Source organism: Apodemus sylvaticus, chromosome 9 (assembly GCF_947179515.1).
Source record: "Apodemus sylvaticus chromosome 9, mApoSyl1.1, whole genome shotgun sequence".
Classification (NCBI taxonomy): Eukaryota; Metazoa; Chordata; class Mammalia; order Rodentia; family Muridae; genus Apodemus; species Apodemus sylvaticus.
This window is the reverse complement of record NC_067480.1, coordinates 75827565-75899653: the sequence shown is the minus strand read 5'-3', so window position 1 is coordinate 75899653 and position 72089 is coordinate 75827565. Positions and strand designations below refer to the sequence as shown.

Below are 72089 nucleotides of genomic sequence, written 5' to 3'. Positions count from 1 at the left end.
GTTAAGTTGGTACCTTGTGTCAGAATGCAGTCAAAACTTTTGGCAACGTCCTTCATGCTGACTTCTTCATTCAGAGCTTTCTGAAGATGGATAGGTTTGTAGCAGGTGACCTGGTTTTTAAAAACAAACAAAAGTTTTAAAATGAGATACTGTAGTAGGCAAGGCTTTAGAGTTACAGAACCCCGGGTTAGAATATAATTTTTGCTTGCAATATGATTTATGAAATACTGAAAAGTTTTGGTACACCTCTGTTAAATAAGACCTTCAGATAAACTACAGACAAACCTTTTAGCATGTTGTGCCATCTATTGCAATACTAAACATTTAAAGTTGCTGTTTCTTTGCTATTCATTTTTAACTGAAACTGTGTTGTGCTGGGAATGCTCCAGCCCAACCCTGGAGACTCTGACAGGACTCTGCAGTCTGATTCAAGGCCTATAGGTGGAGGCCAGTGTGCTTACCTGTCACAGGTGGCATGCAGGAACAGAGAGAATTGTTCTCAACATTAACCCAAATTATCTTGTTGCATTTTGCATTTTTATGCCAATTATCCTTTTGCTGTCTGTGTATTGTTCTTTACTTTTTATGTGCGTGCTACTCTTGCTTCCTCTAATGAAATGAAAGCACCCGATGATGACAGAGCACACTTTTCCTCCTTTGTACCTGGTGTGTTGCCAGACTTTGTGCTGCACCTGCGGAATTTCCATAGCTGCTTTCTGATTTTGAAGGTTAATGACGCAGCCATTCTTGCTTCTATCTTCCCTGTGGTCAACACTTTTGCAAATGTGCTGATGGTCTTAGTGACCTGATAGAATAAGATGAGGATAGAGATGCATGATACTTTATTTGTAAAATGCCTTCCTGCCATGTATTTTTTACTTTCGTTGAACAACTGTGTATTTAAAAATTCCAGTGCCCAAACATACTTGAGATATACTAATTAAGAATCTCTGGGATGGGAGTTGAGAAGTTTTGGGAAGAGAAGTGAAGGTGTTGTCAGAACTCTGAAGCTTGATGGGGTTGGAAAATAGCACTTGGCAAATGATTAGCCCTTGGAAGGAAACTGTGAGGGAGAAAACCTTTGGTTCTCTTTGGGGAGGTGTCTTAGTTAAAATTTAACTGCTGTGAACAGACACCATGACCAAGGCAATTCTTTTAAAGACATTTAATTGGAACTGGCTTACAGTTTTAGAAATTCAGTCTCTTATCATTATGGTGGGAAGCATGGCAGCATCCAGGCAGACATAGTGCTGGAGTTGCTGAGAGTTCTACCTCTTGTTCTGAAGGCAGCTAGGAGAAGACTCACTTCCAGGCAACTAGGATAAGGATCTTAAAACCCACCCCACAGTGACAAGACCACACCTACTCCAACAATGCCATACCTCTTAATGGTGCCACTCCATGGGCCAAGCATATTCAAACTACCACAGGAGGAATAGCTGACTGGAGCTCTGGGCTCTGGCAGGTACCATTAGCCATTTTAGCAGGAAGTCTTAGCTAATATTCTGGCATCCAAAAGGTGGTAAGATCAGCCAATACTGCAATGGAATGAGGTCATTATTATGGCTGCCACAGGTACTAGACAGGGGAGTAGAAACTGGAATCACAGACTCTTTACTTCTGACTAACAATGAGAGTTGAAAGCAGATGATCTAAGTTCCATCGCATCTCCTTTTTTCTTTAAACTGTAAGTAGAAGAAAATGGTTGACCATTGGTAAGGGAGTATGGAAATACCATTCTCAAATTATTAGCCCCTATTTTGTGGCATATAGTGGAAGGATGGAAGAATAGGTTTGGTGCTAGAAGCAATAAAGAAAAACTGTCACACCAAGTTTGTAAATGACAAAACTAAGGTTGGCTGTCTATTGTGGCCATTATAGTTTGCTGAAGCTTATTACTGCAGCCTCAATGTGTGTATCATCCTCACAATTCATGTTATAAGTTAATATTATTGGTGGTTTGGATGGGAACGGCTCCCATAGGCTTATATGTTTGCATACTTGATCCTCAGTTGGTGAAATTATTTGGGAAGGATTAAGGGGGTGTGTCATGGACCAAGATGTTCTTTTGTTATCATCATAGAGTCTAACCCTCTGAAACTATATACCAAAATATATCAAAATTAATGTTTTTATATGTTTCTTTGATTATAGTGTCTTAAAATAGCAATAGTAAAGTAACCATAACAATACTCATTGTGGTTGTATGAGAGAATGGCTACTCTCCCTTACCTGGTGCAGCAGGGCTGGGAAGATGGTTCTGTAGTTTAGAGCACTTGCTGCTCTTGTGAAGGACCCAGGTAACTCCAGTTCCAAGATATCAGGCACTCCCCTTTGTGTACACAAGGCATACACATGGTGCTCATACATGTATACATATACACATACATACACATATATAAAGGCTAGTAGAAACTAGCTTGGGCCCCATCTGCCCTTCAGTGCCTGCAGCCATGAAAGCAGTGCCCCTCCCTACAGTCAGTAACACAGTATCAACTGGAGACAGAGGGCAGTGTTTGCCAGCTCCCTGGTCCTCCTGGAGCCTTAATTTTTGCATTTCACAGCCTCAAGAGCTATGAGAAATGGGTTTCTGTATTTATAAATTACCCAGCCTATGTTTTTCTTTCTGTTGTTATAGCAACACAAATGAACTGTGATACACATCTGAGTTGTTTGTTTGGGAATCTGTGGGTTACCCCAGTACTCCCCAAAAGCTAAAAACAAGGAAGGGAGATAGCTTAATGGTAACAGTAGGGAATGGGGCACTTCCTTGAATTTCTAATTTCTCAGTGATGTTTCTGGGTCCTATAGTTGGAAGAACAGAGGTTTGATGACAGTAAGGACTCCTTGTAGTCTTGAGGCCTCTTCTGACTGGGACAAAGACACTCACTTACTAGAAAGAATTTGCTTGGAATTAGTGGAAGAAATAGATAATCAGGGGTCCATGAAGGGGTTGGGGATAGAGTCCCTATTAGTGGGAATAGATGGGTCTTTTGGGATCACTAAGGCATATAGACACATAGACCAGGAACAGATCAACTACCCTATCCAGGAACAGCAACTACCCCATGCTTTTATCCAGCAAAATGAGAGCCACTTTTTTTAAAAATAGTAGTTCAAGAGGAAACAACCCCTGTTCTTTCTCTTTTGGTAGAAACAGAATGGAAAGAAAGCGTAAGAGAGAGATCAGATGACATGTCCTGCAGATGATCAGACTCTTGGGCCATCTCTGTGTTAAAAATGAATTGAACATACAAGGACCTACCTTCCTACAACCCTGGGGGAACTGTTTTATAACCAGGTGGGGGGTGCCTTTAAACTTGTGACACTAGGATGAGCCACAGCTAAATATGTCATCAGTCTGCACATGAAGAGGGTAGTTTATTAGAATACAGTTGGTGGTAGTGTTAGAAAAATAAAATAATTTTTGTCTATACCTTGATAAGTACAATTTCTCAGTTCAGCCAGACAAGGGTTATTACAAGTTAATAATCCTTGTAAATCCTGGGGTCCATCAGACCCAGTCTGGAAATCACATCTTGTTTAAGAATCATGACTCCAAAGCCAAAAGTGATCTAAAAAGGAATCCTGGTCTCTATTTGAACTGTGGGATGAACAGTGTCTAAAGCCAGTTGCCTGGTCTCATGGGAGTCCCTTTGCTCCCACAATAGTTCCCTCTAGTTCCAGTCTCTCTTTTCGCCCCATTTTCCTTTCTTCTTCTCTTTTTCTTTCCCCCTATTTTTTTTTATTTAAAAGGTGCCTGAAAATGTCGGGGGAAAGTTGCCTTCTGGTGAGATGCTATGGGCACCTGGGACAAGAGTGAGAAGGGCAGAGGGGGGGGCCTCATGGTCAGATTAGTGTTGGTGTGGGGCCTGGAACAGCCCTGAATCTTCACAATGCTTCAAATACTACTAATGTTTGTTTATTTATCATGGACAAATCATCACATTTTCTGTTGCTTCTACTTCACAAAATATTTCAAATTTAATTTTAATTTGTTATTGTGGTTGCATGTATTATGTGTGTGTGTGTGTGTGTGTGTGTGTGTGTGTGTGTGTGTGTGTGTGTGTGTGACACTGCATATATGACAGCCAGAGGACTGGCTTGTGCAGGTGACTCTCTCCTCTGTGCTCTGGGGATCAAACTCAGGTTGTCAGGCCTTGGCAACAAGTAATATTATCTGGATTCTCACAAGCTTAACCAAATTATTTTTATATCACCCACCCTCAATTGTTTCTCAAAGGTCAAAGGGTCAGCATGTCGACTGTACAGAGGAGGAATACTCGGTGTGGGGGGGGGGGGATAAATGGTAGGAGTTACCTAGCAGAACAGGCTCAAACCACTGTGCCATGTTCCCAATCTTCCCCTGTCTGTGTTACTCAGCTTTGCTTCTTTTTAATTTTTTTATTGAATATTTTTGTTATTTACATTTCAAATGTTTTCCCCTTTCCAGGTCTCCCCTTCAGAACCCCCATTCCATCCCTCCTCCCCCCGCCTCTATGAAAGTACTCCCCCACCTACCCACTCCCATCTTCTCGCCCTGGCATTCCCCTACACCGGGGAATCAAACACACTGAGGCCCCAAGGGCTGCTCCTTCCACTGATGTCCAATAAGGCCATCCTCTGCCACATATGTGGTTGAAGCCGTAGGTCCCTAAGGACCCAGTTATACTACTCGAGATGCTCCAACATGTGATAAGGACACATGCTCCACTATGTTCATAGCAGCCATATTTATAATAGCCAGAAGCTGGAAACAACCCAGACGTGCCTCAACAGAGGAAAGGATACAGAAAATGTGGTACTACTCAACTATCAAAAACAATGACTTCATGAAATTCTTAGGCAAATGTGTAGGACTAGAAAATATCATCATGAGTGAGGAAACTCAGTCACAAATGAACACACACATGGTACGCACTTACTGATAAGTGGATATTAGCCCAGAAGCTCAGAATATCCACGATACAATTCACAGACAACATGAGTATCAAGAAGTAGAAAGACCAAAGTGTGAGTGCTTCAGTCCTTCTTAGAAGGGGGAACAAAATACAGTAGGAAATATGGAGACAAAATATGTAGCAGAGACTGAAAGAAAGGTCATCCAGAGACTGTCCCACCTGGGCATCCCTACCATATACAGTCACCAAACCCAGACACTCTTGTGGATGCCAACAAGTGCCCGATAATAGCTGTCTTCTGAAATGCTCTGCAGAACCTGACAAATACAGAGTTGGATGTTTGCGACCAACCATTGGACTGAGCACAGGGTCCTTGATGGAGGAATTGGAGGAGAGAGTGAAGGATCTGAGGGGGTTTGTGATCCTATGGGGGGAGCAACAGTGTCAACTGGCCAGACCCCGACCCCAGAGCTCCTGGGGGGAGGGGACCACTTTGCTTTTTATCTTGCTCACCTGGCTGCTTGGTAGTACGATGACTTCCTAACTCATTCAAATCATGCCATATTGTTTTCTTTCCTTCTTTTCTGTTGACAGGCCTTCCCTATGAAGCCAAAACTTGTCTGGAACCTGTGAATCTTCTGCCTCAGACCCTCCATGCAGATAGTAGGATTCTAGGTGGGTACCTTCATGCCTGGTTCTCTGAGGGTTGTTTTACTGACCAAGAAGCAAAAAGTAAAAGTGTTAGTAGGCTTTTGTGTTTTGTTTGCTTTGTTTTGTTTTTAATGACAGAAGACTTTCTAGAGATCCAATGAATCCCTTCCCCACTTTTTTTTTTTTTTTAGAATGAACGCATTATTTGGTGACATCATGGTATAGGCACAAAATAGGGCTGCTTATTATGATTCAGGATTTTAAACAAATCAGTAAAAATGTTCAAATACCAAGCATTTGCTATTCTCTGTGATGTGCTAATAGCTCATTTTGGAATGTGTGGTTTGAATGAGATGCTTGAAATATTTGGTTCCCAGTTGGAGGCACTGTGTGGGGAAGTTCAGCCTTGGTGGAGAGAGTATGTTGCTGGAGGCAGGCTTTAAGAGTTTAAAGGCATCCTGCCATATTGTTTGCTCTCTCTGCTTCCTGTTTGTGGTTTGAAGTGTGAGCTCCCAGCTCTTGCTATTTTGCTTTCTATCTGCTGCCACGATGGACTATGGACCCTAATCTTCTGGAACTGTCAGCCCTTCTATAAGCTGTGCTGATCATGGTGTTTTAGCACAGCAACAGAAAAGCAACTAATAGAGACTATTTCACAGTGCTAGTTTCTAAGTTATAGAAGACAATTGTTTTCTTCTTCATCGTCTTCTTTTTCACCTTCTTTTTCCTCCTTTTCCTCCTCCTCCTTTTTCTCCTCCCTTCTTCCTCCTCCTCCACCACCTCTTCCTCCTCTTCCTCCTCTTTTTCTTCCTCTTCTTCCTCTTCTTCCTTCTCCCCTTCATGAACCTTAAAGTTATTTGGATCAGATCAGTGCTTTGTTCCATAGAAGTTCATCTGCCCCACGAAAGAAGTTTGTACTTAGAGGACTACTATTTGATGTCATCAAAGACAAATCTCTATGTGTGTTTATCATCTATCTATCTATCATCTATCTATCTATCTAGACAAATCTCTATGTGTGTTTATCATCTATCTATCATCTATCTATCTATCTATCTATCTATCCATCCATCTATGGATCATCTCTTAATCATCTATCTATCCTCTATCATCAATGTATCTATGTATATGTGTATGTGTGTATGTGTGTATGTGTGTGTGTATGTATGTATGTATGTATGTATGTATCTATCTATCTATCTATCTATCTATCTATCTGTCTATCTATCATCTATCTATTATCATCTATCATCTTCCTCACTCTTATAAAATTCTAAGAGCTTCTAAGGTACTTAGACTTTGGATTCAGGAACATTACATTTACTTCAAAGGTAGGCCCCAGATGAAAACTATTCTGTGATATAGAACAAGTGCCTGGCTACTGATTAGCAAGGGTTTGTGGTGGGAAGCAAGAGTAGAGAAAGCAGCTGCTGGGCACTCCCAGGAGTTTCCAGGCTTTTAAGGAGGGTTGACCAGTACCAGTATCAGAGAGTTTCTCCTCCACAGCAATTAAAACCCAGGAGTAAATAGTATAGAAGCTAGAAGATAGACACACAAAAATCACAAGACACACAAAAAATCAGGGGGTTCTGAGGGGTTCTTCTGGCACTGGCTATACTTTGACCATTTTATTCATTAGAGTAGGGAACAAAGCAGGACTGAACACTTCAGGTATTATTTTATCTCAGCATGTGGCACTGTTCATACTTTTGGCCTTAGCTGAGGGATAGTAGAAAGGATATCAGGTTAGCTTTGCTAGATACAATTAGGGATGCTGTTTTATGGCCTGTAAAGATGCCTGAAGATATTATTTAACTTACGTGCAAGCATAGTGAAATAGAGTTACTTTATTTAAAAAAATCTAAACCCTCACAAAAGGGAGACCCTTTCACTCAAGGATTTAGTTTGTGTGTGTCCCTTCAGACCACCTTTCCCTCAGTTTTCTGCTGAAAGTATTTACCTGCCTGAGAGTTCACTCTGAGTTTGAATGACAATATTCATTCCCCTCCTTGTTGTGAAAGCCAGAGAGAGGGAGACAACATCAGCTAGGAGTGGAAAGGAGAGGAGAGGGTGGGTTTCTGTAGTGACCCTGTACTTTCTGTGGACTGTGGTAATACTGGTACAATCCCATAGAAAGGTAGACATAAGTGTCATGGAAGTCATTCAAGATTATCTTTTGGTCCATTTTACTAAATCTGAGTTAACATTAAGAATCACCCCCAACTTTATGTTGTAATAGTATAATAATCATGGTTTTCTAGAGGAATAGAGCTTGTGGGATGAATACATGTGAATGTATATAGCAATGAGTTGATTAAGTCAGTCTTTAACATATGAACATCAACAACAACAGAACCACAACCTGAGAGCTGAGGAAGTTACTGTTTCCTTGAGGTTGGATGCCTCAACAGTTGGAGTTGACCCACAATACCTGCCTCTTATTGGGGAAGCTACAAGTTGTTGATTGGTCTCTGAGGCTGAGTACTTCAGTAGTCCTGGTCTGGTGCTGGAAACCCAGAAGTTTCCTAGATTTGCTGCTGGTCCCTAGTTCACAAGGAAAACATGAAATTATGGTTCTGATATCAGTGAAGGAACCAGCAGTAGTTCCAACAGAACCAGATTAATGAGTCAACTCACCATTAAGAAGGAAGTTCAAGGCAGCAAGAGACTAGATAAATAATCTTCCTTTTGTCAAGTCCTTTTACCTGGGCTGCTATCATAAGCTGCCACCTACAATTAGAGAGTCCTCTGACATCAAATGAGATGGTGGAGCACTTCTTCAGAAGAGACTCCCTACTCAGGTCATCCTAATTTGTTGCAGGTTGACATTAAAACCAATCATAACAAATAGATAATCCAAGAGTTTATCAACATTAAATAGTGTAGATAGTCAGCATTATGGATGATTTAGTACAAGTAAGCACAAGTTGGAAGCTTAAATCAGTGTTTTATTTTTATTGTAATAGAAACCAGAAGACCAAAATCCAGGCATTAATGGGCCATACTCCCTCCCAAAAGCTCTAGGGAGGATTGTCAGCTTCTGCTAGTCGTAGATGCTCCTTGGGTTGTGGCTACATAACTCTGGATCTTTCTACTTTCTCAGTGTGTCTGACTCTTTGTGTATGTGTCTTGTAAAGACATTTACCATTGGATTTAGCAACTATGTAACCCAGGATAAGAGAACCTCAAGATCCAGAACTAATGCTGGCAAGATAGCTTAGCAGGTAAGAGTACCTAAAACTCTTCCAGAGGACCCTAGCTCAGTTCCCAGCATCCATAACAGGAAGATAACTGCCTGTAACTGCTGCTCTAAGGGATCTGTGGCCTCTGGCTTCTGCATGTACCTGCATATAAAGTCATACCTTCTCTTCCTTGCGCGCGCGCGCGCGCGCACACACACACACACACACACACACACACACTTAAAAACAATAAAAACAGGCTTGAAAGCTAGGAGGAGAGAGTGTCAGTAAGAAATCTTGGGCTTGGGGAAAATAGACAAATTGCTCAAAGTCATGGAGCTTTTGTGGAAGTAATGCATAAGACCAAGATCAAGTCTGAATCCATGTGTGCTGCCTCGGGGTCATTGGCCATTACTGTGTTGAAGAAATAGATGTCCATTGTGCTAAAGACTTCAATTAGAAGACAATTATTTTCCCCTTATAATCTTAAAAAGAAATCGCTGATAAAGAATAATATTAACAGGCATATTTCCTAATATTTTATATACCTTATATAGCAAATCGAGACATATGGAAGAATATAACACATCGGTTTATTTTTAAAATAAAAAAATATGTCCCTAGGAAGTGACTGGTGGCGGGGTCATATAACTGAATTAGTTCTAAGCTTTGGAGAAAGCAAAGAGGTTATATTTTCTAAGCAGTACTAGATTCTCCATGTAAGTGGGTGTTTGTGTAACAGTAATGTGAAACGCCACACGCCTACAACCAAACACTTCTATGATGTTCCAGCCTCTTTTGTGTGCTTCCTTTTTCCTCTTGGCTTCCAATTCACAGATTTATTTTTGCATGTGGCTTCCCCATCACCCAGGAGAAAAACTCTGCCTGAAGTCTGCTGTAGCAGAATCCACAGAGGGCTGGGCCTCTAAAGAGGCTTGGGTTGAGTCATAGACTCCTTGGGATTTTAGGGTAAGCTTGATTTGTTACTCTGAGGTCCAATTTTCTTATTTCAAGGGGTCTTTGTCTTTATCATTGAGTGTTTTTTCATCTTCTGTAGCCTTTGTTGATTTGACAGCAGCCATGGATCATTTTTTTTTTCAGAAAAATGTCCTTGAAGTTTGATACTTGGTAGGAGTTAAATGGTTCTTGTTAACTATTCACGAATTACCTTGGGATTGTAGATCCTGAATTTTGACCTTTGGACTATATGATCTTTAAAATCCCACTCCCAACAGAGCCCACAACTCTGCCTGTATTCCTGGAAGCCTGCCAACACCAGAGACAATCAGATGAGGCCCCTCCCCTCCAGTATCCTGCCTGCAGGATTTGCTCCCCCTCAGCCCCGGGCACACCCAGCTATGGGGAATTGAATCCTACAGGAGTATACTCCATCTTCCAGCACACAACTCTGCCTGCATTCTTGGAGGTCTGCTGGCACCAGGGACAACCTTATGGCTAAAGGCACAATCAGTAAGAGCCAGGGCAACATGGCAACATCAGAGCCCAGATTTTCTACTACAGCAAGCCCAGGATATCCTAATAGAGCTGAAGCACAAGAAAATGACCTTTAATCCAATCTTACTGAGATTGATAGAGGCCTTTAAAGAGGAAGTGGATAAACCCCTAAAGAAACATGGGAAAATACAATCAAACTGATGAAGGAAATGAATAAAACTGTTCAAGACCTAAAAAATGAAAATAGAAGCAAATAAACAAAAACAAAACAAGCAAAAGCAAAACTGAGGGAATCCCAGAGCTGGAAAACCTATGTAAGAGAACAGAAGCAACATAAACAAGCATCAACAGAGATGGAAGACTTCAGAATCTCAGGCATAGAAGAAATTGATATATCAGTCTAAGAAAATGACAGATCTGTAAAGTTTCTGATATAAAACATCCAGGAAATGTGGGACACTATGAAAAGACCAAACCTAAGAACAATGAGAATAGAAGAAGATTCCCAGATCAAAGGTCCAGAACATATTTTCAACAAAATCAGAGAAAAAAAATGTCCCTAACCTAAAGAAAGAGATGCCTATAAACATGCAAGATGCTTACAGAACAGCATTAGATTAGAGCAAAAATTAAAATATTCCTGTCATATAAAAATCAAACAGTAAATGTACAGAGCAAAGAAAGTTGCAGGGGAAAAAGGCTAAGTGACATATAAAGGCAGACTTAACAGAATTAAACCCAGCTTCTCAGCAGAGACTCTAAAAGGCAGAAGGCCCTGGGTAGATGATGTCTTGCAGTCACTAAGAGACCTCAGGTGCCAGCCTGGGCTACTCTATACTCAGCAAAACTTTTAATTACTATAGATAGAGAAAACAAGATATCCCATGACAAAACCAAATTTAAACCATATCTATCCAGAAATCCAGTCCTACAAAAGACACTAGAAGGAAAACTCCAACACAAGGAGGTTCACTAAACTCTAGAAAACACAAGAAATAAATAATTTTACACCAGCAACACCAAAAGAAGGAAAATACACACTGCTAGCACATAAAGGCCCCAAAAAGAAAGAGACATATAGACCAATTTCCCTTATGAACAATGATGCAAAAAATACTCAGTAAAACATTTGACATCCAAGAGCACATCAAAAACAAATTCTACCATGAACAAGTAGGCATCATCTCTAAGATGCAAGGATGGTTCAATATACCAAAAAAAAAAAATCTATCAAAGTTATCCACCATATAAACAAACTGAAAGAAAAAAAATGATCATCTCATTAGATGCTGAAAAAGCCTTTGACAAAATCCGATACCCCTTCATGATAAAAGTCTTGGAGAAACCAAGGATACAAGGCACACACCTAAACACAATAAAAGCAATATACAGCAAGCTAATAGCTAACATCAAATTAAATTGAGATAAATTTAAAGCAATTTCACTAAAATCAGTGAGAAGACAAGGCTGTCTACTCTCTCCATATTTATTTAATATAGCACTTGAAGTTTTAGTTAGAGCAGTAAGACAACTAAAGGAAATCAATGGGATACAAATTGGTAAAGAGGAACTTAAAGTATTGCTAGTCACAGATGATATAGTCGTATATATAAGTGACCTCAAAATTCTATGAGGGAACATGCACAGCTGATAAACACTTTAAAAAAAACTGGCAGAATACAAAATTTTAAAAATTGAGTAGCCCTTTCTATATACAAATAATAAACTGGCTGAGTAAGAAATTAGGGAAGCAACACTCTTCACAAGCCACAAATAATATGGACTATCTTGGTATAACTCAAATCAAGCAAGTGAAAAACCTGTATGTCAAGAACTTCAAGTCTCTGAAGAAATTGAGAAGTCCTCAGAAGATGAAAGGTCTCTGATGCTCATGGATGATTAGGATTAATACAGTAAATATGACCACCCTTCCTTAAGCAACCTACAGATTCAATGCAATTCCTATCAAAATTCCAAAATAAGCCGGGTGGTGGTGGCTCACGCCTGTAATCCCAGCACTCTGGGAGGCAGAGGCAGGCGGATCTGAGTTCGAGGCCAGCCTGGTCTACAGAGTGAGTTCCAGGACAGCCAGGGCTAAACAGAGAAACCCTATCTCGAAAAATACCAAATCAAAAAAAAAAAAAATTCCAAAATAATTCTTTACAGACCTTGAAAAAATTATATTCATCTTCATATGGAAAAAGAAAAACCCAGGATAGCTAAAACAGTTGCGTTAAATAAAAGAACTTCTTGATACAGAGCAATAGTAGTAAAAGTCACATGGTATTGGCTTTGTAAGGATCCATGCTTCACTGAAGAATGATACCCCCAGACTCAAAGAGTATGTAAATGCAAAGGGTGTTTTGTTCTGCTGAAGTCCAGCATGCTGGGGTCTCCCATTACCAAGATAGACCCCGAAGTGAGCTCGTAACCTAAAAGCACACTGGAGTTCTGGGGTAGATGAACTTTATCTTACTCTCTCTCTAGGCATTCCAGAGCCATTATTGGGTTATAAGGGCTGTGGCCTCGGCTTTTTCTATTAGTAATTAACTTTCCTGGACTTGCTCACTTCTTAGGTCTAGTCTCCTTTTATTTATTTTTTTAATGGATATGAAGGCTTTTATTAGGAAAGATATTTCCATATGTATAAATATCTCATTGAAATAAATGTCATAATATTTATGAGTAATTCAAGGTAAAGTTACTAGTAAAAAGCAATTGAAAACACACTAAAACCATATTATACAACAAATATCAAGAATATATTATTTTCTAATTTTGACTTAATAATGAATGTGAAACCATAATTAATACAGATAACATGGTATTATACTTTTCTAAAGTATAAAGACAAATATTAGATTTAATATTTCTTTCAATCCCATTTGATATCGCAAAGAAAGGATTACTGGTAAAAATAGTTTTAAATTTCAGGAAAAATGAACACAATAAAAAGGCAGATATTGTACTTATTTAATTTACAAATATTTTGAGGGGAAATATTTCAAAATCATTTTTTGAATACAAGACTTAAGTCATAAAATCTCAGAAGACAGGATATTGTGAAACAATGAAGTACCAGGGCTCATGCTTTCTGACAACACTTTCTGACATCCCATAGATATGAAAATGACCAGAAATATTTCCTGAACTACTGGTAGTAAATGATACATACAGCCTTAACAATACAGAGGGCAGTGTAGTAGCTTAGCACCTCCTTTGGACAACAAACGGCGATTATCTTGAAGAAATGAAGTACGTGCTTTAGACACATCTCCCCTCTGTGATGGATGCTTGATGCTAGGCAGGAAGCTACTTCAATGGTGAAAATGATGTTAGAATCAGGAACATATTCTGCTGGGATTCCAGGTAACTGACACTTTCCCAAACAGCAGCCACCACACCAGGGTCCTTCTGAGACCAAAGTCTCCCAGCTGCTCTGCTGTCAGCACTCTGGTTCCACCATAGACCATGAACTCTGTTGAGGGCTCCATATTCTGTGTGGAAAACGAACTAGTCTAGAGTAGCCAAGCTATCATGGGCATTTACTGCCCTTTAGAATGCATTGCCCCACGGAACTGGGCTGCCAAGCTTCACCTGAAAGGTAGACAGTTCGCAGACTCCTTCCCTGGGAGGCATTCCTATTTTGCTCCATGGTACTAAGTAGGTAATCTCAACCTTTTGTTTACCAATGAAAGTCACATTTGGAATGAGGAATCATTCCTGCCATTCCTTATCCTTGGCCAAGGCTTTGCGGACTGCAGTTCAATGAGCAAAATTATCATACTTGCAAATGTGGAATACTCTGTTTGTTCGGCCTCCAAACTCTACATACAGTCCAATATCCAATCATTTCAGAGTGTGCTGTCCGAAGGTGAACACTTTTCTTAAAAAAGTTTTCCAGGAAATCGTTTGTCTTTGAGGGCTTGAGAAAATAGGTGCAGCATTCATAATGTCCCACCGCTTTGCCTGGGGCCTGTAGCAAAAGGTGAGCATACCTGAGACTGCCAGCCAGCAGAGCCAATGCGGTCCTCAGGCTGCTGTGGTGCACTCTCCAGGCCTAGTCTCCTTAACTGACAAATTGAAGCCTGCCATGGAGTCAGCCTGTCTCATTTCTCTCCGTATAAAAACAGACATGTTGATCAATAGAATCAAATCAAAGAACTAGAAGTAAACCCACACACCTATGAATGCTTGATTTTTGACAAATTATACAATAGAAAAAAAGAAAGCATCTTCAACAACTGATACTGATCTAACTGGATGTCTGCACATAGAAGAATGCAAATAGATCTATATAGCTCTCTCCTGACAAAAGAGAAAGTGGGGAATAGCCTTGAATGCATTGGCACAGATGACAGCTTCATGAACAGACCACCAACAACTCATGTACTAAGGTTAACAATTAATAAATGGGGCCTCATAAAACTTAAAAGCTTTTTTGTAAGGCAAAGGACACCATCAAAAAAACAAAATGGCAGCTAACAGAATGGGAAAAGATTTTCAAACTCCACATCACACACAGGGGGCTAATATCCAAAATATATAAAAAACTCAAGAAACTAGACATCAACCAGCTAAATAACCCAATTAAAACATGGGGTACAGATCTAAACAGAATTCTCAACATACGAATCTCTAATGGCAGAGAAGCACTTAAAGAAATGTCCAACATTTAGTCAGTCATCAGGGAGATGCAAATCAAAATGACTCTCTGAGATTCCATCTTACCCCTGTCAGAATCCTTAAGATCAAACACTCAAGCGACAGTTCATGCTGGCTAGGATGTAGAGCAAGGGTACTCCTCCTCCGTTGCTGGTGGGAGTGCAAACTTGTCCAACCACTTTGGAAAACAATTTGGTGGTTTCTCAGAAATTTGGGAATAGATCTACCTCAAGACCCAGCCCACTTCTGGGCATATACCCAATAGAAGCTCTGTTAGCATTTTGTCTAAGCTCCGTCCCACAGTTACCTGGCAACAGCCAGGTATGCCTGACTCACTGTAAAGGGGATGTTTGCCCTCCTCCTCTCTCTCTATTGCTCTTGTTCCTGCTCTTGTTCTGTCCTCTCATCTCTTCCACCCTCTCTCCATGTGCTCATGGCCTCCCTCTACTTCCTCTTCCTCCTCCTCTTCCTCCTCCTCCTCTTCCTTCCTCCCCCCCTCTTGCCTTTCTCTGCCTCTACTACCCTCTTAACTCCCCTCCCCAATGCCCTGAATAAACTCTATTTTGCCGAGGTGCTTCCTTCGCATATCTGACTACACACCCATAAAACATATACCTCTAAACTTTTTTTGCTTGTATTTTTATTGGATATTTTGTTTACTTACATTTAAAATGTTATTCCTTTTCCCAATTCCCCCAGAAACTCCCTATCCTATCCCCCCTCCTCCTCCTCTGAGGGTGTGCCCCCAACCACCCACCTACCCACCCACTCCTGCCTCCCTGCCCCAGCATTCCCCTCCACTGGGGCATCAAGCCTGCACAGAACCAAGGGCTTCTTTTCCCATTGATGTCCTATAAGGATATAGTTGGAGCCCTCCATGTGTACTCCTTGATTGATGGTTTAGACCACGGAGCTCTGGTTGGTTGATATTGGTGTTCTTCCTCCTATGGGCTTGCAAACCCCTTTAGCTCTTTCAGTTCTTTCTCTAACTCCTCCATTGGGGACCCCATTATCAGTTCAATGGTTGACTGAGAGCATCCACCTCTGTATATGTCAGGCTCTGGCAGAGCCTCTCAGGAGACAACTATATCAGGCTCCTGTAAGCAAGCACTTGTTGGCATCCACAGTAGTGTCTCGGTTTTGTGACTGTATATGGGATGGATCCCTAAGTGGGTCAGTCTCTGGGTGGTCTTTCCTTCAGTCTCTGCTTTATCTCCATATTTGCTCCCGTGAGTATTTTGTTCCCCCTTCTAAGAAGAACAGATGCACCCACACTTTGTTCTTCCTTTTTGAACTTCATGTGGTCTGTGAATTGTATCTTGGGTATTCTTAGCTTTTGGGCTAATATCCACTTATGAGTGAATGTATACCATGAGTGTTCTTTTGTGATTGTTACCTCACTCAGGATGATATTTTCTAGTTCAATCCATTTACCTAAGAATTTCATGACGTCATTGTTTTTAATAGCTGAGTAGTACTCCATTGTGTAAATGTACCACATTTTCTGTATCCTTTCTTTGTTGAAGGACATCTGGGTTCTTTCCACCTTCTGGCTATTATAAATTGGCTCCTATGAACAAAATGGAGCATGTGTCCTTATTACATGTTGGAGCATGTTCTGGATATATGCCCAGGAGAGGTATAGCTGGGTCCTCTGGTAGTACTATGTCCAATTTTCTGAGGAACTGCCAAAATGATTTCCAGAGTAGTTGTACCAGCTTGCAGTCCCACAAGCAGTGGAGGACTGTTCCTCTTTCTCCACATCCTTGCCGGCATCCGCTGTCACCTGAGTTTTTTATCTTAACCATTCTGATGGCTGTGAGGTGGAATCTCAGGGTTGTTTTGATTTGCATTTCCCTGATGATTAAGGATGTTGAATACTTCTTTAGGTGCTTCTCAGGCATTCAGTATTCCTCAGTTGAGAATTCTTTGTTTAGCTCTGTACCCCATTTTTAATAGGGTTATTCAGTTCTCTGTAGTCTAATTTCTATAGTTCTTTATATATATTGGATATTAGCACTGTATAGGATGTAGGGTTGGTAAAGATCTTTTTCCAATTTGTTGATTGTCATCTGCAAATAGTGATAACTTGACTTCCTCCTTCTCAATTTGTATTCCTTTGTTCTCTTTTTGTTGCCCAATTGTTCTGGCTAGAACTTTGAGTACTATATTGAATAAGTAGGAAAAGAGTAGGCCATCTTGTCTAGTCACTGATTTTAATGGGATTCCTTTGAATTTCTACCCATTTAGTTTGATGTTGGCTGTTGGTTTGCTATATATTGCTTTTTATTACATTTAGCTGTGCACCTTGAATTCATGAGCTCTCCAATGCTTTTAACATCAATGGCTTTTTCTGCATCTGATGAGATGATCATGTTTTTTTTCTTTGAGTTTGCTTATATACTGGATTACTTTGATTGATTTCCATACATTGAACCACCCCTGCATTCCTGGGATAAAGCTTACTTGATCATGATGGATGATTGTTTTGATGTGTTCTTGGACTGAGTTTTCTAGAATTTTGTTGAGTATTTTTGCATCAACATTCATAAGGGAAATTTATCTGAAGTTCTCTTTCTTTGTTGGGTCTTTGTGTGGTTTAGGTATAAGTATACTTGTGGCTTCATAGAATGAGTTGGGTAGTGTTCCTTCTGTTTCTATTTTGTGGAATAGTTTGAAGAGAATTGGTATTAGGTTTTCTTTGCAGGTTTTCTGGACTAAACCCATCCAGTCCTGGTTTTGTTTTGTTTTTGTTTTTTTGTTTTTTTTTGTTTTGTTTTGTTTTGTTTTGTTTTTTTTTGAGACCTTTAATGACTGCTGCTATTTCTTTAGGGGTTATGGATCTGTTTAGACGGTTTATCAGCTCCCGATTTAACTTTATATTTGTCCAGAAAATTGCTCATTTCATCCAGATTTGCCAGTTTTGTCGAGTATAGGCTTTTGTAGTAGAATCTGATGATTTTTTTGAATTTCCTTGGTTTGTGTTGTTAGTGTCTCTGTTTTGATTTCTGATTTTGTTAATTAGGATGCTGTCTGTATGCCCCCTAGTAGTCTGGGTCTGGCTAAGGGTTTATCTCTCTTGTTGTTTTTTTGCAAAGAACCAGCTCCTGGTTTTGTTGATTCTATGTATAGTTCTTTTTGTTTCTACTTATTTTTTTTTCAGCTCTGAGTTTGATTATCTCCTGCTGTCTATGCCTATTGGGTTTATTTGCTTCTTTTTGTTCTAGAGATTTCAGGTGTGCTGTCAAGTTGCTAGTATATGCTCTCTCCAGTTTCTTTTTGTAAACACTTAGAGCTATGAGTTTTCCTCTTATCACTGCTTTCATTGTGTCCCATAAATTTTGGTATGAAATGCCTTCATTTTCATTAAATTCTAAAAAGTCTTTAATCTCTTAATTTCTTCCTTGACCAAGTTATCATTGAGTAAAGTATTGTTCAGTTTCCACGTTTATATGGGGTTTCCATTGTTTTTGTTGTTATCAAAGATCAGCTTTAGTCTGTGGTGATCTGATAGGATGCATGGGATTATTTCAATCTTATTGTATCTGCTGAGGTCTGTTTTGTGACCAATTATTTGGTCAATTTTGGAGAAGGTACCATGAGGTGCTGAGAGAAAGTGTATTCTTTTATTTTAGAATGAAATATTCTATACATATCTGTTAAATACATTTGGTTCATAACTTCTATTAGTTTCACTGTGTCTCTGTTTAGTTTCCATTGCTGAGAGTGGGGTGTTAAAGTCTTCCACTATTATTGTGTGAAGTGCAATGTGTGCTTTGAGCTTTACAAAAGTTTCTTTTATGAATGTGGGTGCTCTTGCATTTGGACCATAGATGTTCAGAATTGAGTGTTCTTCTTGGTAGATTGTTTTCCTTTGACAAGTATGAAGTATTCTTCCTTATCTTTTTTGATAACTTTTGGTTGAACATTGATTTTATTTGATGTTAGAATGGCTACTCTAGCTTGTTTCCTGGGACCATTTGCTTGGAAAATTGTTTTCCAGTCTTTTACTCTGAGGTAGTCTCTATCTTTGTCACTGAGATGTGTTTCCTGTATGCAGCAGAATAATGGGTCCTGTTTACTTATCCAGTGTGTGCATCTATGTCATTTTATTGGGGAATTGAGTCCATTGATATTAAGAAATATCAAGGAAAAGTGATTGTTACTTCCTGTTATTTTTGTTGTTAGCAGTGGAATCATGTTTGTGTGGCCATCTTCTTTTGGATTTTTTGGAAGAAGATTACTGTTTTGCTTTTTGGAGGGTGTAGTTTCCCTCCTTGTGTTGGTGTTTTCCATCTATCATCCTTTGTAGGGCTGGATTTATGGAAAAATATTTTGTAAATTTTGTTTTGTCCTGGAGTATCTTGGTTTCTCCATCTATGTTAATTGAGAGTTTTGCTGGGACTAGTAGCCTGGGTTAGCATTTGTGTTCTCTTCCGGTCTGTATGACATCTGTCCAGTATCTTCTGGCTTTCATAGACTCTGGTGAAAAGTCTCGTGTAATCCTGATAGGTCTGCCTTTATCTGTTACTTGACCTTTTTCCCCACTGCTTTTAATATTCTTTCTTTGTTTAGTACATTTGGTATCTTGATTATTATGTGATGGGAGAAATTTCTTTTCTGATCCAATTTATTTAGAGTCCTGAAGGCTTTTTATATGTTCATGGGCATCTCTTTCTTTAGGTTAGGGACATTTTCTTCTATAATTTTGTTGAAGATATTTGTTGGTCCTTTAAGTTGGGAATCTTTACTTTCTTCTATACCTATTATTCTTAGATTTGGTCTTCTCATTGTTTCCTGGATTTTCTGGATATTTTGGGTTAGTAGCATTTTTGCCTTTTGCATTTTCTTTGACTGTTGTTTCAATAGTCAAATACTTTTCTATAGTATCTTCTGCACTTGAGATTTTCTCTTCTAACTCTTGTATTCTGTTGATGATGCCTGCATCTATGACTCCTGATCTCTTTCCTAGGTTTTCTTTCTCCGGGTTAGTCTCCCTTTGTGATTTCTTTATTGTTTCTACTTCCCTTTTTAGATCCTGGATGGTTTTATTCAATTCCTTTGCCTGTTTGGTTGTGTTTTCTCATAATTCTTTAAGGGATTTTTGTGCTTTCTCTTTAAGGACTTCTACCTGTTTACCTGTGTTCTCCTGTATTTCTCTAAGGGAGTTATTTATGTCCTTCTTAAAGTCCTCTATCATCATCATGAGGAGTGATTTTAAATCTAAATCTTGCTTTTCTGGTGTGATGGGGTATCCAGGACTTGCTATAGTGGGAGACCTGGGTTCTGATGCTAGCAATAAACCTTGGTTTCTGTTGCTTATGTTCTTACACTAGCCTCTTGCCATCTGGTTTTCTCTAGTGGCACCTTTACTCACTATTTCTGACTGGAGTGTGTCCTTCCTGTTATCTTAGTTGTGTCAGAACTCCTCAGAGTCTTGCTATCTCTATGATCCTGTAATCCTGAGATACTGTGTGTAAGAGTTCCTGGGAGTCAAGCTACCTCAGTGATTCCAAAATCCTGGTGTTACCAAGCTCCTGAGATCCCATGATCCTGTGATCCCATGATCCTGGGCGTGTTAGAGCACCTGGGAGTCCAGCTCCTCTGGGTGCTGTGGGATTGGATACAGAGCTAGTGTCCAAGGTCTGCTCAGGGAACCAGCTCTCTTTATCTTTTTATAAACACATCAAGTTCCACTATACCACAAGGATAGTTGCTCAACCATGTTCATAGCAGCTTTATTCATATTTGCCAGAAACTGGAAACAACCTCAATGTCCCTCAACTGAAGAGTGGCTAAAGAAAATGTGGTGCATTTATAGAACAGAGTATTACGCAGCCATTTAAAAATAATGACATTATGAAATTTGCAGGCAAATGGATACAGCTAGAAAAGATCATCTTGAGTGAGGAAACCCAGACACAGAAAGACAAGCATGGTATGTACTCACTTCCAAGTGGATATTAGTCATAAAGCACAGGATAACCAAGCTATAAACCATAGACCCAAAGAAGCTAAGTAGCAATGAGGGCTCAAGATAGGATGCTTGAATCTCACTGAGAGGGGGAAACACAACAGGTGGGGTGGGGTGGGTGGTGGGGTGGTGGGGATGGGAGGAGGTGTAGATGGAAGGAGGAGACAGAGTGGGGGAGGAGGATGATGGGAACTGGAGAAATGAGGTGGGGGGAAACGAGTCCTGGGAGAGGCACCTAGATTATGGGAGGCATCTTTGAGACCAGCTAGAAACCCAGGTTAATGGCAGCTCCCTGGAATCCACGAGGGTAATCCTAGCTAAGACTCTAAGCAATGGGGGATATGGAGCCTAAATTGACCATCTCCTGTAACCAGGTAAGACTTCCAATGGAGGAATTGTGACACCAACCCAGCCATAAAAGCTTAGACCCACAATTTGTACTGCCTATAATATGCACAAGAGTAAAAGATGGAACAGAATTTGAAGAAAGGACCAATTAATGACTGGCCAGTTGAGATCCATGCTATCAGAGGGAGCCTACTCCTGACACTATTAATGATTTTCTGCTCTACTCACAGACAGGAGCCTAGCATAAATGTCATCAAAGAGGCTTCAAGCAGCAACTAATAGAAACAGATGCAGAGACCCCTCCAGCCAAACATTAGGTAGAGCTTGAGAAATACTGTAGGAGGCAGGTGGTGGTGGTGGTGGTGGTGGTGGTGGTGTAGGAGCCAGAGGGGTCAAAGAAAATACAAGAAAACACATAGAATCAACTAAGCTGGGTCCACAATGCTCACAGTGACTGAACTGCCAGACAGAGAGCATGCATGGGAGAGACCTAGGCCCTCTGCACAGATGTGACAGTTGTGTAGCTTGGTTTTCATGTGGGACCTGTAAATTGGGAGCAGGGTCTGTCTCTGACTACACTGCCTGCCTTTGGATCCCTTTCTCATAACTGGGCTGCCTTTTCTAGCCTCAGTAGAAGATGTGTGAGTCTAATCTTATTGTAACTTGATAGGTCAAAGCTGATCTGTATCTCTGGGAGGTCTTTCCTCTTCTGAAGATTAGAGGAGGAAGGGTGGGGAAGAAGGGAGGGGAGGGGAGAGGGACTGGGAGGAAAGGAGGGAGGGGAAGCTGTGATTGGGATGTAGAGTAAATAAATAACCAATAAAGTACTAAATATAATTATGGAGTCCAGTCAAAACATGTTAAGAATCACATTCAGAAAATAAATATTATATTTAAATTTAAAATAAAATGAAATCTCACCCATCTTCAAAGTCCTGGGAGTCTTTAACATTTACATTATTCTAAAATCCCAGAGAACAACGCATGACTTGTGAAACAATCATTTTTCATAAATGGGAAATCAGAGGGGGTGTTGAGAAAAAGCAGAGGAATACCTATTTTACTCTGGAGAAAATGCGTGCAGTTTGTAACTGCTTTTGTAATTTGAAGGCTCTGAAAGTTTTTCAGTAATGACTCTGGCGCATACTGGAGGTTTTGACTTTTGAGTATTATAAAATTACATTTCCCATCTGATGCCAGAGAAGCAATGTTGCTTCTGTCACAGCCAGAATCCAAGTGAAATGGCTGCTGGCAGTTCCACAGAGTCAGGAAGAGTTCATGTGGCACACGGGTGATGCTCTGAACACAAAGACGCTGTGCTGTTCTTCCGGGTGGCTTTGTGTGGTGCTCAGCTGGCACTGGGGAAGATGCCCAGGAGACAAGATTTCCACCTCGCACATCGTCACCATGGAGGGGGCTTGCATGTTGAAAGAAAACATTCTCTCTCTCTCTCTCTCTCTCTCTCTCTCTCTCTCTCTCTCTCTCTCTCTCTTTCTCTCTCTCTCTCCCTCTCTCTCTCTCTCTCTCTCTTTCTCTCTCCCATCTGAACTAATTCTTCTATTAAAGCCCGCTAGGTTCCTACAGAATGATTTAATTCTGTGGTCTCTGACAGCTGAGGGCTGATCACTGATGCTAGGTACTCATAGGTAAAGCCTGCACTTCAAGTATGAGATTCTGGACATATTTTGCCCTCAGTCACCTGTTGGAAAAGTCAAGCCACCAAAGCTGAGATCTGGGGGTGATTTTCCTTTGGGGTCCCAGGAAGGTTTTTCTGACAGCTGTTTAATCACCCCTATTTGTGTATGAGAACACGTAGGTGTGTGTCTGCAGACTTTGTATGGGTGAGAGTGGGGACGGTAAAGAAAAACCAAATAGTGATCACATTTTACCTCCTGCTGCCCAAATCTAATCTTTTGAATTACTATGTAATGATGCTAGGCAGCAGAGGTCTTGGTGGTGGCAGAATGCTTTGAATTTACCCTGCCCAATATGGTGGCCACCTAGCTGCACATGACTGTTACATTACTCAATTATGAGTACCATGATGGAAAGTGTAACCCTTAATTTTATTTAATTTTAATAGATTAAAATTAAAATTTAAATAGCCACCGGTGACTAACGGCCACTCTTCCAGGCAGCAAAGCCCTGAACCAACCCTTGTGCTTGCATTTGCACGGGAGAATTTCCCACTCTGAGATGCCATGTCTTAAATCACTGTCATCCTTTTGATAGGCAAATCTAATTGTCAGCTTGCAAGAAAGAAGCCTTATTAGTTTGTATAAATAAAGATGTGCTCTGTTACTGCTTGCAAGATAGCTTTGTTTCTCTGTTAAGTCGATGCCCTTCTATGCTATATAAGTCACACAAGCACTAAAGCCGTCTCCTAACGGGTGGTCGGTATATCTTATGAGTCCCTGGAATTTATGCCTAGGTGGTACCTGCCAAACCCCCTATTTTTATCCCCCTAGAGTTTTTTTTTCTTTTTCTTTTTTTTTGTTCTTATTCCATTCACTCCAAAATATCATTACCATTGCAAACAAGGAAAATGTGTTTATCAACTGCAAACTCCTTTAGGGCCTCATAGGATTAATCACGGTTATAAAGTTTTATTAAACACAATTTTTGTTTAATGACAAGCTCCACCAGTCCTTCCCATTCCAAACCAATCCTGTCCTAAGGGTGCATTGCGCTTAGCAGATTGCTTCCAACAGACTCTTCAACACAATCCCTATTACTTTGTCATGCACAGAGATATTTTTCTTCCTGGATAATTTGAACTTCCTTAAAAATCACATCTGTTTCATACTTTATTTATTTGTAATTTAAATCCTTAAATTGAATCTTTCATTACTAACATCTGGGCTTGAAATGTAGCCCACTTGAAAAAAAAATACAAATTTTATTTTATCTGTAGTTACCCCCCTTCACTCGGTAGCACTGGTACAAACACTCTCTGGCCAGAGGCAAAACAGCCGGGTATCTTAAAGCTGTGGTGCTATACCACGTGTGATGTGGCTCACTTGATTGTCCCTGAAGTGACTGGCAATTTGCCCAGAATTAGACTGAATGCACGTAATAAGCTGTAGAATTTCTACAATATTGACAATTAGATATCTCTATACAGCAGCAGCTGTGTATTGTTCTCATGGTATGGTCTCCTCAAAGCACCTCTTAAAAAGAAAAAAGGAGGAAAAAAACCGCCTGGCAGAAGGTTGCAAGCAGCAGAAAGGTGATATACATTGTAAGAAATATCTCAAATTCATATTGATGGGGATGTTTCTATTAGTTTGGTTTCTGCAACGGAGATCACATCTGAAACAATGCTTTGGGATAGGAGTTTGTAACGCCAGCCACCTCTGTACCGAGGAATTGCTGTATTTTTTTTTTTTTTATTTTAGCGTGTTTCAGAGGAGGACACCCTTTCTCATTTCCATTCATTGTGAGGACTGGAGCTCTTATCACCAGAGCTTCTGGGGCATTCCAAATCACAGAGGGCAAGTAGTCGGAACACCCTGGATATGGGGGTTTGCTTTTGCCTTCTGAAATGGCTCTGGTCATTCAGAATAACTGTCACTATCCCCTGGGTGGGAATTAGCCCTGAGAAATCACCTTGTTTGTGGCTAGTTTTGATGAAAAAGATCTGGGCTCCTAATTACCCATTTTTGCTCTCTTAATACACAGACAGCCAGGGGAATGGACATGGACACATCTCTTTATACCAGACCGGTTTTTAGAATATTTATCCCCAGACCATTTGTTCCATGGCTGTAGAAAAGAGAAGGAAGGAATTAAAGTGAGAGCCCCTCGCTATCTCCAAGCTTCTGTCCACAGCCCCTGGATTTGAATGCTGTTCTGTACCTCATGTTTGAAGTATGGACGGCTATTCTTTGATATTTTGCCCGGTGGATCTGAGGAAGGCTGTTCTCTAGAGCCAAATTCAGCAAACTTTGTATTTGTTGTCTCCTTGCAATAGAAATGAATATTTTTGAAGAAAGCAGCTTTTTTATTCTTTAAGAAAAATATCAATTAAACCTAGGGAATGGTAAGATGTCTTGTTTTCTATTGCAAATCTTAATTTAGCAAGTTAATTGCCAACTTATGTAGATAAATTGCTGATGATGTTTAGACTGGCTAACTGAGCAAGCGGGGGCATTGTGGGGTGCGTTAAAGCTTAGGCTGGTGTTTGGGTAGCAAAACAACAGGATTTTTTTCTGATCTCAAATTACATTGTATCTCTCTCTCTCTCTCTCTCTCTCTCTCTCTCTCTCAGAACTCCAGGTTAATAAGAATGTATTTACTTTTGGTCCAATGCCTACTTTTACTTCTTCATTCCTGTAAATGACGCGGGGAGAGATACTTCTGGTTAGCAGGGAGCTTACTTAAAACTTGGAGAAGCTCCTCTCTTGCAATCTAATGTAAAGACTCCCTCTGCCCTGTCCTCCCTCACCTCTCTTTCCCCTTCTCTTCCTTCTCTTTTTGAGCTTACTTACTTTATACTTTAATCACTATACCTCTCAGAGACCAATCTTGAACGGTTTCCTGTTAATGATGGCTTTTTGCTTCGACATGTGGAGTCACATGGCATTGGGGCCCCTTCTAGGAATCAGGACTTCTGATTGGGTTGTCTGGTTTGGGATCTGCCCCTAACTGGAGGCGTGACTAGACTTGTTTTGCATCTTAGGGCATGATTTTTGTGAGGGCAGTGGGGGTGAGTGGAAGATGCTGTGGGTCCTGAAGCCAGGGTGGTGAGGATGATTTTTCCTCTCAGGTGGGAGAATCTCCTTCATTGTTGGTGTCCATTTCACTGGCTCCCTCCTCTACTTGCCTGTAGCTGAATCAGTGGTCAAACCAGAATGTGAATCCTTGCTAAGTAAGACAGCGCTGAGACGGCATCACCAGAAGCATAACACCAGCTCCCTTCGGTGCCTGATGTACTCTAATAAAGGAGGTTAAAGAGCCAGTCCATTAATTGCCTCCTGTCCTAAGTCCCTTTTATAACCTGTGTTATCAGCATATGTACAAGTGTGGTGTGGTAAGGGATATCATTATGAAACAGATTTCCTGGGAGAGGAATTAGCTGGCTCTGGTGGGCATCCCTGCTGTAATGAACATACTTCCGTGTTTATGAATACAGTTATGGATGCTCTCTTAACAATTCTCCTCAGGGAGAATGGCTTCATTGGCTATCTCGTATCTAGTGGGGCATTTTTCCTGCCTGGTTCTTGGAGGGTTAATTTGCAGTTTACTATTGAATAACATAAAATGAGCAGTAAATAATGTAACGATATGCATTGTTAAGCTACGTATACTATCCCAGGTGTGAGCACACCCACTCCTCACTTAGATATAATCCAGGGCAGTCTACAAACACAGATGTATTTTAACAAAGAGAGACAGAGAGATAAAGACAGGAAGAACAAGAAAAAAAATTAAAGCATATGTAAGACAATTTAACCAAGTCAGAGATCCAGGTAGAACCTGGCCTAGTTTTTTTCCCTAAGAGTGCCCTCCCTGTGCAGGGTGAAATACAACAGTGTTTTGGCTTGTTTTTGGAACACACATGAGCCAAACACGTGGAAAACACCTTGACAGGCCTTTTGTATAACTACAAGGAAACTGATAATCCTAAATAAATTACACAGGGAATATGAATCCTTGAATACCAGTAATTATAATGGTTATTTTTCACTTTTTTAGCACCTGCAAATGATGTGTATAAAACAAAGCTTCCAAAGGCACTAATTAACTTTTTATTTTTTCCATTTACTGACTTTAACCAGTTTGCATTAATTGGCAATTTATATCTATATATTTTTACCAAATATTTCTACTACTTTTGAGTGGTTGGAAATCACACATGATTGAATTGATTCTTACTGAGTTTTTTTTCAATTTCCATCAGACACTCACTCCAAATTTCCCCAGCCTCTATCTTGGGGGTGTTGGATGCAGTAGAAATGTCTTGGTAGATCTTCAGCTGGGAGGAGCCATCCTCAGTCCTGACTCCGACGGCACAGTGGCATGACTTCTAATAGTGCCAGTCAGAATTCCTAACTGCTCCTACCAAATGTGCAGAGGCTCTGGAAGACCTCCAGGCTCAGCTCTCTGACAGATTTCTCCGGGCTATTCATGATACAAGATTAGTTGCCCTACCATGAAGATGATGCTTTTTCTACAGAGGGCTCAGGGCAAGTCAGACCCAGATGAAGCAGGATTCCAAGGACTTTAATCCTCCAAGTTGCAAGCCCAATTAGTCTGGATTGAAGGCTTGGTGATAATTTGGATGGTGAAGGGGTTCTGGGGTAGGATTGTTTGAGCTAACCTTTGACCTGGGCAGGAGTAAACAGGCAGGGTTTTTTTTTTTTTTTTTTGCTTCAGGATGTCTCAAGCAAGAGGAAGGAGCCCCAGTACTCTCCAGCCACACCCTCTGCCCTACCTTTGCTCTCTACCTCCACCCCTCCTCCAATGTTATTTAGTTTTGAAGGAACAACCAATTTCTCATACTCAGAAGTCTATGTAGTAGAGATGTGGCCCATCAAAAGACCTGAATGTTCCACAGAGAAAAAACATAGCTTACTGTCTGAGGAAGGGTGGGAAGTCTAAGGTGGGAGAGATCAGACCAACATGGGTGTGCTTGGGCAGTTGCTCTCTCTTTAAAGAGCTTCCAGTTTTAGCAGCTTCCAGTAGAAGTAGAAGCTGAGTTGGCAGGTTCTGGTTTGTGGTGAGAACCTCTTAGACCAGCGGGCCCCCATCTCTCTAAGGCACAGTGGGCCTAGGCCAGAGGTGAACGCTGCCTGAAAGTAAGACAAGGGCCTCTCAGGATGCAGAGGCAAGATGGCTGCCGCAGCCATCTGCAGGCCATCAAAGGCTGCTGCCTGATGGCGCTCTAGCTGCCAAAGCTTCTAAAGGGTTTGGCGCCTGACTGGAAATCGGATGCAAACTGTCCATCTGCCGCATGGCACTGGTGACAGCTGATTCTTTTGCAGTCTGCAAGATGGACCCAACCTAAGCCAATCGGTTCCATCCCTGATTGCACAAGGATTGTCCGACGTGTTTCATCAGCCAGGACACAGGAGTGGTGCGGGTTTCATTCTGCTCAGTACGTGACTCTATAAACACTAGTGCTGGGGACGAACTGAGAAAGCAGAGGGAACACACTGCTGCTTCTGTGGAGGAAGCATATTGGCAGTGCTCAAAGCATATTGGGGGATAACAGTAGCCGAGAAACCCCAATATGGACGACGACAGCTGACCAGATGTCTTGACTGACATTTTTAACACGTTTCAAGGGGATCCCTACAGGACATAAAAACTAACTATACATCTGTGTACCTCGCCCTCCCCCCCCCCACCCGTGTGCTTCAGCTAAGTGTGGTTCATGGATACTTGGAACCTAGCTAACAGCTCCAGCAACAAAGAAAAGCATAGTTGTGTATAGAGCGAATCTGCACTGCATAGACCAAGACCTGCCTTCCTACCTAAGCAGGAGATGCCCAGCCCATGGCCCATATTGAGTGAAGGACTAAGGCAGCCCAGCCAAAGTGTGAAGATCTCTCCTGGAAGCTGTCCCACTGAGGATGGAGAAAGACACAAGGAATAGTAAAGTCCGTCCTTTACTGCCTAATAAACCAGCTTCCGTGGACAGCCCATCAATTAAGCATCTCCTATAAATTCAATCCTGCCTTGGGCTGAGTTGAAGCTGTAGCCAGTACAAAGCCAAGGTGGCTTTGATGAAGAGGCAGATTCAAATTGTAAGGAAGAAGGTCACATAATTCCAACTTTCTTTTTATTATGCTTAAATAATATTTTTAGGGGAGAAGTGGGTATATACATGCTGAGATGAGATGTGTGTGTAGGTGTGCACTTGTGTGTGCATGTGCATGTATATGTGAGTGTGTAAAATTAACAGAAGTTTTGTCTTCTACTATGTATGTTCTGGGGATCAAACACAGGTTGTGAGACTTGGCAGCAAGCACCTTTACCCGCTGAATCCTGTTGTAGGCCCATATTCTAATCTTCAAATTTCAGACTTTCTCACGTGAGAGGCTGAGAGGGATATACAAAATAGGATTTACAAAATCATAAAAAAGATTATGCTTTCCTTTTTAGCAATAGTCTATTTAATCAGAAGGGAATCTCACTTACGATGTCATGTGGGTCATTCCAGATTCCATTTTGAACTACAGAAGTGTATTGTGGATTAATGGTAGGCACTCCCTCTTCTTGGACAGAAAATTAGGCATGCATCTTGTTACTGAGTGTTTTGGTAGGGCTGGTTTTCTAAACGGGTATACCTAATCACAAGAGAACATTGTATTTGGCCTGCAAGCTGACTGCCGCTTAGATGGAGATGTGTAGGTTGTGTAGCTCAGAATTTTCTCTAATGTCTAGCATATCCTGCATCAGGAATAGGCCTCTACATTCAAGTAAATGACAGGAGAGGTTAGAATCTGCCCAGAGTCTCAGGGTAGAACTTTATATCCCATGAGTGGAAGCTGTACAGATGGGCACAGTTATGAAATCTGTTCAAAGAAACAGCAGTTGGGGCATGGCTGGGATGGCCCTGGGACCCAGGTTTCTGGATTCCCAGTCCTATGTGCAACTTCCGTGCTTAACCAGGTGAACTGGAAAACTAGTAGAGAAAAGCACTAACCAGGTGAACTGGAAAACTAGTACAGAAAAGCACTAACCAGGTGAACTGGACAACTGGTAAAGAAAAGCACTAACCAGGTGAACCGGACAACTAGTAGAGAAAAGCACACTTACGTGCTCATGCCGTATAGTCCCCAGTTCAAAGAAAAAGAGAAGAAAATGATCATGGGTGAGTTTAGAATTTAAAAATAAAATCCCCAGAAGCCTTGCCTTGACCAGGAAGAGCCTGAGCCAGATTAGATTTCCCAGACTAAAACTACTTCAAAGGGTGCTTTACACAGTCTAGGGCTGGTGGAGGAGGCACTGGGTGGTGCTGAATTACAGTAGGTTCAGAACTGTATGGAGAGGGTTTAGACTACTGGCGGGGGTCTTTGGAAGCAGAAGCAGGAGGCAGACCTGAATGTAGGCAGATTCTCTCTCCCCTGGAGCCCACAGACAGAAACCTGCATTGCCAGTGGGAGCCAGGACTGGTTCATACATATAGGAAGAGCGTTTAGGTGTTGGCCCAGGTCACTTCATTCCACAGATGGTTAAATACAACACCAGGTGCATCGTAAATAAAAACACCACAGACACAGCACCATGAAACTTTGCTTTGTAAATTCAAGTCTCTCTTTGTTCCGTACTTCTGGCGGAAATGACTTTCATGCTGGTGAATGAAAATCAATGTTCCATAATCAAAACTTCCCAGACACAGGTGTAGGCTGTGCAGTCGATTCTGCAGCCCAGTTCTCAGGTTCCTTCTGTCCTGCTCGAGATCCACTCTGTGTCCTCATCGATTTCCAAAGATACACGATCATCTTAAGGGCATTGTAGGTTGCTTGGCAGCTTTGATGTCACAGAATAGACACCTCTGTGAGGCATGTGCCTTGGTTTATTTAGATCGTTTAGGTGATCTGAGGAAAGATTGTATGCTGTGCTGAAGTCATGACGTGAACCGTCTCAAATGGAAAATGCAACGTGAAGGCAAGGTGCTTTAGCTCACTGGAGTTGGATGTATTTAAATACTGCCATTCTTGCTAATGGATTGTAGATACATCTTAACCTTTTGTTTTTTAGAAGTTAAATGAACAGAGGGTTGTTTAAAACTCCTCCATTGTGTCCTTCCCACCACTCTGTAAATTCTGCAACTACTGATGGCTTTCTAAAGTGTGAAATGACCGTTAAGATCCATTTCATTTGTGACTATAAATGCGTGTTTGTGTGGTGGTATACTGAATATGTATGTATGCCCCTGGATGCCAGAAGATGCTATCAGGTCCTTTGGAGCTACAGTTATGGGCGGTTACAAGTTGGTTCCCGTTGGAGAAACGCGTGTGCTGGAAACTAAATTCAGGTCCTCTGGAATGTCAGCAAATGTCCTTAACCATTTCTTCAGCAACCGCTTTTTGTTGTTTTACTGATAGCCTTTTATTTTTTTTTTTTAATTTTTTTATTTTTATTTTTTGAGATGGTAGATCTGGCTTCTACCTGTAGAATATCTGGTTTGCAGACATAGCCTATTAATTGCCTTAGAAAAGAACATGAAGATAGATTGAGAAATTTCTAGAAGGGGAAAATGCAGATGGGATGCTCCCTGCTTCCCTAAGCATCTGAACACTTCTCTCCACAAATCTGCCTGAACCTGACATTTGTCTGTTTTCTGGGTTTCCTTAGATCCATGATGATAAATCACCGGCGAAATGTGAAGCACTAGATCGGCCATCCAGGTGCTTTGACTGGCTGCTCCAGGCAGCCCGACAAATATTTATTGAGTGTCTTTTCTAAACAAGGCCGAGTGCAACAAGCACTGAGAGACGCAGGTGAGTAAGATAAATTTTTTCTGTTCTTATGAAATTTGTGGCAGAGGCAAGGCCTTATGTGGAATTCGGCAGCAGTTTAACTGGTCTGGGAAGTTTTAGAAATGTTAATGGGTGTGAATGGAGCAACATCACAGTTTTACAGGCCACATTCAGGAGTCGCAGAGTAGCGATTTAGCCCATTTACTTTAAAAGACTATGTCCACTGCAAAGAAACAAAAGTGGAAGATTATTAATCCTAGAAAGACATTACATCCCTGGGTAGTTACAGAACCGGGTCAGTGTTCAGATTTGTTCTGACAGATCGTGTTGTGGTTACGGAGCTGGTGAATAATCACCCCTAACCAGGACCTTTTGGAAAGTGTAAAAGGAGTTGTCAGTAATTATTTTGGCGCAGCAATAGAGAATAAGTGATATCCAAAGCAAATTGGACAGTCCAGTTATTGATGTATGAGCCCGGTAAAACTTCCTGAGTCTGTCTGTGGGATGGGCAGGGATCCAGCGCTTACCTGGAGGTTTGCTTTGGACCAAAGGCACATTGACCATCTTTACCATACCTGGCTTGGACGGGCCTTCATACCCCCTTTCCACTACTTCCTGGTCAAACTGGAATTACAGAATGATTGGAGTAACTGGACTAGTTGGATCTTCAAAGTGAAGTGCAGTAGGTCTCACATTCAGCTTCCTACAAGAGAATGCAAGAAGAAAATTCCCAAGTTGTCCAGAGATGATGTGGAGCGATATTAAAGGAAGTAGTTTTTAGTTCTTCCATTGGTTTTAAAAACTAGACCTAAAATATGTTACTGACAATATTTTACCTGTTTTACCCAGTTTGTGGATCCAATGTAGGAACTTATGAAATTGGCGTGATTTCCTTTTGAGCATTTTATTTCTCATGAATTTTATTGAATTTAGAAAAAATATGCTATTTGGTATATGGAAATTACTCAGTAAATGTTAAGTAAATGAATAAGTAAGTAAATTTGGTTAAGTGCAGATAAAAATCAGTCATCCCTTTCCTTTCATCTTGGAATCCCTTTAACAAACCATCCCCAAACAAAAGTACTGGTTTGCACTTACTGTCATCACTGTGCTCATGTATGTATACATACATACATACACATACATACATATATATACACACACATACACACTCATACATGTATACATACACATACATACATATATATACACACACATAAACACTCACACATATATACATACACATACATATATACATACATATATACACATACACACATATATACATACACACATATATACATACACATACATTTATACATACATATACATATGTGCATTAGTTGCATATAGGTAACTAACTCTCTGCAAAAGCCTGAGAGGATGCCAGAGCACAGCATTTAAAATTCACCCTCTCCTACATTCCTTTAGAAATTCTAGCCCATGCTTGCATTTCATAATCTGTGTGTTCTGTGTAGGTAAACTCATCTTACTGTCATCTTCTCGGCTTTCACGGGGCAATGAGAATAACTATAAAAATGACTTTACTGATGGTGCCTAGCAGGATCTCAAGCTGAATTCAACAGCATGCTGTTTAACTAAAAGCAACCACGACCAGAAAGTAGAGTCTTCATTTGGGTGCATTTTATAAATAAAACTCCCAAGAAGGGACAGAATGTTTGACTCATATTTTTGATGCAAAATTTAAAAAGTAGCACAAAGTGTAGATTGCTTAGTCTATGAAAATTTTATTATGTTAATTTGATACTATTTGCTAGGAACTGCAGCTTCATAAAGCCACCAGTCTTTCCCTTGGTTCAAGATTAAACAAAGAAAGATGCAGAGAACTGGTTTATAAAAATCCCAGAGGAAAAGCAAAAATATAGAAAAGGCAGGGTCATGTTTGGAACACAGTTGAGAGTAATTAGCAAACTGTAGCTGTCGTGCACTGATGACACTCATGCTTTGACCCAAACAAAACTAAGACTTCTCCTGGACTGGGAGTGTATTTCTGAATAACATACACATAAGAACATCAGAAGTTAACGTTAAATGGATCTAGGTTTCTCAGGTAGATGAGAGCTATGCTTGCTAAGTTCCTAAACCTATTCAGACTAGTTTATCACATACTTGTATGTTATTTTGCTGGGTCGAAACTGCAGAAAATCTAATAATAGCATGCTTTCTGGAAATTACGTTAGCATAGACCATTAACAAGTGGGGCCTACAGAGTTCACGTGGGAGCGGAAAGCAATGCGTCCTGTGAAGAATCGCATCGAGGTTGACCATCGCTTAAGCCAGTGCATGAGAATGCCGAAAGGCACATTTGGAAAGGGACTTGAACATCTTCTCCAACAAGCACCCCAAACAGAGTAAGTGCCCCGCCCCCCCCCCCCAAAGGACAGGAGAGCCATTGTAGAACTTTGTATCCAGGAGAGATCTTATAATTTAACTACTCCAGGCTTCAGATCGGCAGGTTCCGAGAGGCTGGGAGACCTGGGGGAGGCCTTGTGGCTAGCTGGAGGTGGAGCTAAGGCTAAGCCTGGGCTCCTGGGAAAGGAGACTTGTAGTTAGTCTGTAAAGAGCTGCTTTTAGACCGTGACATTCTGGCGGTGGTGGTCCAGGATCTGTGGGAGCTTTCTTACTCGGATGACACCCCTCAAAATCATTAAGCAACAAAATAAGTTCCTTAAAGTGCAAGGAACGAAGTCATTTGGGCCACTGTCCAAGCCGTTTCTTCTCGTACTTAGGGATTTTCCTGTTTTGTTTTCTTTCTTCCTTCCTTCCTTTCTTTCTTTCTTTCTTTCTTTCTTTCTTTCTTTCTTTCTTTCTTTCTTTCTTTCTTTCTTTCTTTCTTTCTTTCTTTCTTTCTTTCTTTCTTTCTTTCTTTCTTCCTTCCTTCCTTCCTTCCTTCCTTCCTTCTTTCTTTCTTTCTTTCATTCTTTCTCTCTTTCTCTCTCTCCCTCCTTCCTTCCTTCCTTCCTTCCTTCCTTCCTTCCTTCTTTCTTTCTTTCTTTCTTTCTTTCTTTCATTCTTTCTCTCTTTCTCTCTCTCCCTCCTTCCTTCCTTCCTTCCTTCCTTCCTTCCTTCCTTCCTTCCTTCCTTCCTTCCTTCCTTCCTTCCTCTTTCTTTCTTCTTCTTTGTCACATCAGACCTGAAACACAAAGACAACAGATCATTAAAAATTAAACCCAGGTGCATTCATAAGCACCCTCTCTCCTGGTTTGTAGAGGGACTGCAGCCTTCCCGCCGTGTTCTGAGTTAATGAGGAGTTTTCAGTCTGGCCGGACACCCTGTCTGCCCTTTGCCCTTGCTGGTGTCTCCATCCGTCTCCTAGTGCCCCATACTAGAAATTCAGTCTTCCTTTTCAAGCAACTTGGCTGTATTTGCAATTACAATGGTCTTGCTGGGCACTAAGAAGGCCAGGTCACCTGATAAGCATGAGCTGGAGTCTGCAGTGTAGCTATGAACAGCTCTGGTGGAAATTGCAACACCCCATCAGTAGACAGGACTGACCAAGCGGAAGGAATAGCAAGAAACTAAAACGTATGTACTGTGGTTCAGAGAGTTCCGATAGAGGGGATGTGAGACTAAAGCTCCCTTCCGTTGGTTCCCACGGGTGTCGCTTTCTCACACAAGCCCTTTGTTATTTTAAATATTCAGCATCTTTGTATTTGCCCCTCTTTGTGACACTGCAAAGACGTGGTTCCAAAAACCGGACTTTTAATTGTGGCAAAACCCAAGTTTATTTAATTATTCTTGGGTGCTAGAAAAGATGGGTTTTGTTTTTCTCCCGCGGTCTCCTTCCTAATCGCAATGCAACACCCCTTTCCCCAGCAATGCTGTGTATGAACTTCATGCTGCTAGACAAATAAATTCTTTGGAAAAATGCACATTTTTATTTGGAAATAATGCCATCTCTTTGTTAGATTTGCAGCAATCCTATTTTGCCTCTACTGTTTTTAAGTCGAAAATGAAAAATTATATAGAAGATGTTTGTGCACGGCATTGTGCTGAATGGTATGTAGGTCAGCATGCTGCAACTCCGCAGATAAGGGACAGGGAACAAGTGTTCTATGTACTTACAAGCAAATATCAGTCATAATAGAGGAAGACAGATCTACAAGAGCGTTTTGGCTTCGGAAATGTTTCTTGTCATTAGCATTTAAAAAAAGCCGTGAGATTCAGGCCTATCAGCACCGATTCACAGCAAACCCTGGCTTGCACAGGTTGTTATCTGTTTCGCACAGAGGTACAGCTGGTTAGCAAATGGATTTGCAGATTTTTTTTTTCAGGGATGAGTAAAAAGGCAAAGAATCAGGTACTTACAACCCATTCAGAATGTAACAATTTTGTTTGTGTTATAAACCAAACCTTCTGTTTTTGCAAACTGCATTATTTTTAGAAACAGAACCAAGAAAAAAAAACCCAGCTGATTTAAAAAAAATCTTTATTCATATTCCAATATCCCTAAGGCTTCTAATATCCATGAAGTAATACAGCAAAGAGAGCAGTCAGAACAGCAGACTCTGGTGATTCAGTTTATGGCGCTGGCTTATTGTGTTAGCAGTAGAGTCAAAAGGGAAGATCCAATATTTTAAAATTTTTATTTCTCTTTCTATTCTGAGATATAAAGGGAGAAAGGGTACCAAGTAAAGGAGGGGGGAGGAGAGAATTCGAGTATTCCTCTGGAAGAAGAAGGTTTTATATCTAAATTTATATTTATGACACAAGGAACACAGTAATGTTGTCTGAAGCCTACTATATGGTGTATATACTTGATTGGGGTGGGGAAAGGTGGGTTTTTTTTTGTTTCTGTTTTGTTTTGTTGTTTTTAATTGAGAGGAGAACATAGACACTAAGATATTTCTGTCTGGTGTCTGGAGCTATTTTAAACCCTTCTCTTTTATTAAGAGTCTTGCAAATGAAGAGATGCTGACAGACCCCATTCTGTGAAAGCACGTACTTCTATGTCATCAGGTATGTTCTATGAGACAGTAAGTTATGACGGGTGTCAGATTGGGCATGCTCAGAGGCATGGCCCCCACATCAAGCCCAGTGGGTGAATTACCATGAGTGATTAGGCATGCAATCAAGCAATCTACAGAGCTTCTAATGTCACAGTTACTGTTCACAGAAAGGATTACTTACATTAGATCCCTTTCTAGTACTGTTTGCTTCATTAATAGGGAGGTGGTGGAATCTTGTGCAGCGAGGCAGGATAAGCCAAATCCTTTGTCAACATCTAAGACTTAGATCAAAGATTGGAGTAAATCAGGGGTGCATGGGGGAGAGGATAAAAGAGTAAACAGGAACTAAAGAATGGATTGGATGCTCTGGAAGCATTTGATAAATGAAATACTCCGTTGAAGTATAACACTGAGTATTTTTTGATTTCAGGACGTTATTGGGAAATAGACAATCAGCCACTTCACTTCTAAATCAAGTTTTCCTGAGTTAGTTTATTCCTCTATCTGGGAAGGAGTTGAGTCTGCTCCCTGGCCAACCATCACCTTCAGGATCCTCACTATCTTGCCAGGAGTGGGGGCTACTCTCAGAGAAGCCAGGGGTAGAGGTGTACCCCAGCACCGCTGGCTTCTAGGTAATCTTATAGTTTTCTATTTTATGCATTTAAATACATTAGTGATAGAGGGAGGCCTTGGGCTTGCCTCATTAGGGCCCAAAAAGAGGTGAAGTTTGTTGAGAACCCTGGGGAACAAACAAGCCAGAAAAAAAGCCTTTGGGTGGCACACTTCAGAAACACACACACCTTCTCTCTCTCCGCTCCTTACTTCTGCAAGTGGGGGCTGTCTTAAGCACCTAGGCTCTAGCAGAGCAGAGCGAGTGACTGTGAATAAATGTTGCAGACCAGGCCTGCCTTCTCCTGGGGTGCTAACCTTCATTCTCCTCCCTCATCTTCCTCCCTCTATCTCTGTTCTTTACTGTGAGTGATATTTATCTACGTCTTACTTTAATTTCCATCACTTTAGCTATATTAAAAAGTAACTTTAACTGACAGGTAAAGACATATGTCTTTATTATTAACAAGGCTGCATATGATGGTTTAATACATGCATGCACTGGGTTCTGTCTAAGACAGGTTCTACACATTTATCTCCCCAAATATCATTTTTTCCTATATTCTTTGTTTACATTCCAAATGATTTCCCCTTTCCCAGTTCCCCCCTCCCCATATGTCCCATAAACCTTCTTCTCTCCACCCATTCTCCAATCACCTCCCTCCTTTTTCTCTGTCCTGTTACTCCCCTCCAATGCTAGATCAAGCCTTTCCAGGATCAGGGCCCTCTCCTTACTTCTTCATGGGAGTCATTTCTTAGGCTAATTGTGCCTTGGGTATTCAGAGCTTCTGGACAAATTAGTATCCACTTATCAGAGATTGCATTCCATGTGTGTTCTTTTGTGATTGGGTTACCTCATTTAGGATGATATTTTCCAGATCCAACCATTTGCCTAAAAATTTCATGAATTCATTGTTTTTAATTGCTGAGTAGTATTCCATTGTGTAAATATATCACATTTTCTGTATCCATTCCTCCATTGAGGGAGATCTGGGTTCTTTCTAGCTTCTGGCTATTATAAATAAGGCTGCTATGAACATAATGGAACATGTGTCCTTATTGCATGCCAGGGAATTCTCTGGGTATATGCCCAGGAGAGGTATAGCAGGGTCCTCCGGAAGTGTCATACCCAGATTTCTGAGGAACCGCCAGACTGATTTCCAAAGTGGTTGTACCATCTTGCAATCCCACCAGCAGTGGAGGAGTGTTCCTCTTTCTCCACATCCTCACCAACACCTGCTGTCTCCTCAGTTTTTAACCTTAGCCATTCTGACTGGTATGAGGTGAAATCTCAGAGTTGTTATGATTTGCATTTCCCTAATGACTAATGATGTTGAATGCGAATTGCTTCATTCTTATCTCCTTGTACTAAGCTCAACTCCAAGTGGATCGAGGACCTCCACATAAAACCAGACACACTGAAACTAATAGAAAAAAACCTGGGGAAAACCCTTGAGGACATGGGCACAGGGGAAAAGTTCCTGAACAGAACTCTAATAGCTTATGCTCTTAGATCAAGAATTGACAAATGGGACCTCATAAAATTACAAAGTTTCTGTAAGGCAAAGGACACTGTCAAAAGGACAAAATGGCAACCAACGAATTGGGAAAAAAATCTTCACCAACCCTACATCTGATAGAGGGCTAATATCCAATATATATAAAGAACTCAAGAAGTTAGACCCCAGGGAACCAAATAACCCTATTAAAAAATAAACAAAGAATTTTCACCTGAAGAAATTCGGATGGCTGAGAAGCATCTTAAGAAATGCTCAACACCAAATATCATCATTTGATCCTGGAGGAAACTTTTCAAATTATTTCTTCCAGGTAATTGACAAATACGGCACATTTTTATTAATTGTGATCCCAATGCTTGTGTCTTGCTGAAACTCATTACTTGCCAATTAGCCCTTCCTCATTCCTTCCACCCTTTTCTGATCCTAGATTCTGGTAGCTTCATTCTACTCTCAAGCTTCAAGACATCAGCTTTGTTAGGAAGGACACATCGGTAAGATCATATGCTCCTGACAAATTTCACTGTATGTAGTGTTCTCTGGTTCTATCCACGCTGTAGCAAACAGCAGGCTTCTAATTCTTGTTAGGGTTAAAGTACTTCATTGCATATAGGTACCGCATTTTAAAAATTTATTTATCAGCTTATGTGGTTTCCCTTTCTTATAGTATAGAAATTTATATTATATTTTTTTTTTGCTGAAATAAGTGTAGAATCACACATATATCTTTTAAAAATCATACCAATCTCTCCTCTTTTGCATAGAAACACAATGGGATTCAGTAGGATCATAAAGCAATTCTATTTTTGGCTTTTTAAGGAGCTCCCCATATGGTTCTTCCTAATACCTATACCAATTTATACTCCCACTAACACTGTGCATGGGTGCCCTTACTCAACATGCTGGCTAGTTCTTGTCATCTTTTGTCTTTTTGTTAATAGCCATTCTAACAGCTGTGAGGTAATATCTCATTAAGGTTTAATTTGCTTTTCCCTCATGGTTGGTGATACTAAGAATTTATCTCAAGCTTGGTCATTTGTATGACTTTCTCTAGAGGAATGTCTCTTTGGGCTGGCGAGGTTCCATTCTGGTTAAAGGCATTTGCTGCTGAGCCTCATGACCTGAGTTCAAGCCCTAGACTCTGCATGGTCAAAGGAAGAACTGTCTCAAACAGGTTGTCCTCTGTCTTTCTCACATGACGCATAGTGGCATGTTATAACACACACACACACACACACACACACACACAAACACAAAGTGTTAAAAATTAATGAAAGTGTTTTCTTATGTGGAGTTATCTCCCACATAATTGGATGATTCGAGAGTTTATTTACGTACTGTTGTTTTGGCTTTGCACCTTTGGAGTGCCATACGTATTCTGTAACTAACGCTTGTGAATATATAATTGGCAAACATTTTCTTCCATTCTATAGGTTGCTTATCTGCTTTGTTTCCTTTGCTATTCAAAAGCATTTTGACTTGGAGTAATTCCATTTGCCTGTTTCTGCTTTGGTTTCCTGTGTTTCTAAAGAAGTCTTTATACATTCCAGTCCACTAAAGTCCCCCTTTCTCCCCGTGTTCTCTTCAAGCTCTTTTGTAGATTCAAGTGTTACACTTAGGTCTTTGATAGGTTAATGTTTGTAATTCTTGAGAGGTATTGGTTTAACTTTATTCTTCTATGTTTAGATACTCAATTTTCCTGGGTATTAGAAAGGACTCTTCTTTCTCCCCTTCATGTTAGTGCCTTATGTAAACCACTTCCTATAGATGTGTGGATTTACCTGAAGCACTCTATTTTGCTCTGTTGGTTCATGTGTCTGTCTATGATAATTATGTTACACTGTTTGATCACTACAGAAATCAGGAAGTGTAATGTTCCTCTTTTCTTTTCTTTCTGTCTCAAGGAAAAACCAGTTTGATAGCTTTGGCTGTTCAGGGTTGTTTGTGTGTGTGTGTGTGTGTGAGAGTGTGGGTGTGTGTGTGTGGTTTTCTAGTTGTGTGAATTTGCCTTAGTATTTCGATGGCGTTTGCATTGAATCTGTAGATTGCTTTGAGTGATTTGAGTACATTTAAAAAGTATTCATTCTTCTGTTGCATGAATGCTTTTGTTTCTTTCACTAGAGTTTTGTGATATCCACAAGATAGTTTTCATTTCTGATTGTTTTTTACTTGATTTTCTTATAGTTATTTATGATTTTATGCTTTCTAATAATTTGCAACTTGAATATAGCAATGTAAACTTTTTGTGTTGATTTTATATCTTACAACTTTTCTGAATTTATTTAATAATTCTTAGAAGCATTTTTTAGGATGCCCAGTAAACAATTAGAGAGGAGAATTCTCATTTAAAATATAGGAGTCTGTACAGTTTTGCCATCATCAGAATATAAACTGTGTAAACATATGCAAGTTTATAATTTACCAGATAAACATAACTAATATAACTCACAAAATAGATGGTAGTTTTTGAAAAAAAACACATTAATTTCAGTACAAAGTACAATTAAATACAAAGCTATAAACTAGACCTCTACTTTCTTTTACTTTCTTCATCAGAATGTTTATTAAAAATATAGACTATGCTTAAATGTCATTGTGGGTGTGTACTGACTTCCAGACTTCACAAATAACACTTTGAACAGAAGTCATAAATAGGAATAACTGCGGAGACTGTACCACTTCAGACATAAGCCCTTAGGAGTCTGACATTATTTACCATTCCATTGACACTCACAGAGGTGGATATCATAGGCCTAAGGGCATCATAACCACAAGACATCTTTTCGCACTTCCTGAATAGTTTTATATTTCAGCTATGGAGGTCAGTTCTCAACAGCCTAACTTGTTCTCAACAAGCAGGCTTTATGTCCATTTAATCCATCTTACATCTTTCTGGGCCAATTCATCGGCAGACGGGAGGAGAAACAGTCACCAGGCTCTTCATGCCCAGTGTCCACGTGACTCCCAGTCCTCACATGCTGTCCTGTTTCTTTAATCATATGGAGTGACTCGCAACAGGGCCATGGAGATGAGGAAGTTCTGAATGAAGGAGACCACATCCTCACTCATCCTCTGCTTCGTCTTGGGGCCCTGACTTCAGCAGCCCCTCGATCCGGAGCCTTGTGGCAGCTCTGCCTCCAGAGCTTGGGAGAGCGGCAGCCTGCTCTCCTCTAGTGGCCAGACCTCCACTGGCTTTCTAAATAAGAGTTTATCCATCTTAGACAGCTACAAGTGAACAGATGACACATGGCTAGCTGGTGGTAACAACCAAGGCTCGAGCATCCCTCCCAGGCCTTGCCTACCACCTTGTCTGTAAGTGCACACACATTTAAATGTTAAGAAAAAGCTATGTTATAGCTCCAGTACCACCATGTTGAGCTTTCCCATTGAGCTACCAAAAATGTTAACAAGTTTCAAATATAATCGTGCATTTTCTTCTGCAAGATCATCAGCAGAGAAGGAGTCTTTGAAATGCGGGCTTTTTCTTGAAGGGACTTGTAAAAATTTAGATATGTTCTCTGGGAAAAATATAAATTACCCTAACATTTCACTCCAACAAATAAAACAAAACAATTAAAAATTAAGGTTAATTTTATTTTATGTGTGTGCATGTTTGGTCTGCATGTAGATCCATCTATAACTTGTGTGCCTGATACCCGGTGGATCCTCTATACTGGAGTTATGGACACTTGTGAGACACTATGTGGGTGCTGAGAATTGAACAGGGATCCACTACAAGAGCAACAATTGTTCTTAATCACAGAGTCATCTTTCCAGTCCCATGAAGCAACTTTTAAATGTGGATTTATAGACTGTGAAGTCATGAGGTTATTGTCTAAATTATAGCACTGTTGCTTAAATGATGTTGTAACTGTATCCTGTGCTAGATCTTCATAGCTGTCACATAGTTTAAAACCCATGATACATTCCTGACTAGTTCACCCACACTGAAAGTCAAATTTATTTACTGTGGGATGACTCATTCATAAACTGTGTCTTACCTAATTTAATGATTGCATTGTAATTTGGGGCTTTCTTTGCCCAAGAACAGTCCCTCATAGTGATTCTGGTATCTGTTTTTAGGCTAGCCCTGTTCTAAGTGCTGCCTCCTGCTGGTAAGGAGGCATACAGCATAGAAATAAAGCCGCCTCTAATTCTGTTTTAATTTTTAACACTCACTATTCTTTTCCTTGGGCTTATTTTCTCTTCTCTTCTCTTCTCTTCTCTTCTCTTCTCTTCTCTTCTCTTCTCTTCTCTTCTCTTCTCTTCTCTTCTCTTCTCTTCTCTTCTCTTCTCTTCTCTTCTCTTTCTCCTCTCCTCTTCTTCTCTCTTCTGTTCTTTCTCTCTCTTTTGTTCTTTCTTCCTTCCTTTCTCCTTTTTTTATTTTTAATTTCCAGGGTTGCAAAGTCAAAGCTGGTGACAAGACTCATTCTCTGAATCTCAGTGTCCACTTCTGTCCTTCCACTGTCCTATCACTTGCCACTTAAAGGAAAAATTTTAAATTGGTTGTTGTTCCTTTCAAAACTAACCTATATCAATTTCATTCAACCTCCCCTCTTTTGCACATTGGTGTTACAGTTTGTAAAAAACAGTAAAGCCTTAGAAACTGCATATAATAAATCATAGATGTTTGTATATTGCTTTTTTTGTTTGCTTAGGAATACATATTTGGAGATAATTATGTGACAATATTTAGACCTATTTATTTTTACAGCTTAATCCTTTATTCAGGTTAATTTTATTGTACAGTGGAGCTCTGTCATGGTTTAGTCAGGCCCTGGTACTGTGGGCTGTTTCTTGACCTCATATAATTACATTGAACTGCATCGCTCTGTCGTAGTTTACCCAGTCCCTGTGTATTCTGGTTGTTTTTCAGCCACACAATCTGTACTCAACCAGAATTCTCTGCACTTTGGCAGAAATGCTAAATCACAGAGACTCATGAACTTTTGTAAAACATTGCTAAATTTGTTTCCATGGGGGTTCCACATATTTTTGGGTTCCCATCATCCTCTAAGACACTGCTATTTCCCCCTTGTGTTGTGTAACCTTTTGGATGTGAGGGAAATGGGTCTTCTCCCGTTTCTGCTTACCCCAACAACTGTCCATCCTATGGAGGTGAGCTCTGCCGGGGGTCTCTATTGAAACCATAGTCAGGTACTTTTATCAGAACTCTAGGAAAGTATCTGAAATGTCTTGTTCTCAGATCATGTTCTCAGGATCTGGGCTTTTCTCAGAGGTTTGGGTCTGCAGGGCAAATGCGTTCATGGTTTATTGTGAATAAAACTGGGCTCTTTTGTTTCCGTCAACTGCCTGTGTTTGCTTTTATGTTCAGACTCTTATTGTCTGTTTCTGTGATGGGAGCTCTTCTTCTGGTAGATCAGTCCTTCTTCTGCTACGAGTTCAAATTTTTAATGCCGAGGGCCAGCTTTGGCTTGGAGAGGGGCTCTGTGAAAAGGGATGTGTCTGGGAGCAGAGAAAAGAACAACTTAAGTCAAATCGTGGATCCAAGATGACAACCTGTATTCTGCTCGATACAGCTTTCCAGTCCACGTCTCACTCTGTTCTGTTTCTCTTTGGAGATTTGTCTGTCTATATTCTTCTTGCTTGCTGTTCTAAGAGATCACCCTGTCCATGTCCTGCTTGCTTCTGTGTATCTTCCAAGCAGTCTTAGGTTTTTATTCTAAAAATTTCCCTGGGTAGTTCATCTACAAAACACAAGTCCAGTCTTTTATTTTATATATCAGTCCAGTCATTTACTCCAGGTTTTCCTTTTGATTATCTTATGACTCAGCATTCTATGACCCCAGCCCTTTGCTTCTTAGGAGACAGCAAGCACACACTTTTTTTCCTTAACATTACAAAAAAATTCAAAGATCTGTCTGCCTTTATTAAGCACAGATGATAACCTCGCTGAGTGGGGCCCTGCCCTGATGTTATCATTTCCACTCTACCTGGGCTTGCTGTGTCCCACGCTGATCTTGAGCTCAGAAATCTGCCTGTCTTTGTAAGCATAAACAAAAAAACGTAGCTGGATGGTATCACCTGTGATCACCACTCCCTAAATCTCTTTATCTCCTTCCTTAATAATTTCCTAACAAGTTGGCACACAGTGCAACTGCTTTTGTTTCTTTAGATTCGTGAAACCCCTCATCCTTATTTTTGCACAGTTGAGAAATTATATATTTCCCAATTCATGTATTCAAGCTTTTCCCCATAGCCTTAAGGGCTGTCCTGAAGGTCTTGGTGTTTACCATTTTGCTGAAACATAGCCACACCCTCAACTCCTGGACTTGTGCTGTTTCTACTATCATGGAGTCTTTAGGGATAACAGGGAGGGCATTCCTCTGAAGGGAAGAGTCTTCCACTGCTAGTGTGTCCAGAAGATAGGTACAGTATTGCATAGACAAGCCTTGTTCTCAGAGCAGCCATCGATGTTTGTGGAGGTTCACATCGGGGCCTTGCCCAACCCTGTCACTCTGTCCCCAGCAGGGCCATGCCGGGCTCCGCAGCTTCCTTCCAGGTTTGACTTTGGTATTTGGCATCATGGTGTTTTCTGGTTGTTTCAAATTTGCACATTTTTGTTACAGGAAAATTCTTTCCATTCCAGGGTATACAAAATTTAGCTCATATTTTCTTTAAATATTTGTGGTGGTAGCTATTATCTTAAAGGTATTTTTATTGTGAAAATTTTCAAGCATACAAATATATAGGTTAATGGTTTCAGCCCCAACTGCAATCATTACATTGTCTTGTTTTATCCACGTTTCTATCAACTCTTTTGTATTAAATTATGTTCAATATAATTTAAATATATATGTTTTATTTGTTAATATTTCACACACACATATATATATGGCCTTTAAAATTTTCATTTTATGTTTTTGCTGGCTTATACAAATGTAATTAGTGTTTGGATATTAAGGTTTTAGCTTGATTAAATCTTTCTTTAAAAATAATTTGTAAGAAATGATAAATGTTTAAGACGCTGGTAGTGCTAATTACCCTGATTTGATCATTACATATGGTACACATATATCATGAAAAACACGGTATTCTATAAACATGTACAATTTTTATGGGTCAATTGAAATTGTAAAAAACAAAGAAATTTGTTTGTATATCTACTCTAGTTTCCTGAATTAAAAAAAATCTTCATTTGCTAGCTACTATAACTTCTCTTCTTGATTTCTAAGCTTGTATCCTTCATTAAATTAAAAACAAGTTAATATTTTCTTATCTTGCTATAACCATCATAAAACATGTTTTCCTGATTTTAAAGACAAAACTTCTAATATTTTATATGCTGTTTGCTATTTTAGATCATTAGTAGGGGCTTTTTCCACCTGATATTACCACCATTGTTTCGTTGGTTATTAATTTTCATTATGAACAGATTTTAATTTTTTGTGAAATCTTTCACAACTATTAAGCTGATTGTATGCTTTTAAAATCTTTTGTTTCTTTATTGTGATGAATTATAAGAGAATCTCTAAGTTGGTATTATTGGGATATATTTGACTTGTTCAAGATATGCCACATTGAAAACTATAAATCTGGATTCAGTTTGTAGTATTTGTTCAGAAGTTCATGTCTGTATTTTTTGAATGAAATTGTCTTGTATTTTCCTTTCTTTCAGCATATTGAATGATGTTAATACTGTGGTTACTGACACTTTCATACAAATGAATTGAGAAATGTCTCCTGTTTTGACGTTTTTATATAACAGTTGGTTCATAAAGTCTTGTGTATTTAATGGAATTTTTCATTTCATTTAAGTTTTAAATTATTGGCTTAATGTTGCTCAGGTTATTTCTATTTATTTTCCGCATATGACTTTATAACTTCGCTTTCACTTGTAGTGTTACATGTCTGCACTCTTTTGGACCAATCTTTTCACAAATTTATCCACTTTAGTAGTTTACGAGCCTTCCTTTTGTCCCTTCTATTGCATTTCCCTTACAGTTGTTTATTATTTTATATATGTGGGCCCACATGTGGAGGTCAGAGGATAACTTACAGAGTCTTTCTTCCTTTATATCATGTGGGCACCATGGATAGAAACTTATGTCTTCCGCTTTGGCAACAAAATCCCTTACCCACTGTGTAAATTACAGACCATAAACGTAATTCCTAATGATAATTTTATTTTATTCTCTTAATTTAAAAAGTACTTTTAATTCGGATGCTTATGAGATTAAATTTGTGTAGTGTTAATTTTTAAATATTTCTACTTGTCTCTTACAAACTTTTAAGTTGGCTATGCAGTCTATTTAATTGTATTTTAGTTTATACTTGATTTTTCTTTGATCTTTGAGCAGTTCAGAGAAGTCCATTTTAAATGTGAAGACAATTTTTAAAGAGTTGTACTCTTGTTTTGTTATTGTTTAAACTAAACTGTATTTTAGTAGCTGCAGATGGGATGTGTTTTGAAAGTGATTGGTACTTTGTGGTCAACATTTGATCAATTTCTATAAATGCTTTGTGTTTGAGACAAGACAAAAGGAATTATATTCTAGCTAGCCCATATAAAAGACACAGAATCCAGGTATTTTATTTACAAGCTGTAAGCCTAGATTGGGCAGGTTTGGAGCTGTTCTAATTACATCGCAGCCTTCATTACTTGCTGTTTCTTCTGGCGCATGGTCTGCCTCCTCTCATGGCTGTTTCTTCCTCCTCTTCTCCTCACTCTTTTCCTTTCCTCTCCACCTGCTACTCACAGCCAGCAAACTGAAAACCCGCCCACCTTTATTTACTACCCAGTCACATGCTTTGCCTTTTATTGACCAATTACTTTGGGGAGCAAGGTTTTTACAACAAAACTTGGTGTGTGGGGGAATTCACTTGTCTTGGGGGAAACCAGGTCTTGGGGTACAGAATTTAGCATTTGGATACATATGCACCAAAAACAATGCCAAAAAAAACACTGTTCTCTAATCAATTACAGCAAATTTGTGTGTGTGTGTGTGTGTGTGTGTGTGTGAGTGTGATTTTAGAGTAAAAAGTATGTGTACTAAGTATTGCCTTTTAATTACTTAGGTGAATACATTAAATCTCATGGCCAAATGGCGCATTTACTAATTATTCTTGAACTTCTGTGTATTTCAAAGTTATGTCACTTGATACAATGAACTTTAGAGTCACCGCTCCAGGCTTGAGAGGTGGCTCAGTGGTTAAGAGTACTGACCGCTCTTCTAGAGATCTTGAGTTCAGTTCCCAGAAACCACATGGTGGCTCACAGCCATCTATAATAGGATCTGATACCCTCTTCTGGTGTGTCTGAAGACAGCTATATTTTACTCATATAAAATAAATAAATGAACAAAATAAATAAATAAAGGATTGCTTCTTCTTTCTGGTTAAAAATTACAAATATTTTACAATGTGCTGCTTTCAGGACTGTAATTTGGTATTAATATGGCTATTGTTTCTTTTGGTTGGAGTCTTCACAAATCAACTTTCTGTTTTTATTTTTCATATTTTGTTTTCTGTGCACATGGGTGTTTCTTTTGTAAACATCATAGAACTGAACAGCACCACCAATTCCATTTGGTTTATAGTGCTTTGGTTGATTGTTAATATCTTATGTACCTTATTATGTCTGTATTTTTATTATTAAATATTCTTATTTTATTTTTAAATGTTTCTATTGGCTTTTCTTCATTGAGTTTGATTTCTTCTTTTTCTAAAAATTTCTCTGATGCTATAAATTATATTTCTTTTTATTTACCATCAACCTTTAAATATCCAACCGTAGCATCAAAATGAGTATCTTCACCAAGACTCTGAACTCTATAATGATCTGTAAGTATTTTCTTTAGGTTGATTCTAAGATACTCTATTTTGTCATTTTACAAATTCCTTTCAATATCTCTAAACGCATTGGCCTTTTGTTTATTTATTTTTATTGTTTACTTTATGCTCTTTACTGTTTGTTCTTGTGGATCTCCCAGCTCTGTAGCAAATAGATTCATTCAAAAGTATTTTTTTAAGAACTTTAGGGAGAGTTTTTTTTTTAATCACAGAAAGGCTCTAACAGGCAGATGAGTCTATTCTGTGATGACTCCTGTTGGGACAGGCAAGTGGTTCTTTTCCCCTGGCTCTCCTGATAGGGTCTCATTGTTCCATAGGGTTCTGATCTCAGTACAGCCACATTGTGCTGAGCCCTGGCCTGCCTTTCATGGGGTGAATGACCATACTTCCTGTAACTATCACTTCCTGCTCTGACGTCTGTTCTGCTTTCAAGTCCCAATTAATTATTTTGGTCTCAGTGATTTTTCTTTTTAAAAGCAAGCCCATCAATGTACTTAAATGCATGTTTATTGTAATTTGTCCAGTGGGAAATCTTGAGATAGATCATGCCTTTCCTATAAATGTCTAGACCATTCTATTGCTCCCCAAAGTAAAAGTCTGTCATCTTGCAATATTTTTCCCCTTGAAACAGAGTTTCTCTGGGTAGCCTTAGCTGTCCTGGAACTCTGTAGACCAGGCTAGTCTTGAATTCAGAGATCTGCCTTCCTTTGCCTCCCAAATGCTGGGTTCAAAGGCAGGCGACACCACCTCCAGGCAATCACAATTCTTAGTCACTCTCTAGTTTCCTTTTTTCCTTCCTTAAGTCATTCCCTACATCTACCATCAGTTATATTGTCACACACAGGGTAGCATTCAAGTGCTTTACCACAGCATACATTCCATGTGATCTGGCTGTGAGCACTCATCCACACTTGTCCTCTCTGTCCTCCAAAGTAACTTCCATCAGTCCTATTTTCTTTCTTTCCTTAAATAACTTCATGTCACTTTTTACAGATACTTCCATCTGAAAGTGTCTTATTTGTTAGTTTGCTTATTGATTTTCTCTCCCTCTTCACTAAAGATAAACTCAATGAGAACAAAGGCATGATTTATTCATGTATTCCAATGCCTAGTGAATTTAAATATTCAATATACATTTATCAAATATATCAGTAAGAACAATGTTTACTGCTGTGAGTCAGAAGCTCCTACTGTTGTAGGAGCTTAAGACATATAATGCCACATGGAGCTTGCACTCTTAAAGTTATATAGTATCTATTTGGCTATGAAAAAACAAATACATCATGGAACCTGGGATAGGGGAGGCACCCAAGAAACAATGGGGGTGTCCTTAGCTCTGACTCAGAGCATTGAGGATATGGAGCTTGGGGAGTCGGCCTCTTGTGGCCAGGCAGGAACTCCGGTAGTGTGATAGGGACACCAACCTACCCATAAAACGTATTCTGTTTACAAGAAATTTCAGGGATTGAGGATGGAGTAGAGACTGAAGGAATGGCCAACCAATAACTATTCCAACTTGAGACCCATTCCATGGGCAAGCACCAATCCCTGTCACTATCAATAATAATGTGTTATGCTTGCAGACATGAGTCTAGCATGGCTGTCTGAAAGGCTTTTCCTCAGAAAGCTTCTACTCACACCCTAGTGGATGGAGCTTGGGGACTCTTGTGGAAGAATAGGAGGAAGGATTGCAGCCCCAAAGTGGATAGATAGGAACTCCATGGGAATACGAACAGAATTAACTAGCCTGGAACCTTGGGGCTCTCAGAGACTGAACCATGAACCAAAGAACATACTTGGGCTGGACCTAGGCCTCCCCCCTCATATGTAGATGTGCAGCTTAGTCCCCATTGAACAACTGGATCGGGGGTTATTCCAAAAGCTCTTGCCTGTGTGTGGGATATGATTTTCTAGTTGCATGTCTGGCCTTAGTGGGAAAGGAAGCATCTAGTGTCACAGAGACTTGAATTGTCAGGCTGGGGGGATACCCAGAGAGCCCCCCACCTTCTCAGATGAGAAGGGGGAATAGGGTAAGTCTTGTGGGAGGGAGTGACAGTAAGGGAGGCATTGGACCTGATGTAATGGGAATAAGAAAGAATGAGAGACAGACAGACAGACTGACTGACAGACAGACAGACAGACAGACAGACAGACAGACATAGCATCCTTCCTCCTTTCATTTCTCTCTTTCTTTTGATTAGTTTTGTTAGGGCTTTGTACCTTTATTTTTTCAAAAAAACAATGTTATTCTTTTGTCTCCAATTCATTAATTTCTACTTTGATTGGTGTTTTCTCTTGCCACCTGTTGCTTTCAGGTTTGAGTTACTCTGATATTTCTGAAACCTTGAGTTGTGTCATTAGGATAAAAGTACTTGAGATCTTTCTGGATTTTTATATGAGTACACACAGGCATACTTTACTCTTTTGCCTTATCTGTGTCTCAAAAGTGCTAGTAAGTTGTATTTTCATTTTCATCTGATTCTGGGAGGCTTTAAATTTCTTTCCTAATTTCTTTAGTGACTCTTTTTATTACAATTGGTATTGTTCGATTTCTAAGTCTTTGTGTAATATCTGAAGTTTCTCTTTCTAGTGATTTCTAGTTTTATTCCACCATGACATAGTAAGACAGGAGAAATATTTCAATTCTTTTGTATTTATTAAGATTTTCTTTGTGATCTAGCAGGTGGCTCATTTTAAGGTGAACGGGATGATGATATAATTTGTATTTCATTTTTGTTGTATAGTATTTGTTAGATCCATTATATCTGCAATGTATTTTAATTCTGTGTTTTCCCCCTTGATATTGAATTTTTATTACATAGTTAATAGCTAACTGGGGTATTAAAGTCATCCCTTACTGTTATATACAGATCCATCTGACCCCTTGTTTACATTAGTGTTTGTCTTATGAAATGTGGAGTCCAAAGACTCATTGCATATCTACATATAATTGTTACATATTCTTGATGGACTGCTTTCCTTACTGACATGTAATAGCTTTATATCTTGACTAATTTAGTCGTTCAGTCTACTTTATCAGGTATGAGAATAGTTATATCTCATATAGTTTTATATCTCATACAGTTTTAAGTTGCCACATGCTTGATAGATTGAGTTCTACCTTAGACTATCATTCTCTAGATGTCTTTGCTAGTGAGGTGTGTTTCTTGGAGGTAAGAGATAGTTGGAACTAGTTTTTAAAATACATTTAGCTAGTCTATCTCTTTGTTTGTGATTTAAGTTCATTTACATTTATATATTTTATCAAGAGATTTTTATTAATTCCTGTTATTATATCATTGATTAGATTGTTGCTTGTTTTTTTCTTTCTGTCCTTTTAGTACCAGGAGTTTACTCATGTGTTGGGCATGATGAATTCCTTCCTAGATCTCTTTTGTTAGTTTATTCTTCTCATGAAATTTACTCTTTCCAGTGTTCTCATGACTGACACTGTCTTCCTCCTATATGTAGATTATTCTTTTAAGAATCTTCTGTATTGCTGACTTGATGTTTGTTTTGAAATGTACTTATTTCTCTGTCAATTTTAAATGCTAACTCAGGTAAATATAGAACTCCTAATTGGCATCTATTTACCTTCAGGGTATATCACAACATGATTTCTTGGCTTTTAGGATTACTGATGAGAGATTTGATGCCAAGCTTGCCCATGTACACAAACTAGCTCCTTCTTATAGCTTTCAATATTTTCCTTTGCTTACTCATGACATCTTGATTAGATTGTATCATAGGGGTGCTCTTCTCTGGTCATGCTCATTTTATATTCTAAATGCCTCATATTTAGCCATCCATTTCTTTATTTAGATTTGAGATGTTCTGCTATATCATTGAATAAATTATCTATGCCTTCTTTGATGTTATTAACCTTAATCTCAGATCCTACCAGTCACCAAGGGCAGGGTTACTGTCTTAATTAACTTCAGCATCAGCTTAATATAGGCCAGAGTCATCTGGAGGAGCCTCAAGTAGAGGATTTTCCAGGTTACATTGGCCTGTGATGCTATCTGTGAGGGATTGTCTTGATGTAGAAGGTCCCAGCCCACTATGGGTGGCACCATTCCTAGGCAGGTGAGTCTGAGCTGTTAAAGCATGAGCCAGGGAGTGAGCTATCAGGCTGAGTTTCTATGTGGTTCCTGTTTTGGTTTCTTCTCTGACTTTCCGCAATGATCAGCTGTGACATGGAAGTGTATATCAAATAAACTCTTCCCCAAGGTGCTGCTGGTCAGAAGGTTTTATCACAGGAAGAGAAAGCATGGAAGGATAGCTGCCTGTCTTTGTACACGTCACTTGAACCTTGTCAGTGTCTAGCCCCCGAGCTTTCCATAGCTGCCTTCTGAGGCTGTCTCTCTGGGGCTGTGGTAGATCATATATTTATGCTCATTGCTTGTAATTGTTTTCCACTATTAGGACCTCAAGGTATCATAATTTCAAACAACTGGCTCTGTCTCAAGATAGTGTCTGGTTCCTTCTCTGTTATACAGGGGCAGGATAGGATTCCTTCTAATGCTGAGACACCCGCAGAATAGATCTGCTTACTGTCTCTCCCAAACCCACAACTGGCTTTGAGGTTTGTGAAAGCTGTTTTTATCTTGGGGGAAAGGACCCAGGAAGTCCCCTTCTCCTCTGCCCCTGCTGTGAAGAACTATTTTAGACTCCACTTCCTCTTGGTAAACCAGCTGATGTGCCCCCTGTACTTCTCAAGTATCCTATCATGGCTCTCCCTACTTTGTGGAAGTGCATTCTGTCCTTCTAACTCTTCTTTATGAGTTTCAAGGGATGGTATCTTCTCTGGAAGTCTATATAATGATCTCAGCACACTCCAGTTAATAATCTTGCTCTTTTGAGTAGAAATTAAAAATCATGATTAGTGGTTAATTTCCTGATGTATGCATTTTATATTATTAAAAATCTTTAGAGTGGACATACTTTCCCAGTTTCTAAGATCACATGCGTGTGTGTTAATCTCTCCTTAGACATACTCGTGCATATTCTGTTCCAGGGAACTTGTGTCTGGTTTGTTTAACTTCCCTTTGTGAGTGGACTTCCTTTGGGGCATTGCTTCTCTTTCTTGTCTTTGCTGAGAATTTGCTATGAGACTGACTCTAACTTATAGCATCCTTCAGACCTAGATGAGAGTATTAAACTTTTTGTGTTGCAGTGAAAGGTATTTTCTAGAAAAGCAGCTCATAGCTCACTGTCCATTTGGCCTGATAGGTTGACAATTTATTAGGATAGATTTTAGGGTTATTTCTACATTTTGTGTATGTAATTGAGGGGTGTCTGCTGTCTAGACTCTCAATTAAAGTTTTTCAGAAAGACCATGGCATTTCTTGCCGCTTCCTCCTATCATCCTTCCTCCTTTTTTTAGTCCCGTCGTCATCCAAACCTACATATAATAGGTACTCAGTAAACCTTCAGCTGAATGGAAGCATTCTCTCTTTAATATGGTAGGTCGGGTGCTTTAAAAACAATAGAGGATTTTAAAACAGAAATATCTGGGGTGGCCTGTTGTCTTAAAATAACATGAACTACAGGTATAAAAGAACAGCTTTTACCTCAAAGGAAATGAGAGTTTGTCCTGGAGCCAAACTGAACTGCCCCATGGCAGGGAACACATTTAAATTAAACCACATTAAGTCCATGTTCCAGTATGATGACAGTTTGATGAAATTTTCATAGAGACAGAAAAAAATAAAGCCATAATTTAAGGTACTTTTCAAATACACTGATGGGAACATTATGTAGGTAGGTTAAAGCAAAGTGAGGAAATCTCTGCTATGAGCCTCAGATGCTGGCTGATAACTCCCTTAGCTTTTTGTTTGGTGAGTGCTAGTGGGCTGTTAAGTGAATACATCGCAAAACATTTTTACCTTTAAGCAACGAGGATGTTAGGTCAGATAAGATATGGGTGAGAACTGTCCCTTGTGAGGGATAATGTTAGCCCAAGAAAATAGTATTCTGATTGGCCCTTCAGGCATTCCAACCTCTGTACAACCCTTGACACTCTCGACAGCCTTTCAGAAGGTTCAGCAGAAGGTGTGACTCCTTTTGCTGACTTTTTACAACATGTGTGCCCTCTGGAGCACACTGATGAAACAGACCTAGTTCAGAAGTTGTCACCTTAAGTTTTAAATGTAGTTTATCCCTATTGGTGTTCAATTCCCACTGAGGGCATCATCTGCTCATGGGATGGTACTAGCGACCAAAGGATCGGGCAGGGCATTGAGTCAGCAGAAGATTCACAGCAGACAAGCTTCCCCTTCGGTGTGTATAGATTTGAAATAACAGTGGAAGCCTGTCAAGTACTGATGTGTATAAAACTGTGAGTTTAGTTTACCATTAAAATCTATATTAATTTTTGGCAGAGGTATGAATGTCCTTACCTTTCCTAAAGCTTGATTTCCCAGTATATATAGAAAGCTATAATCTATACTAGGCCAGCTGGAAAAGCAAGTCAACTTTTCTTTATTAAAGCCCTATTTTGTTTTCTTGGTGAAAGTATGTGGATGAATGTTAATTATTGCTGTTCCTCACTAGAAACCCATTGGAAAGACTGGAGTACTGAGTGAGGCACGGGATAGAAGCCCCAACAGCATTTCTGAAACTGGCCTTTAGGACTGTTGTTTTGCTGTGCCTATTCAACCTCAGACAAACGTCAAATCACGAAGGGCTGCATGGAGCCTGAGTGGTGATACCTTAGCAGTGTTTGCTTTGTGGTGATGTCTTTTCTTTGACTGTCGTAACGCAGATGTCTCAACTGAGAAATGGTCAGGGTTAAAGTCAGGATGGGACTTAGGAAAATATTAGGTAAGAAAAAAGAGACAGATCCTTCCTCCCAAGCTAAAAGTCTCCTTTGAGCCTAGCTATTAGTTGTATATTCCTGTGGTCAGTTAAAATCTTTAACATTTTTTAACACTCAAATTACTCTAAGTGAGAAAATATTTTAAGAATGCATATTTTGGGAAGCTGTTTCTATATGTAATATATGAATTTATGAAGAAAACTAAGAGATTTTATTTCTCTATTGCAATAAAACACAATTATTTTTTGACATGCTGACATCTGACACAAAATGACATTGATGCCCAGTCTTCTCTGAGCACATTTTCTTTCTGTTGTCTTGCTGAAAGTCCTTAAATCAATTTCTGTTGGTGTCCATTTCATTCTCTTTGATTCAATTGGTAGCTCTGAAATTTGCAGAGTGGCTTTATCTTTTAATATGATGTTGTTAGTAAAGGAAAACAAAACAGAACAAAAGAAAATAAACTCCCCTTGACCATTTAAGAGACACAGATAAAAAATAAGCATTGAGTAAGCAATTAGTGTCAAAGTTTCCATTGTTTTTTTCTTGATAGTAAAATGCACTTTCCACTGAACTGCGACTTTGGGGACGCTTTAAAAGCTTATCTAGCAACTTTACTCTAAGAGACTATTTCAAGGGACTTAGTATGCTACTAAAAAATATAAACTCCTGTGAGGCCTGGTGAGATGGCTCAGTGGGAAAAAGGTACTTGCGGCCAAACTTGATGACCTGAATTCAATTCCTGGGACTCATATGGCTGAAGAAGAGAATCAGTCCCTTCAAAACTCCATCAAGTTATCCTTTGATCTCCACACATGTGCTGTGGCATGTGCCTGCACACACACACACACACACACACACACACACACACACAAATAAAAAATAAAATATTTAAAAAAAACAACCCTGTAAGTAATCTATGGAGTAATACTCAGGGCATAGTTCAGAATCCAGTTTTTTCCTTGTAGTAAATTCACGGGACTAGAACAGTTAGTCTTTCTGCTAACAAAGTTACTCTTTTTGGAATTCTTTGCTTCTCATACATAGTTGGCACCCCACAGATAAAATTAACACCAAAAAATATTGGTTTTGACAGTGGTACAAAATATTTTAATAACACATATGTAAATAAATTCTATGTGGCGAGAAATTGTATTTTGGAAAACAAGTAAAATTCTAAAATTTCAGGCATTTGTCAAGGGTCCAGGATGGGACAGATTTTATGAAAGATAAAATGTTCTGATATCTTCCTTCAAGGATATTACACTCTTTTTTTTTAATTAGATATATTCTTTATTTACATTTCAAATGATTTCCCCTTTCCTAGTTCCCCCTTTCCCATAAGCCCTCTCCCCTCCCCCTGTTCCCCAATCAACCCCCTCCTGCTTCCCTATCCTGGTATTCCCCTACACTGCTGCATCAAGCCTTCCCAGGACCAGGGACCAGTCCTTCCTTCTTCTTGGGCATCATCTGATATGTATCACACTCTTTCTTACATGAGATCTTGAGACTATGTTACAAGGTGATATAATCAAATGCTGAGCTCTGTGATGGAGTTTGTACAACAGGGAGGAGCTGAAGTAGAAGAAAATTCACTGAAGAAAGCCCTTCACTTCTTAAGCTAAGCCTCAACAAAGGGTTGGAGGAGGGAACCTAGGAAGTGGGATAATTCCAGTGATGTCATGGTGAATCAAGGGACTGGAGAATAAGGCTCAGGAGCAGGGCAGAATGTTAGTATCATAGTGGAGCACAGCGGTATATTCATGGTTAACTTAAGCCATCTTGTGTATTCTCAAATAATTATGTAAAAAATGTATTAAAACACAAGAGGTTAAGGATGATTATGAAGATTTTAAAACTTGATATTCATATCTACTAATCTAGAATTTTAGGTAGGACGATGGGGGCCTAGTTATATTAGCTAATAAAATAACTTTCATTTTTACACTGAAGTTTTATTCATATATTCCTAAGCCCACACATTATCTAAATCCTGGGATGAAGTGACATGGCCATGATGTTCTCTATGTGTCTTACTGAAAATGTGCTGTGCTTGTGTTCACCAGACTAACACGCCTACATGCTCGATCCATGAGGATCCTGTCAAAGAGGGCTCTCTAGACAGTCCCCTGGTTTTGTTGTTCCCCTTTCTCCATCCAGTGGGAATGGAAAGAGGACAAACGATTTCTGCTGCTTCAAAGCATTGCTCAGGGGTTAGCACCCTTGAGTCCATCTCCCTCTGGGCTCTACGTCCCATCTCCTAGGTAACTCTGGGAGGGAAGTTTCATAACTTCCCTTCTTTAGGGGAAAAGGTGGGGTTATCTGGTGAAGACCACATGTCAATGTGGGGGATGGTATTAAAAGGTCACAGCATTAGGAAGGTTAGGAACCACCGGATTAGAACATTACAGATAGCCACAAACAGCATAAAGTATCTTGGGGTGACTCTAACCAAACAAGTGAAAAACCTATACGACAAGAACTTTAGATTTCTGAAGAAGGAAATTGAAGAAGACCTCAGAAAATGGAAAAATCTTCCATGCTCGTGGATTGGCAGGATTAATATAGTTAAAATGGCCATCTTGCCAAAAGCAATCTACAGATTCAACACAATCCCCATCAAAATCCCAACTCAGTTCTTCATAGAGTTAGAAAGAGCAATTCTCAAATTCATCTGGAATAACAAAAAACCCAGGATAGGTAAAACTATTCTCAACAGTAAAAGAAATTCTGGGGGAATCAGTATCCCAGACCTCAAACATTACTACAGAACAATAGTGATTAAAAACTGCATGGTATTGGTACAATGTCAGGCAAGTGGATCAATGGAATAGGATTGAAGACCCAGAAATGAACCCACACACCTATGGTCACTTGATCTTCGACAAAGGAGCTGAAAGCATCCAGTGGAAAAAAGATAGCCTTTTCAACAAATGGTGCTGGTTCAATTGGAGGTCAGCATGCAGAAGAATGTGAATTGATCCATTCTTATCTCCTTGTACTAAGCTCAACTCCAAATGGATCAAAGACCTGCACATAAAACATGACACACTGAAACTAATAGAAAAGAAACTAGGGAAGACCCTTGAGGATATGGGCACAGAGATAAAGTTCCTGAATAGAACACCAATAGCTTATGCTCTAAGATCAAGAGTTGACAAATGGAACCTCATAAAATTACAAAGTTTCTGTAAGGCAAAGGACACTGTCAAAAGGAAAAAACAGCAACCAACAGATTGGGAAAGGATCTTCACCAACCCTAAATCTGACAGAGGACTAATATATAATATATACAAAGAAGGTAGACCCCAGAGAGCCAAATAACCCTATTAAAAGGTGGGAGACGGAGCTAAACAAAGAATTTACACATGAAGAACTTTGGATGGCTGAGAAGCACCTTAAGAAATGTTCAACATCTTTAGTCATTAGGGAAATGCAAATCAAAACAACCCTCAGATTTCACCTCATACCAGTCAGAATGGTTAAGGTTAAAAACTCAGGAGACAGCAGGTGTTGGTGAGGATGTGGAGAAAGAGGAACACTCCTCCACTGCTGGTGGGATGGCAAGATGGTACAACCACTTTGGAAATCAGTCTGGCAGTTGCTCAGAAAACTGGGCATGATACTTCCGGAGGACCCTGCTATACTACTCCTGGGCATATATATACCCAGAGGATTCCCCGGCATGCAATAAGGACACATGTTCCACTATGTTCATAGCAGCCCTGTTTGTAATAGACAGAAGCTGGAAAGAACCCAGGTGTTCCTCAGTGGAGGAATGGATACAAAAAATGTGGTATATTTACACAATGGAGTACTATTCAGCCATCATAAATAATAAATTCATGAAATTCTTAGACAAATGGATGGAGCTGGAGAACATCATACTAAGTGAGGCAACCCAGTCTCAAAAGATCAATCATGCATGCACTCATTGATAAGTGGATATTAGCCTAGAAACGTGGAATATCCAAGACATAATCCACATATTAAATGATGTCCAAGAGGAATAGAGGAGTGGCCCCTGTTTCTCGAAGGACTCAGTGTAGCAGTATAGGGGAATACCAGAACAGGGAAGTGGGAAGGGGTGAATAGGGGAGTAGGGGGAGGGAAGAGGGCTTATGGGACTTTCGGGGAGTGGGGAGCCAGAAAAGGGGAAATCATTTGAAATGTAAATAAAAAATAAATCAAATAAATTTTAAAAAATGGAAAAAAAAAAAAAAAGAATCTGCTAGCCTGGCAGTGGTGGTGCACGCCTGTAATCCCAGCACTCTGGGAGGCAGAGGCAGGGGAATTTCTGAGTTCGAGGCCAGCCTGGTCTACAGAGTGAGTTCCATGACAGCCAGGACTACACAGAGAAACCCTCTCTCAGGAAAAAAACAAAACAAAACAAAACAAAACAAAACCAAAAAATAAAAACAAACCAAAAAACCCAAACAAACAAAAAGAATTAATCCGCTAGGCCTGTCAGTCACCTGGGCAGCATACCTGAAGACATGTCAGGAAGATGGGAGGAGTAACTCTTCCTTAATTTGGTCATGTACTCATGTTTAGAATCCCCTCCCCCATTCAGCTTATGATTGACTCTACCTGCTTTTCCGAGTTATGTATTTTTTAAAAGTAACTTATACTTTTTCTTCTTTCTATTTCATTTTCAGAAGCTGACCAAAAACCCAAGCATGATTTTCTCTCTCTGAAGCCCCGTACCCTTCCTTCCTGCCTACTGACCTCCTTTTCGTAGCCGACCTGCTTTCCTGGACCCGACCTCAAAGGGCCCTACCTTCTCCATTGCTTTCTACCAGGCAGTTACTGAGATTTAGGGTTTGCCCACCCTGTTTTATCCACATCCAATACAATGGACCTTGAGTTTTTGAGCATACTTTAAAATTATTTTGTTAATAAAAGTACTAAATAGAGAACCCCAATTTTCCTGGTAACAGAGGACTAGGGTTGCGCCCAGTGGCAGAGTGCTTGTCTATCATTCCTGAAGCGCTGGGGTCAATCCTTCGCATTACAAAACACTAATCAACCAAAGAAACAAAAAACATATGTATCTTGATATTTCAGGAAGTAGCCTTGGGTTTTTTCACATTTTTTTTCTAGTTGGAGAGCTTCAGGGAGATACTTTACAGCTGGAACCCTGAGTCTTTGAATACAATCTCCGGGGCTGCAGCCACTCACTAACTCATTACCAAGATGGAGGTTCAACCTCCGTCCGACTCCCAACGTTCTTTGCTTATTCTATTGGCAATGCCTTTTGGAAATGGCATAAAGGCAAATAATAACGTTGAAGTTAAAAAGAAAAAACAGACCCAAAGACAGAAGTTTAGTAAACGCGTATGAAAGGAACTGTTGGGTTGGTATTGATGTGCAGGAGTGAAACGGAAAGGAACCTGGCCATGGTAGGCGCGTGAAAGAGGAAAAGATCGTGGATAAGAAAAGTATTCTCATTTGTTTTAAAATAAAAGGGAATGGGAGGAATGGTTCTCTGGGTTGGCCCCAGTCTTCTCTTTTTGCAGGAATTCTGTTGTCCCTTTAGAAAATATCTAAGCCGTTCCAAGGCACATTGGCAGGGGCATGGTGCTGCAGCCTTCACTTGGCACGGCCTCATCCTGTTGCTGGCAGGACAGAGCGTGGACCTCTTTAGCCTCATCCTCTGTTGTTCTCTGCACGGGCGCCAGACACTGGGGCTACTCGCGAGGCAAGGCTGGCAGCTGAAGAACCCAGATGCCAAGCTCTGGACTGGACTTCTGTTCTGTTTGTGGCTGGCCCCATCCCTGGCATCTGCCCTGGCTTTGCAGCAGCCTGTGCCCCGTCTGCAGAGCTGGGCTGGGGATTAGGCTTCTGTTGCTCTCATAGCCGTTCGGTCACTGTTTCCCTTTTGAATTATCCTTGATTATGAGGAATGTCCCTTTATGACACATTCCTCCCCGGGTGTCCGCTCAGATGTTGTGCCTGTGCAGCTACAAAGCAGGGTTTTCCAGCCATTGTTAGAAAGGAAGTTCACAGCATGGAAGCACTTTTCCAGCTTTAAGAAGATGTAAAGCGAAACACAAAAGCTTGTGTTTCAAACACAAACGTTTGTTTTCCTCAGTGAGAAGAAATATTGTGAGTTTCACAAAACAAACCACTAATACACACACTCAGACACACACACTCTCTCTCTCCTGTGTACACACACAGACACACACACGCACACACACACACACAAGACGATGTGAAAGAGCTGATAGAGGGAGATTTGCCCATGCAGGAGTGTCCAAAAGATCTATTGGGATTTAAATATCTCACACCAAATCCAGAATCTGTCATCCTATCCAGATAAATGATTTTTTCATGATTTTTTTTCAATTTCTACATCTGGAAAAGTAATTTCTGCCAATGACAATCTCTTCAGCTTCACAAGTCTGGAAAAAAAAGTCCTTGGCATAATACAGACCTGATTGCTGGTCATGCTGTTTATTACATCATGAGGTCAAATGCATTCCTGTACTTTAAGCCTATTTACTCACCTATAAAATGGGGGCATGCCCTATTTTATGGGGTTACTATGAGTGTTAAAGTACAAATACATGGCTTAGTATACTACACAGAATAAAGATCTAAATGGATGTTCACTACTGTTGGGTCTTTCTATAGTCTGGAGCAAGAAGGATAGACTCCACCAACGTAGAGACTTGTTTTTAATCTTATTGTTTGGTCCTTTTGTGCTTCTAAGGAAGTAAAAACTGTCCTTGAGGCTCTTGAGACTCAGGTTTCAGACAAGGTATATGGTGACTAGAACTCTATTTAGGAAATCAAGGGCGGGGAAGACTTGGGGTTTAGGTGCCTGGACAAATTGTTTTAGGACAGTTAAGCTGAAATGCGGCCTTCACATATCACTCCTCACAAAAAGGCATTTTCTGAGGTGACTGACAAAATAAATATATAGTGATATATACTGGAGAAACAGCTCGCTAAATATTTAGATCTCTGGTCACCCTTGCCTTTTGAAAATAAGCTGTCGCTAACTCATGAAGGCAATATTAGCAGATGCAAAGCATACTCAGGGATCGCTCATCACTGAATGAAACGACCTGTTACTACCCACCAACCCATCTGAAAGTCTTAAGTGCTAGGAGAAGCTAGCGCAGGTGTTCTGCAAAGGACTGCAAAAACCTCGCCTTTCAGATCATGTGATTCATTAGGAATACAATGAGAAATGGGCACGAGTAATCTGTAAATGAATGACTGTGACTGTGTTCCAATAAAACTTTATTTATAAAACCATAAGGCGGCAGGATTTGTCACATCCGTGGTTTTCTGAGCTCTGGTACAATGGGTTAAACATAGGATGGACAACTATATAGAATATTTTGGTATGATCAATTTTTAAGTGGTTCAAAGTTTCCAAGTACAGCATCTCTTATTTCTGATTTTTCTAGTTTATTGTTCTCTGAACTGGACACATGAGAATGTTAAGAAATGTGAAGAACTTACTGAGAGCCTACAAGTCAAGAGTCATATTATAGGAGAGGTAGAGATAGGCTAACAGTCTAAAAAAAGGGAGTTAGGTACTTAGAGAATATATACTCCATTCAGCCAACCACTGCCACAGGGGTCTTGTGCCTATTGTTCTAGAACATTCCAGTTTTCTGGTTAAGCCAGGAACCTGGAAAAAAATCTCCTGAGTTTTATTATTTCCTAAGGGTAGAGATGGAGTTTGGGGGTAGAGGACAGGCTCCTCCAATCCCTACTACAGGAAAAGAAAACATTTTTCTCTTACAAATTTAAAAAAAAACTAGCACCACAGCACAATCTGAAAATTAGAAGTCTGTGGCTGTAGTTTTTAGCACCGCTGAGAACGGCTAGTTACCTTGTAACACCTGAATATTGATTCAGATCTGTCTCCACAAAGTCACCAAATTAGTCTAAACTATGTACCCCAAAGTAGTCACCCCTGCGACTCATGCCCTGTGGCACTGCGCCCATTGCTTCTCAAAGCACCAACAATATGGAAACTGATCAGCACTGACAGTTCACCACTGTCCTTTCTCTCTGTGAATTCAACAGGTGTAGGTCTATGACCCAACAGAATCTACTTCTCTTCCAAATAGTAAAACCTCATTTTGCTCTAACTGGTGATAATTCAGACTCGTTTTTCCCTTGAAGTGGGTCTAAGAGAAATTACCAAGACATCATTTACAAGTTTTATTCCCAGATTTAGTGGACTCCTTATAAGTCTTTGACTAGGTGCAATAAACATGTATTATTTTTATTGGACAATCTCACAGGGCATTGTTTGTGGAACTACTTGGGGTGTGAGTTGCAGTGTTCATGTTTCATGTGCCCTAAGTCACAGACTGTTTGGGAGTCATTTACATTTACATTGATCTTGGCTAACATTGCTTTGTGGAAGAGAACCTGTGTTCTAGGGCTCTTTGGGACCATCGGAGCTCAACCCCTCCACCTCATTCTTAGTCACAGTTCTCCCAGAAATAGTCTATTGGGGCTGACAACATAGCTGTTTGTCTAATCCTGACATTGAGAAGTTTACACTAGATAGCAGTCGTTCATCCCATACTAAGAATTTGTGGGTACCCAGCACCCTCACCTGGTTTACATTTTATGTTGTAAAAACCAAAATCAAGGGGTATCTGTTGACATGGAAAGAGAACAAACCTGCCACCGACATTTAACTCAACATTTTAGGATGTCTGATGGGGGCCCATCCAATATTCTAGAAAAAGGTGTGTGGGAATGAGTCGGCACAACCCTGGTGCCTCATAAGGCGTCTTGAAGTTTGATTAGATATTAACTAAAAGGCTGTTCTGTTTCTCTTTTATAGCTGCAGATGCAATGTGCTCATTTTATAACATATCTGCTGTTTGGGATAAATCACTAAGGACAGATGCTCATCACATTTCAGTTCAATAAAATTCTTTGCAGAGTCTGTGCAGACTCATGGCTTTAGGTCTCCATCCAGGTCATTATTTGGAAAATCAAATTCACAGAACAAAATAGAGTCACATTGAGGACGTTGAAATTAATATTTTGTCTGTCTGTGCACTTGCCCTTAGTTTTTGGCAACAATGAGCTTGTAGGAGTGCCTTTCGGTATTCCGACCTCTACCTTCATAAACACATTCGGCCCCTTTACATCTTCGCTGGTAAAACAGTGGCTAGTCTGCTGCTTTCCTGTGCTGGATCCTTCAGTAACACCATTTTAAAAGTATTCAGCAGAAGAATTTGCTCTTTCAGAAGCTTGAAAACTCCATGTTCAGTTTTTTTGTGGCAGTAAATAAGTTTTCAACAAGCAAAATGCCACGTTTACTTAATAGTTGTATGTACACTGCAGAGCTGTTGGTAAGTTTTGGACATCTTCCTGTAATGTGTAACACATCTTTGGGGGGAAAATGACAACACATAATCTACTCACTTGCCAATATTCCTTTTTTTTTTCTTTGATAGTAGGAGAAATTTGAGCTTAAGAACTTGTGACTGTATCTCTTCAGCTGATATTTTATTTTCTTGAAGACGGTTCACATCATTTTAAATTATTTATCCAAGAGGACAGATGATAAACAGTTGCACATCATGATGTGCAAGGTAAAATGTGTGCGTTACCAGATGTCTTGCAAACGAAAGCTCTTGCATTTGAAAAACTGCATGAATTGAGGAAGTGTATGTGTGTGTGTGTGTGTGTGTGCGCGCGCGCGCACACACACACACACACACACACACGAAGGAATGTCTCTAAGTAAAAGAAGAGACCCTATAGTTAGAATGGCATGGGGAGGATGATCATTGATATTTTTCCTTGAAATCGGATGAAGGAGATTCAGGATGTGCTTCAGGCATTTCGCCACGGGCGGAGGGGATGAGGAAACTGGGGCGGGAAGCTCGTGGCTCTTGTGCTCAGTGAATTTTGCTAGCTGTGGATTATTAATAAGTCTGTTGGAGCTGGAATGACATCCCACTTCCTCTCTTTAAAGAACACATTTCTCACTCTGCTCAGAAGTGTAATTCTATGGGCATGTGCACTGGCTTTTGAGAGAAGACTGGGGGTGCAGGGGTAGTGAGGACATTTAAAGACTGGCCTCAGTCTTTCTCTTCCTACCCCAAAGTAGGTTCCTAAACTACCCAGAAAAAAAAAATCTCTTCTATTTCGAAAATTCCTGAGTTTATAGTGATAGACGAGAGAGAATAAAAACGGTGTCCTTTCTTTTATTTAAAGATCACCTTTGTGTTGAGCCATCATTAAATATTTGCTTTCTCTGAGCATTTGTATATGTTTTCTTAGCTCTTAACTACCACATTTCAGCTCGGTTTTGTATCTGCTAGCCCCGGCATTTACAACCTACGAAAACATCATAAATCTACTTCATTTTTCTAATAAGACATGAAAGTCCTTAATTGGCCTTAATGAAATGCACTTAAAGGGCAATAAACGTGTTTCAGCCCCTCTCGCAGGGCGGGCTTCAGCTCCCTTCTCTCTCTGCTCTCTCCTCTGTTTTAGCCTTTCTGGTAATTAATCATTTATTCATATGTGACGAATCAGTAACTAGATCAAGCGACTACTGCACAATTGCATGATAATAAGCTGCTCATATATGTGTCAAGATTTAGCAATCCTTTTTAAGGCCCAATTTAAAGTCATTTTACAACTAACCAGACTGCGTCTCTGAAGCATCATCCTCCAGTATGTGTGTTTTTTTTTAATGTATTTTCATTTGGAAACCATCTTTTTATTTTGTTTATAGAGCCCAGTCCACGTCGAATCCACCCATGGCACCAGTGTGAGTCTCAGCAATGCAAACATTTACCATTGTTTTTTAGTCTGCTTGGAATTCTCTCTTTGATCCAAAGGGATGGGTATGGAGCAGAAGCAGAAGCAAGAACCCTGACCATAAATAAAGGCCTGGGTGTCCCGGCCATCCCTAACATACATTGAGATCATAAATCTGAAGTAATGTATGAAGACTTGTTCGTCATTTGCTTGCACCTTAACTCTGAGAATTCCAGCAATTTCTTGTGCCTTGAATATGCCAATGTGGCTCTTCTGAGCTGTGAGGTTGACTTTCAACACGAGCTGAGTGTTCAAATCTGTGTAGCTGTTCTTGTGTTTTCCTGAGTGTGAAACAGTATGAGTTTGGCAGTAAATGTGGGTGAGATACAAGAAAGGGACGTGGCCTGCCTGATTATGGCGAGCAGAGTCAGTTGGTCCTTAAGGAAGTACATTTTGAGGTGCCCCTGGAACTTACCGCAAGTGTGTGCCGGTTATGGAAGCAGGAGTGGCTACAGGCATAGCCAGGAGCCCTTCTCCAGCACGTGTCAGTGTGTGGGAAGCACTTGCTATTATATCCTTCGGATGTGACAGGGTTCAATTTTTGCATAAATATAGCAGGTGGCAAGATCAGCTCTTTAGTTATAGGCACAAAGAGGGAAGCACAACATTTTCCTTTCTTGGCTAGAGGTTGGATGTTAGTAGGGGTGGCTAGGAAAATAAGAGGAGTAGGGAGTTTTAGAATGTCAGACATTAAGCATTTCTCCTGGCCATCGCAGGAGGCCAGTTGGGAAGGAGGGCAAGAAAGGGGCCTGGATCTAGAGAAACAAATGACCTGGTTCTAGGAACCATGTTGTTTTAGATTCAGGATTTTTCACCATTTAACCCAAATGAAAACTTTTGCCAAATGCCTTGGCTCTGGTTAACATCTGTGTTAGCATTAGAACAGAGCTCTAAAGATGAAATTCTCCCTGTAATGAAATATGCCCACCCCCATGTGAGGTAAGAGGGTAGCAGAAGTGAGCTTGATTTTTAAAGAGCAATGCTGTTTTGTTACCTTCTAGTCTAGCAGTGTAGAGTATGCAGTCACTTCTATGCTTGGAAAATGACCAGGCATGACCAGAGTCTACTGGCAATGAATGTTCCTGAAGCTTTTGAAAGTTGCTTGCACAAGCAAAATTCTCCCTGCATTTCAGCGGTGGGGAGGCTCCTCTAATGCAGAAATGGAATTTCCCACTTGTAAAACCATTAGAATCCATCACACCAGACTTAATATATACCTGTCAGTTCACTTTGGCCCAGAAACATTATTAGATTATAATGTATTAATGTAACAAAATATTATGCATTAGTTACTTAAAAAGTGAGTTTTGCTCTGTCACCTTTACAATTATACATTTCAGAATAGAAGGTACAAAATTAGTGAGATTTAATTATGGCCCCATCCACAGTGTTATCAACAGAGAGGGCTTCCTCTGGAGTTGTGTAGCGTGCTCGCCCTCAGGGATTCACACATGGAGGTTCTGGGTTTCTGTTGTGTCTGTATATATCTGGACTGGTTTTTACAGAGTCTAAGGTTCTGGTTGAAACATATTCTTGCATTTGTAAGATGCTATTTATTCTGCTTTATCAGATAACTTTAAAGGTAATATTTAGATGTAGCAAACATTTTCATGCCTTAATTTGTGTGTGTGTGTGTGTGTGTATGTGTGTGTGTGTGTTATACAATTATGTATGTATTTCTGCATGTGTAGGTATTTGGGGGGCAGGGACAGGCATCCTGGCATTGATTTCAGGACTCTTCCTCAATGTTCTCCATGTTAACTTGTGTAGACAGGTTTTTTATTTGAGCACATTAATTTGCCAGTACTTGCTGGCCAGAAAACCCAGTCTACTTCCTGTCTCTGCCTTCCCTGAAGTTCTGGCTTTTGATATGAGTGCTGTGAGTTTGAACACGGGTCCCTCAACTTCTATGGGCAAACATCTCACTATCTGAGGCGTGTGCCAGCCCCTTGTGTTGCTATAATGTCACACACCTGTGCTGTTCTGGTTTCTTTAACTCCTGTGCATTGCAGCTGGTTTGCCGAGCTCTAATTTACACCACAGTGAAATGTGGCTTGTGTTTCTGTCCTACACTGTCTTGTTTGTGACAAAATAATATTCCTGTCTTTGGTTTGTAACAAAATTTGTTAGGTCAAAGAACTTTTAAAAACAGTGTAATGACCTTTGACTAAGTTACAGCAAACCTGGTTATCTGTTTCACTTACCAGTGGATTTTAATAATTTTAGGAGAAAAAGTTGTTACTTTATGGGGGAAAAATGCTGAGCTCCTAACTGTGCCTGAGACTAGAGGAGGAGTCACAGTTGTAGCCCCTAGAATTTTTCAGAAACAATCACAATGTGTGCAAATAATCACAACATCTAAAAATAATTGCAATACAATCATAATTTAGCAGAAATAGGCAAAGTCCAGACCCAGCCTAATCTGTTGGTGTCTCTCTGGTTCTTCTGATTTGCTCTTTATTTATGCTGGGCAGCTGGAAGATAGGATTTTGCACGGGCCACAAATAGTGAAATAAAACAGCAAGATGTACTGTATTTTACTGAAACATACGAGGAAGGGCAGCAGGAGACTAGTCAAAGCCCAATATTCAAAGACTGTAATTTTTTATCACTATTTTATTTCCTGTATAAAATGTTTTTTGGGTATAAATATTGGATGGAAACAAAATATGCCATCTTTGCTATCATGGAACCAAGACCTAAACCTACTGTTTATTAAAATTAAACTAATATTATGTAAGAAGTTTTATGGTTTTAGTATTTTATTATTATTTATGTCCTATCTGTTCTGCATAAATAGAGCAGCTCCTTGCCTCTTTGTCTTTACTGCTAATAAAAAGCAACAGTCGTAATAACTCAGGACTGTTTGCATTTCAAGGTATTTTCTGTTTGGTCTCAGTGGCTGGTGGAAGGAGACAAGACCCCGAACCAGAGCCCAGGAAGGTTTAACAGCAAACACACGAGTCATGGCGGTGGCACAGATGCCCGAACAGAGACAACTAAAACAAATGTGAAAAAACTAACATGAAAATGGCAACATGCAGCTGACGACTACATAGGCTACCACAGAGGTGAGTCTGCTCATGGGTGTCCAGGAACTGCAGAGCACCATGTGTCTATTAATAGACACCCTCCTTTAATTTCTTTATGATTTTTCAGAATACTTTTTGAAAATGACAATGACTTTTGTAGTGATGGGCAGGAAGGCCATGTTTGGGCACAATGCTGCTTTTTCTGATATTTTCTAAAACAAGACTTTTCTGAGGTGGAAATGATAGGACTCTTATAAAAATTGGAAAATTCAAATCATTTACTTTTGGAACGCTCTCAGTGCTACAAAGATGGCTCAGCAATTAAGAGCACTGGCTATTCTTCCAGAGGTCCTGAGTTCAATTCCCAACAACCACATAGTGGCTCACAACTATCTGTAATGAGATGATATGATGCCCTCTTCTGGTGTGTCAGGGACAGTGTACCCATATACATAAAATAAATAAATCTTCAAGAAACGAAAAGTCCTAGATTTGTGATAATCCTGAGAAATTATACAGAAAAGCACACTTAGGAATCTGGACACCTGGGCTGGTGGCTCAAACCTTGTTTCCTTTGTGGGCAGGTGTAGCCTTATTTTAAAACACTGCTGCTGTGTACATTATAGGAAGCTCCTGGAAACAATCTGATTCTTTCCATCATCATCCCTACAGGTAAGTTGAAGTGGAAGACTATGCAGCCAATCAAAGAGATTTTCAGGAAGGAGTTTTCATTAAATGGAGAACATTGATCTGAAAGTAAGATTGGAAAAACACTGCATGGAAAGTCACACCCTCAGTGAGCCGCCCGAGACACTCATTATAGAAAGACTAATTGCTTCTGGGTATCAAGATTATGGGCAAATTATGCTTTCTTAAGCACACTTCTCTAACCCTCAAATTTTCTTTTAAACAAATCAAGAATCTTTAGAGAATGAAGCTAACAGAAACTATAGGGAAACAAAGTTGTAAAAAATTAATAAGACTTTAGGGTAGTGTCTTCTCAGTAGTCAGGTGGTATTAAGTTTTTATGTTTGACAACTAAAGGAATGCTAATACTATCTTACAATTTTACAGATGGGAAACTAACCACCAAAGGCCAGCGAGTTTGTACTTCCAGATGGAATTTATTCTGGGCCCATATACTGGCCTCTTTTATTACCTCTCTTTCTACTGGCCCTCTCTGCTTTTGTGATCATTTTATGGTCGTTTCTGTTTCTTCTTCTTCTTCTTTTTCTTCTTCTTCTTCTTCTTCTTCTTCTTCTTCTTCTTCTTCTTCTTCTTCTTCTTCTTCTTCTTCTTCTTCTTCTTCTTCTTCTTCTTCTTCTTTCCCCTCCTCTTCCTCCTCCTCCTCCTCCTCCTCCTCCTCCTCCTCCTTCTTTTGGTTTAATAATCAGGACAGTTGGGAGGCTACAGGGCGACCTGGTGTCAATTACTCTTCACTTTTTTTCTGAGATGGTCTCATGTAGTTCAGGCTAGCTTGAAGTCTCCTTGTTCACTGAACTTCTAATGAAGTTCACTGAAGTTCATCTTGAACTTCTAATCCTCCTGCCTCCTCCTCTACAGAGCTTGGATTATAGCTGGTTTATATAGTGCTTGGGCTTGAACCCAGGGTTCAACCCATGCTAGGTGGGCTCTCTACCCACTGCACCACAGCCCCAGCCTGAGACACCCTGCTTGCTCATATGCTTTTCTAGTTCAAGGGCTGGAGTACAGCCCAAAGCAACCCAAATAAGCAGAACTTCTTCTACCTATAACAGACTCAGCCATTTGCTTGAGCTCAGCTTTTAAGGAGGACTTTGACATGTTCCTGGGATGGTGTTTGGGGCTCTGCTTGCATGAGAACACACCCTAAATAAGCATCAGGCCGGATTCCTTGGAACTCAATTAGGCTTGTCATTATTTTTGTAAAACTTAAAAAAGGCATCCACTCAATACTCAAAGAGGTGCCTGCTTCTCCTTATTACATGCACGCTTGCATTAAGTCTGGCTTTCTTTGGGGGCAGTCCTCAAAAATCTGGGGGTTCTCCTGAAACACATTGTAGGTTGCGTTTTCCTGGAATATTTATGTTGCTTCAGGAAAAGCCACTTTTTCTAGGGATCACCCTGCTGAGTAAGCCATGCCAGAAGTCAGCTGTGGCTCCATCCTCAGGAATAGAGAAGCAAAGGAAGAAAGGGAGGCTGTAGTCTTTACTTTTCTGGGAAGACTATGCAGAGAGTACTTGAATCTTCATGGGAACGGCATACCTCAGTCTCTGGTGCTTCTCTGACATATGAATTTTACAAGCTTCTGTGTCCGGTTTCCCTAGCTTCTTGTCCACAAAGAATACAATTATGTCACCTGTCTTAGGCAGGCCCAGGTCTTCTCACTCTTGTCATCTGGAGCAGTTTCCCATCTTCCTCCTGCTTTGCGGCTGGTAATTTCTAGCTTGCTGGTAGCCATTGTGCGCATTGGTTCATGGCATGATGGATCCTTGTCTATAGTTCTGAGCTTTGTTCTGAGACATGGTCAAATAGCTAGAAGTCAGGTCTTGCTGTCTGCATATGTTTTTGTGGTGCTGTGATGTAACTTTTCTTTGATACTGAAGCTCTGGACACTTTTTCTTTTCATCTCTGGACAAATGTACTGCTGTGTTGGTCAAGTTCTCCTATTGCTGTGACAGAATACCTGATTTAAGGGAGGAAGGATTCATTGGCTCACAGTATCAGTAATTGCTGCAATCAACCATGGCAAGAATGGCAGGGAGGGTGTACCCGAGGGGAGTGGACCACCTCACAGTACCTGGGAAGGAGAGGAGCATGGGAGATGAGAGGAGAGGAGAGGGGGTAGAGGGGAGAGAGAGAGAGAGAGAGAGAGAGAGAGAGAGATCCTACATTGTGGGCTGGCTCCATTTC

At 40.1% G+C, this 72089-nt stretch overlaps 1 pseudogene; it reads right to left on the bottom strand.

Annotated features, from left to right (window-relative positions):
- Positions 1-13501: 13501 nt before the first annotated feature.
- LOC127691942 (protein NipSnap homolog 3B-like) lies at positions 13502-71637 on the bottom strand (annotated as a pseudogene).
- Positions 71638-72089: the final 452 nt, after the last annotated feature.